Consider the following 72,089-nt stretch of genomic DNA (forward strand, 5'->3'; position numbering starts at 1 on the left):
CACAACCATGAATTGATACAAGAATGGTTATGACCATCATATATGAGTTCCAATGGTTTACACATATTATATTGATCAAGTTTTCTTCAAGAGTTTGAGGGTGATTTGCCTTGGAAACCCTAGTTTGACTGGGTATCTTGAGTAACTTCTCCAACAAGCTATCTCAACAATTGATCAAATTTCTCAAGGGAAACTTCCTAATTCATCATCTTATGCATATATGATCTACCATGAGCCTAGAAAGTCAAGAGAATTGGAAGTTAGCAAGTTGGTTGATGGTGGTTGACTAGATGAATTCATCTGATAAAAATTGGGTCTCCCTAGACCCTATATCCTACGATTTTCACCATATGAAACTGATTCCAAGAGGAAACTTACTAAAAATTACATCCCAAACAACTTTCATGTTGATACCTAGAGCTAGTTTTGCTTGAAAAATCATTTTCTATGTTGAAACATTATAGGTCATTTTGTCTAAACCCTAATTTGAAAGTCAACTTCCCAAGGCCATAACTTGCTCAATTTTTATGAGATGAAATATTTCCAAGTTTCACAATCAAATACAAGATGTCTACTTCAACTTTTAAGTTTGGAGTGAGAGCTAATTCAACTTTTATGAGCATGTGATATGAGGCTACATTATAGGTCACTTTTGACCTATACCATTGATCAAGTGATTTTTTCAAAATTCAAAAATGTATAACTCTATCATTTCAAATCCAAATTACATGAAACTTGTGACCATTTTGAAGGTATTTAAGAGAGCTATAAATTTTATGAAGACACTTTTCTCATTTGAAGCTCACATAAAGAGTTAAGCAAGGTGGAATATTGAGACATCTGGCTTGACACTTAGAAAAAATTTCAATATGTTAAAATTTCCAAACTTCCACCTCAAAAGTCTTCAAGTACCAAGCTTCAAATGGAAAGTGTTGAACATGAAAGTTGATCCTCTTGATCTAACCTTTCCAAAAATCCAAAATTCATCCATTTTGGACAAGAAATGAATAGGCTGCACATGACTTGAACATGGTATCATCATTTGGCAAGATTGAACTTCAAACATCCATGCACAATTGCCTAGCATTCCAACAGGACTCCAGCCTTGCTTACACTTAATTATGGATCAGATGGAGTGATTTCATGGGCCTGTACACGCCCATGCACTCATGCATCACACATTGCTAATTTTGGAAGTTCACTTCAAGTGTCCAAATATCGATTGAATTGGCTATAAATAGAGCTCCATATGCTCAGAATTTCACACACATTCGCGCCAGCTTTGATCCCAGACCTCTAACCCTCTCATTCCAAAGGATAATCCTGGGAATTTCACTTGGAAATTGAGTTTGAATTCTCACTGTTTTGAGATTCAAAACTCCAGGGATCCAAGACCTTTTGAGCATTCATTTCTTCTTCTGCAAGCATTTGGGGTGAGATCAAGCACGAGCCAAGGCAAGAAAAGCTGAATCCAAACCTACATTGAAGGTATTTTCCAGAAATTTTAATCTCTTCTATTCTCCCTAAATATTGCTCAATTCTCTTGTTTCCTTGGTTGTCTGAAGTCCTACCAATATAGGCAAGAAGATTGAGTTGCTTTGAGGCCAGATCGAAGCAAATCAATTCATGTACCTCAAATTTCAACTCCATGTATCTCTCAATATACTTGGAGTTAGGATAAATTGAGGTCAGATTCGTGCTTAGTGCCATTTTTACTTTGAAATCATGTCCTTCTTTTTAATTTTGGTGATGGTTATGACTGAACCAGTCCAGGGAGGCTCGCCTGAGAAGGAGATCGGAGTTGTAGCTCCGGTGGTGAGTTGGCATGTTCAGAATTAAAATTATTTTTTGGATCATTATTAATATTTTTCATGATTTAATTGAAATTTCATTTGTTTTTAATTGTTTAAAAATACTTCTAAATGTCCAAAATTTATGAAATTTGTTCTCCAAGGTACTTTGACCTTGTTTGACCTATGATAAATCTCATGGCCATTTCTTTGGTGTTTTGATGAGGTTTTAGGAATTGGACAAACCATATTTAATTTAAATGCCTTATTTTAGTATTTTTAATTTGATTAAATGCCAAAGAATTTTGTTGACCAATTGTGATGACTTGTTTGTGTTTGACTATTGTTGTTGGGCCTTGGTCAAGGTTGATTTGACTTTGTTGAGTTAGTATCATTGGATTTAGGGGATTGATGGAATGTACGTTCCATCTCCCAAAATGAATGGATGATATTAATTTGGTAAAAGTCCTTCTTTGACCAATTTGTGTTTTGATCCATTCCCCTCCCACTTCATCTTATTCGCCTTCTTCATTCATTCATTCCATTTGACCTATGATATCTCAAATCCTAAGGCTAGTTGATTGAAAAGTTAACATGATTATGGATGAGATTAGGCCACACCTTTTGCATACTCTTTTTGTGTGTGGTATGTTTCATGAGCATAGTTCATAATACTATGTCTCTAACATGCATTAACACCAAAATTCTATTGCTCGGCCTCAAATAGTTGGGACTTCTACATAAGTCCAATTGTGATTGCTTAACATAGCGCTAAACTTGTGACATAAAAGGCATAAGAATTATAGTTAGTGAGATTGTAAGTCTCCCTTCTTTCATTTTATTGTGTGGAAACATGGCCTTTTTTCCTTCCATTGGAAGATGTCTTGGTTCAAGGATCCATGCTTGTGATAAGTGGGTTGAGTATTCTCCAAAGAATGTCTTAAAATGAAAAGCAAAAGCAAAAAAATACTAACTTCTAACCTATTAACTACTAACTTTTAATTTCAAGTCCTTTACTTTAATGTCATTTAATTCTAGCTTTTATACATTTGCCATTGTTCATATCATTCTAATTGTTTATGTTAATGCAATTTTCACTTTATCCATTTAGACCATATTCTGTGATATATTTTGTTTGTGTATGCTTTGCTTGTTTGTGTGGTCTTTGACCATTAATGTACCTAATAATAACAAAAACCCTAAAAACACTTTTGTGTGGACTGTTGGCTTGATCTTGGACAAATGGACTTAGAACTTAGGCAACATTCCTATGCTAAAGGATTTGGCAATGCCAACTTATTGAGAAACCAAGTGCTTGTAATTTGAAACTTCATCTGATACATCATTCAAGATCTCTCTAAGTTCATCTACAACATGATCATTGTGAAGCTGTTATTTTGAACCTGTGACTTGTGAAAATCATCGGTTACATGGGCTACTTTGAGGAAGACCGTGGAATGGATAAGCATTGGATGTGACCATCGTTATTTGATGCCTTGCTCTTCAATATAATATAATTGTGCATTTGTGTGTTGCTTGATTCTAAAAAGTCCAAGGAAATTATGGGTTTCTATTGACATTTTTGTCTATTGGATAGTCTCTTTTCAACTCTAAACTTTTAATTTTGTACATAGGATAGTCTCTTCATCTTCTTCTCATTTCTTTAATTTCAAAAATCTCTCCCTCCTTTTTCAAAACCTTCTTTGATTGAACTTATTTTGTTCTAAACTTTGACCACTTTTGCAAAAATATAGAAACTTCGGCCTTATGCCATTGCATTTTCAAACTTATTTTCTTAAATCAAACTTGTAAATAGACTTAACTATACTAGACTTAAACTTTCAAAAAGCCAAAAAGAACTAACTCATGCAAACCATTTTTAGGCCTTTGTGCCTTTCAAACTTAATTTTTGTTAAAAGCAATGCATCCACTTTGAAATTTGTATCACGAACTACGAGGTTTTGATCCCTCATTTTTATACTGGTACGTAGGCACAAGATCGAAGGTCTTATCAAACACAAGAATATAATTAATGAATTCTTTTCTCATCCCCCCCATTCTATTTGTTTGTAAACATCACTTTATACCAAGTACATATGCACACAAAAAGGGCTCCCTAGGAGTACCTATGACACTTTGGGTGCTATCTATGACTTTTTATTAGTTTTTATTTGAAAACTTCTTACTTTTTGGGTTTTGTTCGTAGTTTTTCCCTTTTCCCTTGGAAACAATAAAAGTGTGGTGGCGACTCTTGTTATTTGATCTTTAGCTTATCCATAGCTTGATGATCATGAATTTACCGCTACAGGGTGTAAGTTGAAAAACCATTTGGATGTGTTTCCACTTCCACTTTTCATACACGATTGTATGGATTTGTAACATGGTTTCAGCATGATTCACATTTAATTACGGACCTAATTGCATCACTTGATGGGCCTATCACACCCCCATGAAAGCATGCAAAGAGAATTTCTCAAAATTGTCAAATTTGGAAGTGTGTGGAAATCAATCTCATGGCCTATAAATAAGACCCTCATTGCTCATAATTAAGGACCTCATGCCCAAGCTTTGAACCTGCAACCCCAAACCCTCATCGTTGAAGGATAAGCTTGAAGATTTTCTTAGAAAATCGAGTTTCAATTCTCCATCTGTTTTGAGATTAAAACTCCAAGAGTCCATATTTTTCATTGATCCTAATCACTTCCAACAAACATCTGAAGCAAGGTCAATCATAATTAAAAGCAAGCCAATCTGAAGCTCTATTGAAGGTGAATTTTCAGAATTTTCATCTCTTTGATTCTCCCTCAATTCTTCACCATTCTTGTTGATTTTTGGTTGTCTGAAGTCCTATCAATGTAGGCAAGAAGATTGATTTGCTTTAAGGTCAAATCGAAGCAACTCAGTTCATGATCCTCACCATTCAAATCCCTGTATCTTTTTATATACTTATAATTGGAGAAAATTGAGGCCAAATTCGTGATCCTGAGCATTTTTCCTTCAAATTAGTGTATCCACTTTTAATTTTACATTGAGTTGAGCCTGAACCAAACCGGTGGCTCTCACCGAAGAAGATGACCGGAGCTAGGGCTCTAGTGATGCGCTGGATCAATCCAGGCCATCTGATTTGGTTCTCATGTTCTAATCTCACGTGTCCATTGTGATTACTCAACGTGTGGCACATTTGACTCAGGCGTTTGTGGAATGCACCCTCCTGGCCATCTGTTCTGCCACCTCGAATAATGAGGGAGATCAGATGGCCCTTGTTTTTTTATTTTCTGATTTTTCCATTTAATCCATTTATTTTGATTAATTCTATTAATTTCATTTTCAATCCAAAAAATATGGGACTTTCAGCAAAAAAAATCAAATATTTTCCTCTTTCATTTTATGAATTAAAATTATTTTTTGGATTAATTTTGATATTTTCATGATTTAATTATTTTTGTGCATATTATTAATTATTTAAAAATACTTTTGACTTTTCAAAAATAATGAATTTTTTTTGCCTAAGGTCCTTTGACCATGTTTGACCTAGGATAAATCTCTTGGCCATTTATTTGGTGTTTTGAAGAGGTTTTAGGTTTTTGATCAAACATAATTTATTTTAAATTCATTTTAATTTTATTTTTAATTGATTAATTGTGTATAAATTATGTTGAGTCATTTTTATTGACTTGTGAAGTTTGACTATGTGTTTGGGCCTTGGTCAAGGTTGATTTTGACTTTTGTTGGATTAAAATCATTGGATTTAGGGGATTGATGAAATGTACATTTCTTCTCCCAAAATGAATGAATGATTTTAATTTGAAATGTACGAAAGTTTAAATGAAAATGCACAAAGAGCCAAAAATTTGAATGGGGTTGTTAGTTCTTTTTGTCTTTTGGAATTTAAGTCAATATGGTTAAGTTTATTTAAAAATTTGATTTAAGAAAATGTTTGAAAATTCAATGGCATAAAGTCAAAGTTTCTAATCATTAAAACAAAGTCTACGTGTGAAATCACAAGCCAAGAAAGTTTTTGAAAAGGGGGATAGATTTTGAAATTTAAGAAGTGAGAGGAGATGAAGAGGTTATCCTAAGCACAAATTTAATAGTTAAGAGTTGAAAAGATCTGACAAATGGGATGCAATCCAACAGACAAGAATGTCATATAGAAACCCATTTTCCCTTGGACTTTAATCAAGCAATGATCAATAAGCAATGAGCAATATCCAGACATCATGAAGATCAAGGCATCAAATAAATATATCCACATCCAAGCAAGCAATCCCCATAGCTAGCAGTCTTCTTTGTCTTCTCATATATCAAATGAAATATTCCTTGATACACTCAAAGCAAAGCATCATACACAAGATGAAAATAACAATTAAGCACAAAGACAGAGTAGCCGATGAATTCAAACAATATCCAGGGCTTGTATTAGATGAAGGCTTAGTTGAAGATAGCTCAGTCTCAAGATGTTAGCATTGGCCAAGTCCTTATTGCACAGCGAATGTTGCCTAATCCTAAGTCCAAAAAGTTCAAATCAAGATCAACAGTCCACCAGATGTTTTTTAGTGTTTTTGTTTTTATTAAGTATTTTAAGGTTCTAAGGCCACAAACAAAATCAAAACACACAAACTAATATGTATAATCACAAAGTATGGCTCAAGTGAGCAAAGTGAAAATGACATAAACATAAATAAGTTATATGAAATGTAAATGGCAATGAATGATAAATGACTAAAATTTAAATTGCATCAAGTAAATGACTTGAAAGTAAAGCAATGTTAACAAGAGTTAGTCAAATGTTAGTCAAAAGTTAGTCAAGTGTTAGTGGTAATTTTTAATTGATTAAGTCATTCTTTGGAGAACACTCAACCATTCATTCACAAGTATGAATCCTTACACCAAGACATCTTCCATGAAGAGGGCTCCAACTTAGATAATTCAACAAGTATGCCACTAACTCTCGTGAAAGGAAAAAAGGTCAAGTGTCTACACAATACCATGAACAATAGGAGACTTACAATCTCACTTACTAGAATGCTATGCCTTGAGGGTCAAATTTATCTGAGATTGGAAAATATAAATTTAGGTGTTAATCCATGTTAGAGATTTGGTATGATGAACCAAACTCCTAAAACATACCACACACTAAAAGAAAAGATCAAGAGGGATGGACCTATCTCAATCATACTTGTATTGATTCATCTGACACAAGCTCATTGATGAACCAATTAGACTTTAGACATTAGAGATTTCATTGGTCAAATGAGGGAATGGGGAAGAATAGGGATGAAGATGAAGAGGGAGGGGAAGATAGAAACACAAATTGACCAAGGGAGTAATTTCATCAAATCAAAACCATTCATTCATTTTGGGAGATGAAATGTACATTTCATCAATCCCCTAAATCCAATGGTTTTGATCCAACAAAAGTCAAATCAACCTTGACCAAGGCCCAAACAGAAAGTCAAACATCACAAGATCATAAAAATATCTCAACAACATTTTTAAACATTTAATCAATTAAAAATCTATTAAAAGATGAATTAAAATGCATTTTTATTTGGTCAAAACCTAAAATCCCTTCAAAACACCAAATAAATGGCCAAGGGATTTATCCTAGGTTAAACAAGGTCAAAGGACCATAGAAAAAACATTTCATGAGTTTTAAAAAGTCAGAAGAATTTTTAAAAAATTAAAAATATGCACAAAAACATTTAATTTATGAAAAATATCAAAATTAATCCAAAAAATAATTTTAATTCAAAATATGAAAGAAAAAATATTTAACGATTTTTGGTGAAAGTCCCATGTTTTTTGTATTAAAAATAAAATTTCTATGAATTAAACAAAATAAAGGGATTAAATGAAAATTCATAAAATAAAATATAATTCAAAAAAATGAGGGCCATCAGATCTCCCTCATTAATTGAGGTGAAATACCTAATGGCCACACGCATCCTATCTATGGTGGACTTCAGTCAATGCAACACATGTGTGGTATTTAAAAGGAATGGCTCAGATTAAAACAAATTAACATGATCAGATGGTCAAGACGCATGCCAACACATCACCGGAGCTAGGGCTCCGGTCTTCTTCTCCGGTGGACCTCATCTGACTGGTTCACCACCATCTATCACTAAAATGAAAAACAAGGACATGGATCCAAAGGAAAATTGCCCAGGAGCTCGAATATGGCCTCAATTTTCTTCAATTCCAAGTATATTGAAAGATACAGGGATTTGAATTTTGAGGATCATGAATTGAGTTTCTTCGATTTGACCTCAAAGCAATTCAATCTTGTTGCCTACATTGGTAGGAGTTCAGCCAACCAAAAATCAAAGAGAATGGTAAAGAATTGAGAGAATCGAAGACAAAAAGTTTCTGAAAAATCACATTTGATGAGCTTGAATCTTGCTTGATATTTCTTCCAATTGGCCTTGGCTTGACTTCAGAAGCTTGCTGGAAGCGAATTGGATCAAAGAATGGCTTGGATTCTTGGAGTTTCAACTTCAAAACAGAAGTGAAGTTGAAACTCGATTTTCAATTGAAAACTTTCAAGTTTATCCTCTAATTGTGAAGGGCGGGGTTGCAGAATCAAAGTTTGGGCACGTTGTCCCTAATTATAAGCAGAAGGGGTTGTATTTATAGGATATGCAATTGATTTCCACACACTTCCATTCAAATGCCAAAAATAGTAATTCTCACTTGCATGGATGCATGGGTGGGTGATAGGCCCATGAAATGATGTCAAAAGTTCCAAAGTTGATCATGAGTGATGATGAAGGTGTGTCATGAAGCCATGCAATTGGAATTGAGAAATGGCAATGAGATTCATCTAAATGGGACCTTAAAGAAAAGCCATGCGCAAGTCATTCAATCCTTGGCCAAATGAAGTGATTTTGGACTTTTTAGAAAGGTATGATCAAGGGGAACAACTTTAATGTTTAAAACGTTTCCATTTGAAGCTTCGATCGTGATGAATTTTGAGGTAGAAGTTTGGAAAATCAAACATAATTGAACTTTTTCTAAGTACCAAGTCAAATGTTCACTTCTTCCACCTTAAATAATGTTTGCTATGGGCTTCAAATGTAAAACGTTCCTTCACTAAAGTTGTAGTTCAAAACTATTAAATTTGGTCACAAATGTGACCTGATTTGGATTTGTCATGAAGGAGTTATGCATTTTAGAAGTTGAAGAAAATTGCTTGTTCAATGGTAATGGCCCAAAATGACCTATAATGTTTCCTATTGGCACATTCCCTTTCAAGTTGAATTCTAAGTTTCTCAAAGAATAAAAGTTTTATAGGACATCTTGAAATTGATCATGAAAATTAGATAGCCTTCATCTTATAAAAATGAGCAACTTATGTCCTTTGGAAGTTGACCTCCTAACCAGGGGACAAACAAAATGACATTACAAGAAAAACTATCTCTTGACCTAAACATGAAAGTTGTTTAGAATGTCATAAGGAGTAAATTTTTTCTTGGAAGCATTTTCATATGACAAAAATTGTAGGAGATAGGGTCTAGTGAACCCCAATTTTGACCAGTTGACTTTTTTTTGTCAACCACCATGAACCAACTTACAAACTTAAAGATATATTGATCTTTTGGACTCATGGAGGATCATATATGTTTAATATGACGTAATGTGAAGTATACCTTTAAATATTTGATCCAATGTTGAAGAAACTTGTTAAGGAAGTCATACAAGATACCCAGATGAACTAGGGCTTCCAAGGCAAGCAGGCTTCGAACTCTTGATTAATTCTTGATCAAAATGATAAATGAAGATCATGGGATCCATATATGATGTATAGAATCAATTTTAACCAATCCTTGATTAATCTCCTTGCATTGAGGGTTGCAAAACCTATATGTGAGCTTAATGAGGCATTGGTGGATGTACACACTACCTACAAAAGAAACAAAGTTATACATAGACATACTTTGGGCATTTTGGTTAGTAAACAAAAGAAAATAAAGTATGATACAATAAAATGTGCTTGGTGATCTCTCCCAATGTAAACCCAATGAAAGAGGGGTAAGCAGGATGCCAAGGTGTGATCCTAAAGCCAATGCAAATGATGAGATAGCATGAGGGATCTTAAGGTCAAAATTGGAGTCTTACAAAATCGAGCCTGCTAGATTTCCCTACGGTCGTAAACATGACCCCCATGCCACGTGTGGATACCATGTTGGATACGTAGGGAACTCTATAGAAACTTGTCATGTTCTCAAGGCTAGAGTTCAAGAACTCATCGATCAGAAGTTGTTGAGTTTTACACATGTGATTGCTGATGTTCCTGTTGAGAAGACGTTTGAATACGAGGGTCCTCCGATTCATGTGCAAGTTGATTCACCTGTGATCCATCCTACTATGCAGTATCTGAATACCATATTGTTGGCCTATCCTGGGGAATCATATCTTGTTGTTGCTACGCCTCATTAAGCCTACACTGGGGCACCCTACACACCACTTGGAGTTCATTATGGTCAGACATATCATCAGATAGTCAACCCTGACTTGGTGCACTCTGCTCAAATGTTCCAACCAATGGTTATTCCTCAAATCCATTCTCAGTCACAGATACCTTTAGTGCCTAGGCCATGCTACTCATACCCACATGTTGTTACGTCCCAGTATCAGCAACCTCCATGGACTCAATTTCTCAAAAATCAAGAAACTGTTCCATGTAACCATCAAAGGCGGAGATAGACCAGACGGTTTGATAGAAAGCGTCCTCAACGTGACCATATCCCTATGACATATGCTCAGCTGCTACCTTACCTTTTCCAACAAGGACTCATTGAGACAAAGGAAATCCCACCTGCCACTTTTCCATATCATGCCAGGCACAATCCTGATGCCTCATGTGCTTATGATACAGGGCATAAGGGGCATCCCATTGAGGATTGATGGGTTTTCTAATCAAGGGTACAAGAACTTATAGATCAGAAGCTTCTAACTTTCACCAAATAAGGGCCTAATGCCAAGACCGAAACTGGTGAGTGCAGTCATTGATGAAAGATGATCAAGAACTGAGGTGACATCTACAGAAGAATAATCATGTTGTTTTTCAATCTTTTCATTTGTAATATTTTCTTGTATGTCAATGTATCGTTCAATTGTGAACCTGGTTGTTTTGAATAATGATCATAATGAAATAAATGTGCATGTTTTGATTAAATCCATTCGTGTTCACTCATACTTTGTTTATCAGTATCAAACTGTTTGTCAAATAAAATCAAAAGAGAACGATGCAATCAAAATACGCAAGATCATTATCTGTATGCTTTCGAATAAGATTGTGTTGGTGATGTAAGGCATTCTTCAAATCCCTAAACATCGGAGATATAAGGAAGTTAATCCCTAGTCAACCCCTTTGGGCCTTGAGGTAGTGTAAGACCCCAATTTTTACCCTAAGATCCCTCATGTTATCTCATCATATGCATTAGCATTGGGATGACACCTTGGCATCCTCCTTACCCCTCTTCCATTGGGTTTGTATTGGGAGAGATCACCAAGCACATTTTGATTTCATCATACTTTGTTTTTCTTTATCCACTAACCAAAATTCCAAAAATATTTTGATGTATAGTCTGTTGCTTTTTTACTTAATGTACATGCTCATATATGCTCTATCAAGCTCATATCTAGGGTTTGAGACCCTCAATGAAAGGAGCACAATCAAAAAATGGTTCACATTGGCTCTAACCATCATATATGGATACCCATTTTCTTCACATGTTATTTTTATCAAGAAATCATCAAGACTTTGGAGTTTGTTTGCCTTGGAAACCCTAATTCATCTGGGTATTTTGTGTGACTTCTTCAACAAGTTTCTTCAACAATTGATCAAATTTTTCAAGGGATACTTCATATTACATCATGTTAGGCCTATATGATCCTCCATGAGTCCAAAAAGTCAAGAGAATGTCAAGCTAGCAAGATGGTTCATAGTGGTTGACCAGAGAAAGTCAATTAGTCAAAATCAGGGTTCCCTAGACCCTATCTCCTACAATTGTTGTCATATGAAAATTATTCTTAGATCAAATTTACTCAAAATGGAATTCCAAAAAAAATTCATGTTGAAGTCAAGAGCTAATTTTGCTTGGAAAGTCATTTTTTATGGTGAAAGATTATAGGTCATTTTCTCGAACCCTAGTTTGGAGGTCAACTTCCCAAGACCATAACTTGATAACTTTTTATGATATGAAATCCATTCAAATTCCATGATCAAATTCCATATGTCTACTTAAACGTTTATGTTTGGAGGAAGTTGAAATTCAATTTGCAAATACATGTTCGAAGAGAAAACATTATAGGTCATTTTGGGCCAATACCATTGAACAAGTGATTTTCCTCAACTTATAAAATGCATAACTCATTCATGTCAAATCCAAATGAGGTCCAATTTTTGACCAAATTGAAGAGATTTTAAATAGCTAGTACTTTTATGAGGGAACATTTCTCATTTGAAGTCCATAGGAAAAGTTATTCAAGGGGGAAGAAGTGAACATTTGACTTGGGACTTAGAAAATTTGCAAATATGTTTGATTTCCCAAACTTCCACCTCAAAATTAATCATCATCCAAGATTAAAATTGTAACATCCTAATTTTCCATACCTTAAATAATATATATGATTATAATTGAGATTTTAACATCGCTAATTATTACAAACTAAACATTGAAACTAACAGCTATAATAATTTATTTATCAACTAATTACTCTTTATTTTATTATTAATATTATTATTCAATTTGAATATCATCGTTTTATTTTACAAACTAAACTTTGAAATTAGTCATTTAAATACTTAATTTTAAGTTAATTAATTATCCATATTATTTTTATTATTATTACTTTTATTGTTTTGTTATTATATTATTTGATGTTATTTGATTTGAATATCACTATTTTACTCTACAAACTAATCTTCAAAAAAAAAATAGTAAATAAAATAACCTTAAGTTAATAAATGTATTAAATAATTATCCTTGTTATTATTATTATTATTATTATACTTATCATTTCATTTTATAAAAGAAATATATTTTATTTTTCTATTAATATTCTACATGATCATATGTCATGAAATAGTAGAAATTCAAACTTTCATACATTTCTCACCAATTATTTTCACAAAGTCATATTAGAACATCTATAAAACTATTCATGCAAGACTTGGAAATATTTGATAAAGACATATTTACTAGCGAGAGTTGAAAAGTTAGAAAGCATTGGCAAAAGGAGATAAATTTACATATCAAAGGCCTACACCATATCATAACCAGGATTCTAAGAGGTTAATGCTCAAGTGTTACAGTTGTGGAGGGGCACATCTTAAGAAAGATTGTCCAAATAGAAATATTGGAGCTTGTTTTCGTTGTGGTCAGAAGGGCCATTTTCTCAAAGATTGTCCCCAAGGACAAAATCAACCAACAAGCTAGAAGATCGTCCTAATAAACAATAACAATGTAGGGAGAGCAAGGAACGGAGGCCTAAATGTTGGTCAAGGACCTCAGAATCAGAACAAGCCAACCACAGGAAGAGTATTTGCAATTAGAGGAGCTGAGATCTCAAAGTCAGAAGGGTTAATCCAAGGTATATGTCTAATTGGAGATAAGTTAGTATTAGTATTATACAATTTAGGAGCTACACATTCATTTATATCTACATCTTGTGCGGAAATTTTGGGATTTGAAATTGTTGATCTCAACTATAAGTTGACCATTACAACTTCCTCGGGAAAAAGAATGGTAACTTGTTCAGTCTGTGCAGATTGCCCTGTAATTTTAGAAAATAGAAGATTCTTAGTAGATCTTGTAGTACTCCCACTAAAAGACCTAGATGTCATCTTAGGAATGGATTGGTTATCTGCCAACGATGTAAACTTGGGGTGCAAGAAGAAAATTTTAACGTTTAGAGAAGATAGTGGAGAAGTCATAAAGGTGGAAACTCTCACCCAAAAATTTATGATGTTATTCTCTATGTCATAAGGAGAAACCCCTAGTGTTGAAAATCTTCCAGTGGTCTGTGAATTCCCGGATGTTTTTCCAGAAGAGGTTCCAGGTTTACCACCAGTTAGGGAAGTGGAGTTTTCTATAGACTTGGTTCCAGGCACTAGACCAATTTCTATATCTCCTTATCGAATGTCACCCTCAGAGATGGCTGAGTTAAAGAAACAGTTAAACGAGATGTTAGAGAAGGAATTTATTAGACCGAGTGTATCGCCATGGGGAGCTCCAATCTTGTTTGTTAAGAAGAAGGATGGTTCTTCTAGACTTTGTGTAGACTACAAACAACTTAGATGAATTTGTTGTAGTTTTCATCAATGACATTTTGATTTATTCCAAGAATGAGGTAGAGCATGAAGAACATTTGAGAATTGTGCTACATATATTAAAGGACCGCCAATTGTACGCGAAATTCTAGAAATGTGAAATTTGGTTGAAGGAGGTACAATTTCTTGGTCATGTTATCAGTAAAGAAGGTATTGCAGTAGACCCGAGTAGAGTCGAAGCAGTAACAAAGTGGGAAAGTCCAAAGAATGTTAGTGAGATTCGAAGTTTTCTTGGACTAGCTGGATATTATCGGAGGTTCATCGAAGGATTCTCAAAGATCGCTTTGCCTATGACTCAGTTAACGAGGAAGGGTAAGAACTTTGAAGGGACAAAAGAGTGTGAAGAAAGTTTTCAGAAGTTGAAGGAAAGATTGACTTCATCACCAATACTCATCTTACCAGACCCGTTAGGACGGTTCGATGTGTATTGTGATGCGTCATACCAAGGTCTTGGTTGTGTGTTAATGCAAGAAAGGAAAGTGATAGCTTATGCATCAAGACAGTTGAAGGTGCACGAGAGAAACTACCCAACTCACGACTTAGAGTTAGCAGCAATTGTGTTTGCCTTAAAAATTTGGAGGCATTATCTTTATGGATCAAAGTTCACTGTGTTAAGTGATCACAAAAGCCTGAAGTATTTATTTGATCAGAAAGATCTAAACATGAGACAAAGGCGCTGGATGGATTTTTTAAAGGACTATGATTTTGAGTTACAATATCATCCAGGAAAGGCCAATGTTGTAGCAGACGCCTTGAGTCGAAAGACACTTCATGCATCTGCAATGATGTTGAAGGAAGTAGAGTTGATTAACCAATTCGTGGATTTAAACTTAGGAGTACATCATAGTGAAGGAAGTATGTTCTTAGGCATTATTGTCGTGTCTAATGAATATCTAAAATGGATCAAAGATGAACAACAACTTGATGACCAATTAATGAATATAAAGGAAACTATCAAAGATGGTCAAAATGGGGATTTTAACATAAGGAGTGATGGAATCCTAAGGTTTGGAGAAAGGTTGTGTATACCTCAAAACCAGGATATTCGAAAGTTGATCTTGGAAGAAGGCCACAAAAGTAAGATAAGTTTTCATCCAGGAGCCACAAAGATGTATCAAGATTTGAAGAAAATGTTTTGGTAGTTTGGAATGAAGAAGGATATAGCAGCGTATGTTCAAAGTTGTTTGATATGTCAGAAGGCAAAGATTGAACATCAAAGGCCACCTGGACTGTTACAACCTTTAGACATTCCGGAGTGGAAATGGGATGGAATATCTATGGATTTTGTATTTGCTTTGCCTAAAACTCAGAAGAAGCATGATGCAATTTGGGTAATCATTGATAGGTTGATAAAGAGTGCACATTTCATTCCCATCAATCAAACGTTTAGCTTAGAGAGACTAGCTCAGATATATGTAAAGGAAATTGTTAGATTACATGGGATACCTACAAGAATAGTCAGTGATAGAGATCCCAGATTCACATCAAAGTTTTGGCGTCAGTTGCATTTAGAGCTAGGAACCAATCTAAGGTTAAGTTCATCTTATCATCCCCAAATAGATGGCCAATCAGAAAGGACAATTCAGTCGTTAGAAGATCTGCTAAGAGCTTGTACTCTTGAACACAAAGGAAGTTGGGATGAGTTCTTACCATCGATTGAGTTTACTTACAACAATAGCTTTCACTCAAGTATTGGCATGGCTCCATATGAAGCATTGTATGGATGAAGGGGTCGAACGCCTTTTTGTTGGTATGAAGTTGGAGAAAATAAAATATTGGGTTCCGAATTTGTGCAACAAACAACAGACCAGGTTAAGCTTATTAGAGAAAAGATAAAAGTTGCACAGGATCGTCAAAAGAGTTATAGTGATAAAAGGAGAAGACCTTTGGAATTTGAGGCAGGAGATCACGTGTTCATTAGGGTAACTCCTAGAGCGAGAATTGCACGAGCAATCAAAACTAGGAAGTTAACACCAAGGTTTATCGGGCCTTTTCAAATTCTACGACGGATTGGACCTGTAGCATACCACATTGCTTTGCCGCCAAACCTGTCTAATATTCATGACGTATTCCATGTATCACAACTAAGGAAGTATTATCCTGACCCTTCACATGTCATTGAGCCTGAAAGTGTGGAACTTAGAGATAACCTAAAATATGAGGTTTTACCTGTCAAAATTTTAGATCATCGAATTAAGGAACTTCGTGGAAAGCAAATACCATTGGTTAGAGTTGTGTGGGATGATGTAACTAGTGATTCTACCTAGGAAAGAGAAGAGGACATGCGTCAAAAGTATCCACATATGTTTTAGGTACGTTAAATTTCCAGGACGAAATTTCTTTTAAGGGGGGTGGTAATGTAACATCCTAATTTTCCATACCTTAAATAATATATATGATTATAATGAGATTTTAACATCCCTAATTATTACAAACTAAACATTAAAACTAGCAGCTATAATAATTTATTTATCAACTAATTACTCTTTATTTTATTATTAATATTATTATTCAATTTGAATATCATCGTTTTATTTTACAAACTAAACTTTGAAATTAGTCATTTAAATACTTAATTTTAAGTTAATTAATTATCCATATTATTTTTATTATTATTACTTTTATTGTTTTGTTATTATATTATTTGATGTTATTTGATTTGAATATCACTATTTTACTCTACAAACTAATCTTAAAAAAAATAGTAAATAAAATAACCTTAAGTTAATAAATGTATTAAATAATTATCCTTGTTATTATTATTATTATACTTATCCTTTCATTTTATAAAAGGAATATATTTTATTTTTCTATTAATATTCTACATGATCATATGTCATGAAATAGTAGAAAATCAAACTTCCATATATTTCTCACCAACTATTTTCACAAAAACATATTAGAACATCTATAAAACTATTCATGCAAGACTTGTAAATATTTGATAAAGACATATTTACTAGCAAGAGTTGAAAAGTTAGAAAGCATTGGCAAAAGGAGATAAATTTACATTATTTTAATATTTTACAACTAGTATAAATAGGGGTCTTTCTCACCCCATTTTCATTCATTCACAAATCATCTTTCTTACCTCTTTATTTCCTTCTTTCTCTAGTTTCTTCATATAAAAGTATTAGTTTTAGTTGTCGAAGTTTTCACGGTGTCGATTTGTAGTTTTTAGAGTTACTTTGGGGTCAAAGTTCTTCTAAAGTTTTAAAGGAGTTTGATACGTCAAAGTTCTGCTCAAATCATTTTCATAAGTAACCAGTAAGCCGTTATAATTTAATTATTTTATTTATGTTATTTATATAAAGGTTATTTAATGATTTTGATTTAAATTTTCGTTCAGACGTCGAGATATTGAACTTATAAAGTCCAAGATAAATTTTACCATAAGTTGTTATAATGCCCAAGTATTATTATAAAATTAAAATGTTATTAGGAATACACTCTTGATAATTTTCTAAAACAAACAAATCCAAACGGGAGTATAGTCTAATTTATACTTGAATTTAATAACGATTTAAATATAGTGGAGGTTATTACTAAATATTTTAAATAAATAAATATTTTAATTTGTAACGGGATTATGTTTATTTAACCGTAAATTATATTCTAATTATTTTATAAATTTCGTACAATTCAACGGTTATCGTAAATTAGGTTTTGGGCAAACATCAGAGAAAACGCTCGTGGACTATCAACTACGATCAACAACAAAAAGTGGGGGCAATGTCTTGTATACGTTGGGACGGTTAGCGTAAAATAGTTTAATATATATATATATATATATATATATATATATATATATATATATATATATATATATATATATATATATATATATATATATATATATATATATATATATATATATATATATATATATATATATATATATATATATATATATATATATATATATATATATATATATATGTGTGTGTGTGTGTAGTGGTGACCCAAGCCCTACCAGCGCTAAATAAGTAAGGAGAGCCTATTCTCGAATAATGATTTTCCCAGATCACTAAGCGAGGTTATGCCGACCTTAATTATTTATCATAAGAATGATCTATTTGTGCTTACATTGTTTGATTAATTTTCTAATTGTTTATTTTATTTATACTTGAATGATTGTGATTGATAGACTAAGAAAATGATCTATTAAGGAGAGAAACAACAATATTGATTAGATATTAAGTGTTAGATCCCCAATGAAATAAGGGAAGTTGGATACATTGAGTAGTTGTATTCGGTTGGGTTCTAGCTAAGGAAAAGACTTGGTCGACCATTTCCTTTACGGTCCACCTCTCTTACCTGGGAAGTCAACCATACATTATTCACTGTATAAACTGAACTAGTTATATAGAGATAAGGAACACGCCAAGGAGAAATAGACAAGACATTTAATGGATTTGGCACTCAACCGAAGTAATTAGGTAATAACTATGACCTGAAAGGTTGATATGATATTTCCCAAATATTAACTAAATACTTATGGTTGAGAGTTGCTATAAGATGGTTGAGTGATCATATAGACCTGCATTGGGGAATGTGTAAGTCCATTGCCATGCGGTATGGGACGTACGAGGTTGATTAGTCGCTACAATCCCGGCGGGGATTATTATTTATGCATGATAGGCAAGATGAGGGTCTTGGCCTGAATCCTCAGGGACGATCGACTTGTAACACCTGGACTCCATGTGAAGTTAGGTGGCGTAGCTCTTGGTAATTGGGAGTATGTTGGTGGCATGTGGTCTTGTGATATCTAATCTTGGTAAATGGGAAAGGTATCCTTGACAGTGTTTAGTGGCCTGAGTCAGCATATAGTTCAGGGATGCATTAGAATAAACACTTATAGAGTATAGGTAAATATGGGATAAAGATACGCTTGTTCGAATAATTGTGGTTGTCATATATATATATATATATATATATATATATATATATATATATATATATATATATATTCCTATTTTACATCCTATTCCCACTTTTAAACTTGTACGTAAATCTTAGCCCTGTATTCTTTTTGTCTTGCATCTTCGGATTGATCTATGACGATCAGGCGATGAACTAGACCATTTAGGAAGGAAGGCTATGGAGTGACAGATTACGATAATGTCAAGGCTGAAGGTTGATAGCGTTTTGTCAAACGCTTATCACATCGTTAGTACTACGTAATATTATATACAGTCAGTATAAGTGTCAGTCCTGTTGAACTTAGGAGGTCCTTCTGTTAAGCTTTCTTTTGATTTTCTTCATGTACTTTTATTTTAAGTTTTATCTATGTGGCAAGGCCACTAGTCTTAACGGTGTCAAATAATGAAATTTCTTCCCCTCGATCTCACCTTTCGAAAAAGTCTAAGATCATCTCATTTGGCCAAATAATGAAGGACTTGCGCATGGGTGTGTAAGACCCCAATTTTGACCCTAAGATCCCTCATGCAAATTCATCATAAGCATTAGCATTGGGATCATACCTTGGCATCCTCCTTACCCCTCTTTCATTGGGTTTGTTTTGGGAGAGATCACCAAGTACTTTATGATTGTATCATACTTGTATATTATCATTTTACTAACCAAAACACCAAAAATATGTCTTTGCATTTGCCTAACTCTTTTGTAGGTAGGGCATGATCTCCATTGATCTGTCAAGTTCATATCTAGGGTTTGAGACCCTCATGACAAAGAGCACAACCATGAAGTGATACAATAATGGTTATCAACATCATATATGACTTCCAATGGTTTACACATATTATATTGATCAAGTTTTCTTCAAGAGTTTGAGGGTGATTCGCCATGGAAACCCTAGTTTGACTGGGTATCTTGAGTAACTTCTCCAACAAGCTATCTCAAAAATTGAGCAAATTTATCAAGGGAAACTTCCAAATTCATCATCTTATGCATATATGATCTACCATGAGCCTAGAAAGTCAAGAGAATTGGAAGTTAGCAAGTTGGTTGATGGTGGTTGACCAGATGAATTCATCTGATAAAAACTGGGTCTCCCTAGACCCTATCTCCTACGATTTTCACCATATGAAACTGATTCCAAGAGGAAACTTACTAAAAATGACATCCCAAACAACTTTCATGTTGAGACCTAGAGCTAGTTTTGCTTGGAAAATCATTTTCTATGTTGAAACATTATAGGTCACTTTGTCTAAACCCTAATTTGAAAGTCAACTTCCCAAGGCCATAACTTGCTCAATTTTTATGAGATGAAATATTTCCAAGTTTCACAATCAAATTCAAGATGTCTACTTCAACTTTTATGTTTGGAGTGAGAGCTAATTCAACTTTTATGAGCATGTGATATGAGGCTACAATATAGGTCACTTTTGACTTATACCATTGATCAAGTGAAATTTTCAAAATTCAAAAATGTATAACTCTATCATTTCAAATCCAAATTACATGAAACTTATGAGAATTTTGAAGGTCTTTAAGAGAGCTACAACTTTTCTGAAGACACTTTTCTCATTTGAAGCTCACATAAAAAGTTAAGCAAGGTGGAATATTGAGACATATTGCTTGACACTTAGAAAAAATTTCAATATGTTAAAATATCCAAACTTCCACCTCAAAATTCTTCAAGTACCAAGCTTCAAATGGAAAAGTGTTGAACATGAAAGTTGATCCTCTTGATCTAACCTTTTCAAAAAGCCAAAATTCATCCATTTTGGACAATAAATGAATAGGTTGCGCATGACGTGAACATGGTATCATCATTTGGCAAGATTGAACTTCAAACATCCATGCACAATTGCCTAGCATTCCAACAGAACTCCAGCCTTGCTTACACTTAATTATGGATTAGATAGAGTGATTTCATGGGCCTGTACACACCCATGCACTCATGCATCACACATTGCTAATTTTGGAAGTTCACTTCAAGTGTGCAAATATCAATTGAATTGGCTATAAATAGAGCTTCATATGCTCAGAATTTCACACACATTCGCGCCAGCTTTGATCCCAGACCTCTAACCCTCTCATTCCAAAGGATAATCCTGAGAATTTCACTTAAAAATTGAGTTTGAATTCTCACTATTTTGAGATTCAAAACTCCAGGGATCCAAGACCTTTTGAGCATTCATTTCTTCTTCTGCAAGCATTTGGAGTGAGATCAAGCACGAGCCAAGGCAAGAACAGCTGAATCCAGACCTACATTGAATGTATTTTCCAGAAATTTTAATCTCTTCTATTCTCCCTAAATATTGCTCAATTCTCTTATTTCCTTGGTTGTCTAAAGTCGTACCAATGTAGGCAAGAAAATTGAGTTGCTTTGAGGCCAAATCGAAGCAAATCAATTCATGTACCTCAAATTTCAACTCCATGTATCTCTCAATATACTTGGAGTTAGGATAAATTGAGGTCAGATTCATGCTCAGTTCCATTTTTACTTTGAAATCATGTCCTTCTTTTTAATTTTGGTGATGGTTATGACTGAACCAGTCCGGCGAGGCTAGCCTGAGAAGGAGACGGGAGTTGTAGCTCTGGTGGTGAGTTGGCATGTTCAGAGCCGCATGATCCTTTTGAAATGAAATAATCTCGTGCGTTGGTTTGAATTACCTTTTCTGTGGCGCGCTGACTCAGGCGTATCGTGGATTGCGCGCTTGTGACCACTTGATCAGCCACCTCAATTAATGAGGGAGATCAAGTGGTCCACGTTTTTTCTAATTATTTAATTTTCATTTTAATTCTTTTATTTTCATTAATTCATATTAATTTTAATATTGATCCAAAAAATATGAGAGTTTCACCAAAAAATTTCAAACATTTTCCTCTTTCATATTCTGAATTAAAATTATTTTTTGGATAATTATTAATATTTTTCATGATTTAATTGATTTTTCATTTGTTTTTAATTGTTTAAAAATACTTTTAAATGTCCAAAATTTATGAAATTTTTTCTCCAAGGTACTTTGACCTTGTTTGACCTATGATGAATCTCATGGCCATTTCTTTTGTGTTTTGATGGGGTTTTAGGAATTGGACAAACCATATTTAATTTAAATGCCTTATTTTAGTATTTTTAATTTGATTAAATGCCAAATAATTTTGTTGACCAATTGTGATGACTTGTTTGTGTTTGACTATTGTTGTTGGGCCTTGGTCAAGGTTGATTTAACTTTGTTAAGTTAGTATCATTGGATTTAGGGGATTGATGGAATGTACATTCCATCTCCCAAAATGAATGGATGATATTAATTTGGTAAAAGACCTCTTTTGACCAATTTGTGTTTTGATCCATTCCCCTCCCACTTCATCTTATTCCCCTTCTTCATTCATTCATTCCATTTGTCCTATGATATCTCAAATCCTAAGGCTAGTTGATTGAAAAGTTAACATGATTATGGATGAGATTAGGCCACACCTTTTGCATACTCTTTTTGTGTGTGGTATGTTTCATGAGCATAGTTCATAATACTATGTCTCTAACATGCATTAACACCAAAATTCTATTGCTCGGCCTCAAATAGTTGTGACTTCTACATAAGTCCAATTGCGATTGCTTAACATAGCGCTAAATTTGTGACATAAAAGGCATAAGAATTATAGTTAGTGAGATTGTAAGTCTCCCCTCTTTCATTGTATTGTGTGGAAACATGGCCTTTTTTCCTTCCATTGGAAGATGTCTTGGTTCAAGGATCCATGCTTGTGATAAGTGGGTTGAGTGTTCTCCAAAGAATGTCTTAAAATGAAAAGCAAAAGCAAAACAATACTAACTTCTAACCTATTAACTACTAACTTTTAATTTCAAGTCCTTTACTTTAATGCCATTTAATTCTAGCTTTTATACATTTGCCATTGTTCATATCATTCTAATTGTTTATGTTAATGCAATTTTCACTTTGTCCATTTAGACCATATTCTGTGATATATTTTGTTTGTGTATGCTTTGCTTGTTTGTGTGGTCTTTGACCGTTAATGTACCTAATAATAACAAAAACCCTAAAAACACTTTTGTGTGGACTGTTGGCTTGATCTTGGACAAATGCACTTAGAACTTAGGCAACATTCCTATGCTAAAGGATTTGGCCAATGCCAACTTATTGAGAAACCAAGTGCTTCCAATTTGAAACTTCATCTGATACATCATTCAAGATCTCTCTAAGTTCATCTGCAACATGATCATTGTGAAGCTGTTATTTTGAACCTGTGACTTGTGAAAATCATCGGTTACATGGGCTACTTTGAGGAAGATCGTGGAATGGATAAGCATTGGATGTGACCATCTTTATTTGATGCCTTGCTCTTCAATATAATATAATTGTGCATTTGTGTGTTGCTTGATTCTAAAAAGTCCAAGGAAATTATGGGTTTCTATTGACATTTTTGTCTATTGGATAGTCTCTTTTCAACTCTAAACTTTTAATTTTGTACATAGGATAGTCTTTTCATCTTCTCCTCATTTCTTTAATTTCAAAAATCTCTCCCTCCTTTTTCAAAACCTTCTTTGATTGAACTTATTTTGTTCTAAACTTTGACCACTTTTGCAAAAAAAAATATGGGACTTTCACCAAAAAAATTCAAATATTTTCCTCTTTCATTTTATGAATTAAGATTATTTTTTGGATTAATTTTGATATTTTCATGATTTAATTTTTTTTGTGAATACTTTTAATTGTTTAAAAATACTTTTGACTTTTCAAAGTAATGATTTTTTTTCGCCTAAGGTCCTTTGACCTTGTTTGACCTAGGATAAATCTCTTGGCCATTTATTTGGTGTTTTGAAGAGGTTTTAGGTTTTTGATCAAACATAATTTATTTTAAATTCATTTTAATTTGATTTTTAACTGATTAATTATGTATAAATTATGTTGAGCCATTTTTATTGACTTGTGAAGTTTGCCTATGTCTTTGGGCCTTGGTCAAGGTTGATTTGACTTTTGTTGGATTAAAATCATTGGATTTAGGGGATTGATGAAATGTACATTTCGTCTCCCAAAATGAATGAATGATTTTAATTTGATAAAATTCCTCCCATGACCAATTTGTGTTTGTCTCATCTTCCCTCCCTCTTCATCTTCAATCCCATTATTTCCCATCCTCTCCATTGACCAATGAAGTCTCAATATCCTAAGACTAATTGGTTCATTAATGACTTTATGTTAGATTGAACCAATACAAGTTGTAAGACCCCAATTTTGGCCCTAATATCCCCCATGTCATCTCATCATATGCATTAGCATTGGGATGATACCTTGGCATCCTCCTTAGCCCTCTTTCATTGGGTTTATTTTGGGAGAGATCACCAAGCACCATGTGGTTGTATCATACTTTGTATTTTGTCCTTTCCTAACCAAAATACCAAAAATATGTCTTTGTATTTGTCTAACTCTTTTGTAGGTAGGGCATGATCACCATTGATCTATCAAGTTCACATCTAGGGTTTAAGACCTTCATTGCTAAAAGCTCAACCAATAAATGATCCACAATGGTTATAGGCATAATATATGAGTCCCAATGATCTCTACATGTTATTTTGATTAAGAACTCTTCAAGAGTTTGGAGTTGGTTTGCCTTGGAAACCCTAGTTCATCTGGGTATCTTGAGTAACTTCTTCAACAAGCTTCTTCACCCATTGATTAAATACTTCATGGGACACTTCAAATTTCATTATAGTATGCATATATTATCTCCCATGATCCTAAAAAGTCAATATATGTGCAAGTTAGCAAGGTGGTTGATGGTGGTTGACCAGATGAATTCATCTGATCAAAACTGGGTCCCCTTAGACCCTATCTCCTACAATTTTCATCATATGAAAATGATTCTAAGATAAACGTTACTCTAAATGACATTACAAACAACTTTAATGTTTAGGTAAAAAGCTATTTTTTCTTAGAAAGTCATTTTTTATGTTAAAAGATTATAGGTCATTATGTCTAAACCCTAATTTGAAAGTCAACATTCCAAGGCCATAACTTGATCATGCTTAATGAGATGAAAGATTTCCAAGCTTCCCAATCAAATTCAAGGTGTATAATTCAACTTTGATGTTTGGAGGGATATCTAAGTTAAATTTTATGAGCATGTGATATGAGGATACATTATAGGTCATTTTGGACCAATACCATTGAACAAGTGATTTTCCTCAACTTCAAAAATGCATAACTCATTCATCCCAAACCCAAATGATGTCAAATTGGTGACCATTTTGACGGTTTTTAAAAGAGCTACAACTTTGTTGAAGACACTTTTCTCACTTGTAGCTCACATAAAAAGTTAGCCAAGGTGGAATGATTGAACATATGGCTTGACACTTAGAAAATATTTTGGCATGTTGAAATTTCCAAACTTCCACCTCAAAATTCACCATGATACAAGATTCAAATGGAAAAGTGTTCAACATAAGAGTTGTTCCTCTTGATCTAACCTTTCCAAAAAGTTCAAATTTTTTCATTTTCGACAAGGTTTGAGGGGTCTGCGCATGGCTTGATTAGGGTTGTATCAGTTGGCAAGAATCATGCTTCAAACATCAAAACATTCTTGCCTTGCAATCCAATTCTCATTCAGACTTCATTTCACTTACATTTGGACATAATTGAGGTGCTTCATGGGCCTGTACATGTCCATGCAAGCGTGCACTTCACATTTCCAATTTTGGAAGCATTTTCAAGTGCGCAAATATCACTTACATTTTGTTATAAATAGAGGTCCATTGCATTAGTTTGAAGGACCTTGCGCGCCAGCTTTGCCTCCAACCATTGAAACCCTCACAATTCAAAGGAAAACCTGATAAATTTCACTTGAAATTTGGGTTTGAATCTCACTGTTTGGAGATTCAAGAATTCCAGGATCCAAAGCCTTGTACCATTCATAATTTACTTCTGTAAGCATCATAAGCAAGATCAAGCACGAATTGAAGCAAAAGAGAACCAGTTCTGCACAACACTGAAGGTATTTTTCCAGATTTTTCTTTTCTTCGGTCCTCCCTCAATTCTCATCAATTCTCTTGGATCCTTGGTTGTCTGAAGTCCTATTAATGTAGGCAAGAAGATTGAGTTGCTTTGAGGTCAACTCGAAGCAACTCAGTTGACACACCTCAAAATTCAACTTCATGTAACTCTTAATATACTTTGAATTAGGTTAAATTGAGGTGATATTTGTGATCTACGCCATTTTTTCTTTAAGATCATGTCCTCCTTTTTCATTTATGTGATGGTAGTGAGAGAACCAGTCCGACCAGGGTCATCGAAGAAGATGACTGACACTTTGCTCTGGCGATGTGTTGGATGGGTTCTGAGCCATTGGATCAATTCAAATCGTTTTACTCTTGAACGTTGCTTTTGAAGACCAGGCATGTGGCATGATGACTCAAGCGTGTCATGGAACGCGCGTTCTCCACCACCTGATCTGCCACCTCAATTAATGAGGGAGATCAAGTGTCTGTTTTTTTGATTTAATTGATTTTCATTTTATTCCTTTTATTTTCATTAATTCATATTAAATTTAATATTGATCTAAAAAATATGAGAGTTTCACCAAAAAAAATTTAATAAAATCCTCTTTCATTTTTTGAATTAAAATTATTTTTTGGATCATTATTAATATTTTTCATGATTTAATTGATTTTGTGAATACTTTTAATTGTTTAAAAATGCTTTTAAGTTTCCAAAAATTATGGAAAATTTTCTCCAAGGTCCTTTGACCTTGTTTGACCTATAATAAATCTTATGGCCATTTCTTTGGTGTTTTGATACAGTTTTAGGAATTTGACAAACCATATTTAATTTAATACATTATTTTTATTATTTTTAATTTATTAATGCCAAATAAATTGTATAGAGCCATTTTAATTGACTTTGAGAGTTTGACTTGTGTTGTTGGGCCTTGGTCAAGGTTGATTTGACTTTGTTAAGTTAAGATCATTGGATTTAGGGGATTGATGGAATGTACATTCCATCTCCCAAAATGAATGAATGATCTTAACTTGGTAAAGGTCCTCCTTTGTCCAATTTGTGTTTGATCCATTCCCTTTCCCTCTTCATCTCAATCCATTTCTTTATGCATTCATGTCATGGACCTATGATATCTCAATATCCTAAGGCTAGTTGGTTGCAAAATCAACATAAGTATGGATGAGATTAGGTCCCCCACTTTGCATATTCTTTTTGTGTGTGGTATGTTTCATGAGCATAGTTCATCACACTATGTCTCTAACACACATTAACACCAACATTATATTGCCTGGCCTCAAATAGTTGTGACTTCTATATAAGTCCAATTATGATTGCTTAACATAGAGCTAAATTTGTGACATAAAAGGCTTCGCATTCTAGTTAGTGAGATTGTAAGTCTCCCCTCTTTCATGGTATTGTGTGGAAACTTGGCCTTTTTTCCTTCCTTTGGAAGATGTCTTGGTTCAATGATCCATGCTTGTGATAAGTGGGTTGAGTGTTCTCCAAAGAATGACTTAAACAAAAGCAAAACAAAAACAATACTAACTTCTAACTCATTAACAACTAACATTTAATTTCAAGCCATTTACTTTTAATGCACTTTAATTTTTAAGCTTCTATTCATTTGCCATTATTCATACCATTCAAGTTGTTTATGTTAATGTCATTTTCACTTTATCCACTTGGACCATATTTTGTGATATTGTGATTATATATATCGTGATTTGTTTGTGTGGTCTTTTGACCTTAATGTACATAATAAGAACAAAAACCCTAAAAAACATGTTGTGTGGACTGTGGGTGTGATCTGAGACTATTGGACTTAGAATTTAGGCAACAATCCCTATCCAAAGGACTTGGCCAATGCCAACTTTCATGAGACCAAATGCTTGTGAATTGAAACTGCATCTGATACATCATTGAAGATCCATTTGAGTTGATTTGCAACATGATCATTGTGAAGCTGTTATTTTGAACCTACGACTTATGCCATCTTGGAAGTCATCTAATACATGGGAAATCTTGAAGAAGATCATGGAGTTCCTAATCTTGGATGTGGCTATCTTTATTTGATGCCTTACTCTTCAACTTGCTATTTGTGTATTGATTGTTGTGTGATTCTAAAGTCCAAGGGAAATTTGGGTTTCTATTTGACATTGTTGTTTATTGGATTACAGCCCATTGGTCAGATCTTTTCAACTCTCAACTTTTAAATTTATGCTTAGGATTAGTCACTTCATCTCCTCCACATTTCTTTAATTTCCAAATTTCTCCCTCCTTTTAAAATCTTCTTTGCTTGTGTTTGTTTTCTAAACTTTGACCTTATTGCAAACTAGAAACTTTGGCCTTATGCCATTGCATTTTTAAAAATCTTTTCTTAATCAAACTTGTAAATAAATTTAATTATACTTGACTTAAAATTTCAAAAACCAAAAAGAACTAACACTCATTCAAACCATTTTAGACCCCTGTGCCTTTCAAACTTAAATTCTTGTTAAAAGAAATGCATCCACTTTGAAATTGATACCACGAACTACGAGGTTTTGATCCCTCATTTTTATGTTGGTACGTAGGCACAAGTCTGAAGGTCTTATCAAACACAAAAATATAATTAATGAATTCTTTTCTCATCCCCCCATTCTATTTATTGCAAACATCATTTTGTACAAAAACACATGCATACAATAAAGGGCTCCCTAGGAGTAACTAGGAGACTTTGGGTGCTAACACCTTCCGTCTGTGTAACGAACCCCCTTACCTGTAATCTCTGGCATTTTATTAGTTTTGATTTGAAATCTTCTTAATTTTTTGGGTTTTTTTCGTACTTTTCCCTTTTCCCTTGGAAACAACAAAAGGGCGGTGGCGACTCTGGTTTTATTGACGTCTAGCTTATCCATAGCTTGATGGTCATGAATTTACCGCTACACAAGTATGGGTGAGATAGGTCCATCCCTTGATCTTTTTTTTCTTTTGTGTGTGGTATGTTTTAGTAGTATGGTTCATTATAGCATATCTCTAACATGCATTAACGCCAAAAATTTCTATTGCCTGACCTAAGATAGTTGTGACTTCTACATAAGTCCAATTACGATTTGAAATTCTGGCGTAGTCAGAATTCAGATGTTCTATTCCAAGTCATGACATCTGATCCAACATTGTAACTAATACAGCAAGACAGTTATACAAATTAAAACCCTGTACTCAAGCACGCTTTCACAGTTGTCACGACATCTGCTACTGAATTACCTTAGTGTAGCACCTCAAATTTGCACCTACCATTTTGTATATACATTTTCATGTTTAGGTCATTAACATTGCATTGTCCATTGCATAGTCCATCAGTCATCAGTCAAGACTGGTCAGGAGATTCTGTTGTGCAAGCAAGCAAGTGCATTTTCCATGGAATCAAAACCCTAGGGTTGGTACAATGATTTCATGTGACCCAAGGATCATTTTGAAGTGGTTTGGCCAAGCATTGGAGGCTCAAAGCTCATCAGTCAATGATCAGTTCATCTGAAACCCTAGAAAGTCAACAGAAGTTAACTGTCAATTCAACCATGGATTTGGAGGTGGGAGATGGTTAGAGATGCCTCATTCATGTCCAAACAAGTCTCATTTGACATTTCAAACATCAACAATGAAGAATTTGAGGTCAGATCAAAACTTTCCAAATATAGTAAGTGACCTGTAATTTGAATTTGCCAAAACTGGAAAGGTTTTCAACTCAAGATTACATCATCAAGAAAGCTTCAAATGAAATTTTGTCCAACATGAAAGTTGAATATCTTTCTCTTCCATTTCCAAAACGTCCAAGATCATGAATTTCTCATGTATGGTTGAAGAGATATGGATCAATCTTGGCCAAGTGTGACTTGAACTTCAAATGTGCATAACTTTCAATCCAAATGTCCAAATTAAGTGGTTCTTTTTGCAGTGTTCATATTTTGACCTCTACTTTCCAAAACATAAATCACATGCCATGAATTCTCATCACATAATCATTTGCATTTTCACTTGATTTTGGAGGGAAAAATTATAGTTTGAATTTGGTGCATGGCTTGATCATTCTAACACTTCCATTGGCTCTGAAATGAAATTTTGAGTGAAATTCACATGCATTTCGTGTACTGTTCATTATAATTTCCATGCATAAGGTGAATTATCAAATTTGGCATGTGCACCTCATTTCCCTAATTACACTTAACCAATGGCTTAAACATGATTAGCAACATGATTAGGAGGGAGTATAAAGGACTAAACCTAACCGTTTTTGCAAAAACAGATTCACTTTTTCAGATTTAGATCAAAACCTAACAAATTTTCTCTCAAAAATTTCTCTCAATTTCTTCACATAGCATCCATTTCCATTGCTTGATCTTTGTTTATAGTGTTCGTGAGTGAATTGGCACGTGGATTTGAATGAAACGGTGCAGTTTTGCTCATGCTTGAAGCTTTGAAGCTACAATGGTGGATTCATATTTGGATGAGATCAAGCACGATTAAGCCTCATGTCTTCATCCATTCATCCATACAAGTGATCTAGAGGAGCTTTTGAGCATTGCCAAGCCTGGATAACACGATTTGACAAAGCTGCTCTCCAAGAGGTTCCAAATCGAATCTCTCCTTTCTCAAATTGCTTATACTAGTTTTGTTCATCTTTCAATGCTGATTAATCTGAGCTAAATTTCATGAAAATCCATGCCAAATTGAGTTAGTTATGTTGAGTTAAAGGTTCATGCATGAAAATGTATTTGCTCGATTCTTCTTGTACATGTTGATTTAACCTTAGCCATGCATGGATTCATGTTGTGTGTTAAAAGATCTATCCATTGGTGTGCTCATTATTGAAATCTGAGAAAAAAGTTCTTCAGCCATGATGAACACGATGAAGCTGATGAAAATCGTTTCCAGAATCGCGTTTGATCCTCCAAAACCCTTGCCCTGCGTTTTGCATGTGTTTATGAAATGCTCGCTTCTGATTGGCTCGCCTTGCCAGCGCATAAATGAAACGGCTGCGTTTCATGCAGCCTGGCACGCTCCAATTCAAAATTGGCTTGTGTTCGAATCCGGCTTGCCACAAATATTCAAATGCATTTCACTTTATTTTTTTTCCCTCCATCCATGTTCATATGCCTTTGCTTCATGATTTTTTATTTTTTCTTTAACTTCTAAAATTCATAAATAATTAAATGTTGATCCAAAAAATATGAGGATTTTTGCATTAGGTCACATTTTTTATCTAGTATTTTATGGACATTTTTCCCTAAATTGTGCTTGGCTGGAAAATTATTTTGCCTAGGGTTTGTGTACACATGTCCATTTTGAACATTGCCTTGCTTCTTCATTTGTGAAATGCTCAATTTTAATCCAATGCTCATGAAATTTTACATGTTGAAACTAGACTCCTGGCTGGACATTTTGGTGTTGAGTTGGTATTCTTACCATTTGTGGTTTCTGTTTTATGATCATGTGAATGTAGGTGTGACAATTTGTGTCACACCTTGTGATGACCAACTTGATTGATTAATTTGTCATGCCAAATGAATTCCAATTGATGTGATTTCTTGTATGATGCTTGATATGGATGTTGTGATTGAGCATGAATTTTGGTAGAATTTTTGGATTGATTTCTGATTTAATTGAGATTTTTCATTCTGGATGGTCATTTGTGAGCTTTTGGATTGTCTTGAACTTCATTTGTTTGTGAAATGCTTGTTATTTATCCTATGGATGTGAAACTTTGCACACTATTTCTAGACATGTTGAGTGTTGTTTTGGCTTTGGTTTGAGGTTTTTACCAATTACCATTTCTGTTTTAGGCCTACGCTAAGTTGTTGTGCCATTTGGTGTCACACTTGTGCTTGTTGTGTTTGCTTTGATTTATGCAATTTGATTACCATGCCAAATGTTGTCCAATGCCTCTAATTTTTTGTGTGATAATCATGTTGTATGTCCTGTTTACTCATGAATTTTGCCAAGATTATTTGAATCATTTTTTATTTAAGGTGCATTTGTTCATTCTGATGTCACAATGTGGTTACCCCTTGCATACCTTGCCATATTTGGTTCATGAAATGATATTGGTGCATGATATGGACATGGGACTTTTTGGAGTGTGTTCTTAATTGATTGAGGTTGATTCATGTTAAATTCCACGTTCTGTTTTGGATTTTTTCTCCCTCTTTGACCCTAGGCCTTGACCTAGTGGTTGGTGACTCACAGTTGAGCTATGATTTCAGGTTAAGAAGCACATTGCCATAAGTGAAGTGGTTCACTCATTTGGATGGATTAATTGGTTGATGTTGACTAACCTTGATTTGTTTTGTAGGTTGATGCCAAGTCATTTGAGTTTGAGCTTGTGCCTTGCACATTGTTGCATTGCTTGTTTGACTGTGTCTGTTGACTGTTGACTATTGGTTGTCTGTTTGACTTTTTGAATTGTAGACTGATTGGTTTAGATTTTTTCAGGTACCTAAGTTGCTTAGAATTCTTTTGAACTTGCTTTGCTAGCTTGTGGGTTGCTTAACCTAGGTATAATTCTCTGACTTCATGTAGTTTGGAAGACCTGTCCTGTTATATGGGCAGGCACCTGTCTGAAGTCCTCCTTAAGAGGCAATGTTTGTGTTTGTTTATCTTTGTCCCTGTACATATCAAAGACCTCCTAAGTGAAGAGGCATTGTCAGATACAAGGGATGTGCAATCCATCCCCCGCTATTCAGTGTGTCATTCACCTTGCTCACACCATTGTGTTGATGCATTGTGGATAGTAACCCAATATCCAGTTGTGTCAGTCATGTGGAGTAGAGTCCCACATTCTGGACTCCCACACTTTCATTTGTCTGAAGCTCTCCCAGGCCAGGGATAAGAGATGTGAGGTCTTACCCTCACATCCCATTTCATCTACTTCACCCTAACTCTCAATGTTAGGGTTAAGAGCTAACATCACCCTGATACAGTGGCTTGTTTGTCGAGGTTGATATGACCCCTTGACTAAAGCTTATCCTTGTTTGAGCCCATCTGTTTGTATATAGTGGGTGTGCTTGCTTTTGTGCTTTTGACTGTTTGTGCTGTTAGGATGGCTTGCTCCCTGTGCAAGTTAGATAGCAACCTTAACTTAGGGATCGTATGCATGACAACTTCTAGGCTCGAGTCGTAGTCTCCCTAGTAGTTTGTGTCTCCCTTTGTATCTGGTTAGGCTAGTCCTTTTTCCCTGCGTAGGGGAACTACGTCGCCCTGATCCTCATACCAGATGAGGTACGTAGGCAGGAGATGAGCTGATCTCTCCGGGCGCCCTTTTTATTTTTGTGTGTGTTGGGAGTTCGACGTAAGTCCAGCGATTGGCAGTTGGTTTCCTTTGTTGTGTGTTTGTTGGTTCGGAGTCTGATGTAAGTCCAGCGATTGGCAGTTGGTTTCCTTTGTTGTGTGTTTCTTGGTTCGGAGTCTGATGTAAGTTCAGCGATTGGCATTCGGTTTCCATGTTTGCCTGTTTGTGTGGAGTCTGACGTAAGTCTAGCGATTGGCAGTCGGTTTCCAATGTGGTTTTGTTTGGCGTGCGTTAGCCGAGCTACGAGTGCTCTGATTCTTCTTTAGTCCGAGAAGATACGTATGCATAGGATGCGACATCCTAGCGAGCACGTTTCCCCTGTCCCGAACTACGTCGACTCTGATGTCTGTGCCTGACAGACTACGTAGGCCCAGGATGCGATATCCTGCCGAGTTAGTTTCTTTTGTCGTTTCTGTGTCTCTTTCCAGCCTGTGTGTGCAGTTTGTCATCAGTGTTTTAGCAACCTTTATCCTTCCTTTTATGCGTGGATCCCGTCGAGTACGACGGATGCGTAGGGGTGCTAATACCTTCCCTTCGCATAACCGTCTCCCGATCCCATCTCTTTGGTCGCGAGACCATGTCTTTTCCAGGTTTACTTCGAGCGTTTCCTTTCCCTCTTTTGGGATAAATAACGCACGGTGGCGGCTCTGTTGTTTTATTTTCCCGCCGGTTTTTCGCGTAATGCGACACTTAGAATGGAAGAACACCTAGTTGTGTCCTTCTTGTACAAAGACACAGCAGAGATCAAACACTACACTTACTTCTGTTGTGTTTGCACAGTTATCAGCATGATATATCAATATTGATTTTAACATCACCTGTTACTGTTTAACCTAATTTCCACACATTAGGGAGCTGACAAATAGGCTATTTGTTAGGTTCACTAATTGTAGGTTAGTTGTTATTTTCCTAGATTTTAGCTCAGCTGTTGGATTCCTAAAATTAGCCTGAGAGAAATGCTGAAACAGAAAAACTAATTATCCTACAATTTAGCACACACAGTCAGGTGTGAATGTCACAACATTCAGTTTGACATCCAGAACATATACCTCATGCTGATTCTGTTATGTTCCTGAAAACAGACTGTGCTAACTTTGTTATACTGTGAAAGACTAACCAGTCTCTACTTCAGTATCAGCCTAGACGAACAATTGTCAAGACATCCAGTTTGACTGTTTCACTATGATCCTTTGGCCAGGTCTGTTATCCTCTTGAAGACCAGACTTAACTAAATATTGAACTGAGATCAACATGCCTATTATTCAGTATATGTTGTTAATGATGAATGTCAAAACATTCTGATTGACATTTAAACAGAAGGCTGTGTATCAGGTATGTTATTAACTTGATAAACAGACTGAAATACAACCTGAGTTATGGCAGACAGGATTATAACATGCAGAAGGTAAACAAACACAGGAAATTGTTAACCCAGTTCAGTGCAACATCACCTACTCTGGGGGCATACCAAGCCAGGAAGAAGATCCACTATCAGCAGTATTAATTCAGAGCTAAACTCCCCCGTTTATAACTCTTCACTTAATCCCTACCCAATGCAATCTATACCTAGGAACTTCTAGATAGAAACCTCCAGTTTCCATTCCTATCACTACAAATACAATGTAATGTTAAACAACTTGAACTTGCTTCACAACTTCACTCAAGAACAAACAACTCTTACCTACAGGCTTTGAGTTACAAATACTCTCAGCTTTGAACACTGAGAAACACATGGTAACCTTCCCATAGGTTGGGAGGTTTACCTCACACACACCCCTAATTTTGCATTCTAAGAGGCTTACAAAAACTAGGTTACATTGTGCTATTTATAACCTAATCACCCAACTGGATTTGGGCCTTTAGAAATCGCAGCAAACTTCTTCTTTGCTGTTACAAATACAGCAGAAAATTTCTGCTACAAATAAGGTCTTCAATCCTAAAATCTCTCCATATATATCTCCATATTTGGAGCCTATATATATTCTGATTGAGTCTTTAAGACCTCCACATGGGAGTTAGGATATTCACCAAATATCCTCACTAATCCCAGAATATATACTGAATTAATTAATTCAGTTTTCTACACATGTACGATGTCACAGGCATGATGTTGTGACATCGTACATGACATGTTGGTCCAGATGTTGAACTTCTTCAACCCAACATATTAAAACAACAGAGATGATTACATTATTTGTTTTACAAAATTAATGCCAATCCTAAGGTATTAACAATCTCCCCCATTGGCAAATTTTAGCTAAAACAAATAAGCCTCTGTCATTATCTCCACCACCACAAACACCAAAGTTGGTGTACATGAGGAAGTAGAGGTACAGGAATCAGTTGCATCAGAACCCTTCCCCTCAACGGTAGAGCTTCCAGAAGAATATGTAATGCTGAGTGCATAGATAATGTAACTCAGATCACAAGACACAACTGTCCTCTTAACTCAGATCACAAGACACAAGTGATATGCCCAGTTAGTGACTTCTGTGCCTGAAGCCAACTTCTGCTTGCTACCACATTTTACTTGCTTCTGGTACATTCTCAGGACTATATTTCTCTCCCCCTTTTTAGCTAAACATTTGTAAATGAACCCCCTCACAAAACCAGATCCAGGCGCAGTTTGCCCAAACCTTAACATACCCCATGGTTTAGAGGGAATGGAGTGTTTCTCTTGTGAGAAGAAGAGGGCTATTACATCCTTTAAATAGTCCAGCCCGTGCTTAGGAATTAACGGTAGGAATAAATGCTTGGTCAAGATTCATTAATATTTGCTGAGAAACAGTCAGAGAATCACCAACAAAATCTCAGACTATCTTTGAATGCCTTTTATAGCTCTTGACTGTTTCTTTTCCAAAACAGCAGTTCGAGTGCATGGAGACTATTCCCTATATGAAGTCAGACACGTTGCACGCGATGTCTTAACATTCAACGTGGCTTTTCCCTGCATTCTTCAAGTATTCTTCCTATCAACATTTCCTAAGACCACTTTCGTACCTCCAGTAGAAACTTGACATCTGGCACCACTAAAGCCAAAATCACAAACACCAATAGATGGTTACTCCCCCTGTACCACACAACTGTAACAATCAGACTTATTCTAATTTATCATAATTAGACACACCACATCCATATTTCCTCATGACTTTAAGGTTCAGAAGGAAACAACAATATTATCCAAGGCAATGTCATGACATCCGGTCAGACATTCTTCTGCTCCCTCAGCCTTGACACACATCACATCAACCCAATAACTAACAAGGTGCCATACCTTGTCATTTGAGAACACATAGACCACAAGCTTGATGATTACTTGCAGCACAAAGACAGAACTCCCCCTGTCATGAACAACCAACTCTCGTCTTGAAACTTGGAGATCACACATGAACATATCCAACACCCCAAGGTTGGACCTTCACATATTTCCTGATTCAAAGAGAACCCAGACCACTTGATGAATGGAAAACATAAGACGCATCTTCATGTCTTCAAGAGCACACCCTCTGTTCAACCCTCTTGGCTGAACACATCCACACTCTATGTCAATCTCTCTTCTAACCAGAACAGAAAACCACTTCACAAAATGTTCTAACATTAGTTAGGACATCCTTACAACATAACAAAGAACACCATCTGATAATATTCAGATATCACTGAGTCACCAGCTTGATCCCAAAGAAACCAGACACAAATTGGGACATATACATTCTCATCCCATTACAAGAGATAATCTTCCATAGATAGCTTAGAACTCCTACCACAAGCTCCAAGGGATGAATAGAAAACACCTCCTTTTGTCTTCAACTTACTACTTTTCTGCTCAAAAGTAATTTGTCTCAGACTTTCCTCAAGAATAATCAGCTGCCATATGTTGATTATCTTGATTCTTCGAACTCACTTCTGAGATAGACCAAATACCACTGGTTGATTACCTCCTTCATGAATCCTCATATGAAAAAGTCAAATGCCACTTTTTGACCTCTCCAAGTTTATCAGACTTCTCCCAAAGATATTCTGACCTTCCAAGTGAGACTTGAACTTCAAGCTACATGTTAAACAGAACTTAGATTCTCTAAGACATAAACATGTAACATCTTCTCCATCCAGCAACTCCAAAGAACTGCAATGAGAACGATCTTTATGAAGCACCCAATCAACAACTCTGTAGACCCTTCTATCTTAAGTTGATGTGCCACTTCACCAACTAAGATTCTGATGTTGAACCAAATGTCACAACATTGTGTTTTAACATCTAGTTGTTGAATTCAGCTCCTTCTTCTGCCACTTGAAAGAACTTCCTCCCTACACAGAACAAGAGTTCAACGCTCTCATAGACTTGATTGTTAACCAAGTTTGAGTAAACAACCTCCATCCTGCAGGTTTGCAGTTAAGTTATCCAAGCTTACACCTTGATGAATCCCTGCTTCTTCTCCAAAGACATCAGACACTCTGATGCATGAGTCTTCAGAAGGACCAGTTAGAGACTAACCCTTCAGCTATACCAAGGATTCCACTTCCTAAAGCAAGGCTGTTTCCATGGTGTCAAGAATGCTGCCACTTGTTCTTAACTCCATAGTGTGCATTAGCCAATGCACTTCCTTACCTAGATCAGAAATAAATTGATCCAAGTAACCACCATCAGGACTATGATGTCTTCTTCTTCTTGTACACACCAAGGCTGAACATGTTTCTTGCCAGGAAACCTTTTCAGAGATCATATGCTTTTGCTGCCACCAAGGAGATAGATCATAAACCAATGTACTATCCTTCCTGTGATTCTGCACAGGGTCTTGAAGAAGAGATGTTCCAACATCTTTAAGAACATCAGTTATCTGGAGCTCCAAGGATAATCAATTAAATACTTGTACTTGGCACAAGTAGACATTGATCTTAAATCCTTTCCCAATTAACATTTCAGATACTTCCACCATAAGAATACTTTGAAAATACTCTTCTTGTGTCAATATCTTTTGCTTGCAAGCACCTCAATAGTTTTGAGAATCTTTCCAGATTATATCTGTAGCACCTCAAATTTGCACCTATCATTATGCATACATTTTCATATTAGGTCATAGCATGTCATGGCCCATTGCATAGCATTGCATTGTTCCCAGTTGCCTCAAGTGCAAGCAATCAAGAATTAGGTCAGACTAATCTCCTGATCAGTCAATCAAGCAAGCAAAGGAATTTCTCATTGAACCAAGGCCTTGGGGATTGTCCAACAAGTTCTCATGGTTTGGAGGTCTATTTGAAGTATTTTTGGTCAAGGGTTGAGGGCTCAGAGGTCAGCAGTTCATACACAGACAGTCAAAAGCCCTAGAAAGTCAACTGTCAGTCAAAGTAGTGGATGATGGTCATTCTTGTGGAATTTGGGCACCATGACCAATAATCAAGAGTTCATACAACTTGGGACATCATTTGAAGTCAAATTCTCAAGGAATTAGGGTTTGGAATTCATCAGTCAATGCATAATCAGTCAGAAACCCTAAAAGTCAACTGTTGGTTGGAATTGGTTTGTGGGAGTTCATTCATGTCCAAATAGTCATCATATATCATGCCAAACACAATCATGGAAGAATTTGAAGCCAGATCAAAAATTTCCCAAAACGGAAACTGGGCCTGTAACTGAAACCTGCCATAAATGGAAAGTCTTGATCCTCAAACCTACATTTTGATACAAGCCTCAAATGAATTTTTGCCCAACATGAAAGTTGAAGATCTTGTTCTCCCATTTCCAAAAAGTCCTAGAACTCTCAATTCCCATGTGTGGTTGGCAAGTTATGATCGAATCGATTTCAGAAAATCTTGAACTTCAAAGGGCCATATCTCCCAAACCGTTTGGCCAATTTTGGTGGGGTTTTTTCCTACAAGTCACATTTGATCCCCTCTTTCCAAAAATATAAATTTCATGAGCCAAAACTTCACCAATCAAAATGGCATATTTTGACCTTTTTCATTTAAATATAAGTTTGACCAAGAGTTGACTTTTTGACTCAAACATTTTTTCAACATTTGGCCAATTGGAACAGCTCATAAATGTCATTTAGAATGTGTTTGTAAAGTCAAAATATGCAGCACATGTGAATCATACTTGGTTGCTTGAATTATAAGAAAGGTACAAATGCATCATGCTTGTCCATACTTGTCCATGCCTTGCCTTGTACCTCAAAAGGACAGCAATTATGCAGCATTTCTTCTGTCATTAAAGCCTCATTATGCAGCCAAACAATCAATTGTACATATGGCCATGTCCTAATTGCTTAAAATTTGGAAAGTGAAGGTACTTGGCAACCATTCCACACCATACTTCCACAACCATGCTTTTACCACATCACAAAGCAGATTTTGTGGATCACATTTTCCTGTCATTCTGAGGACTACTGGCTGCACAATGCCACAGCTCCATACCATGCCTTGCCACCAAAAACAACAGTTAATAGCAGGTTTTAAAAACAGGTTTTTCTGTCATTAGAAAACATAGCAGCAGCAGCAGCAGTTTATACATGGGGGACACTACATTCATCATAACCCTGCAATTTCTGCATACTATCCTGTATATCCTTCACAGCAACAGCCCCATCATCAGGTTTACTATGTTCCTGCAAGACAGCCACAAGCTTACAATCTTCCTGTGCAGCAGGCTAATATAGGGGATTCTGCCACGACCATGTCTTCGAGTAGACCCCAAAATCCTCCAAACCCTATTACACTGGTTCAACCAAATGCAGCTTACAACCCCATTAGAAATGCCCCTACCAAAAACAGAAATGACAGCAGCTGCTTACAGAGCTGCAACTTCAGGCAACCCTCAATTTGTACAAGTTCCTACAGCCCAGCATTAGCAGCATACCACAACACCTTCACTTATTTTTCCAACCAAAACTCTTGATCACTTGCATTTGATTCATCTGTCTAAACTCCCAGCAGACCAACCTTGCCTTGCTAGCATGGCATAAAACCTGCAACCAACAAACCAACATTGGCTCTCTCACACTCTATCCAAACTCAAAAAAAAACCTCTCACTTTGTTTGTGCATTTTTCTGTCCAAACCTTGTCCACAATAGACCAACTTTACTTTGCTTAATAACAGGACTGCCTCACCAAAAAAACCTGTCCAATTCCAACATTGCCTTGCCAACTTCTAAACCTAGCAACTTTGCTTTGGCCCCTGTGGAAATTTTCCTGTCAAACCCTGCTACTATCATCCAACACAACAAAACCTTGTACTCTAAAAATCCATCTTTGCATTTTTCAACTGGCTGTCAAAAACAAAACCTGTCAAGTCCTAAATCAACAAACTAAGCCTGGCTTGAACACCTTGGCATCACTATTTTTCTGCCAACACAACCAACTGCTAGCAGCCACACAAACCACTTGGCCTGAACAAAACCTCACTCTCTCTCAAATCCATTTTTTGGCCATTTTCCAAAGTTCTTCCCAAACTCCATAGAACATGACCTGCCTTTGTTTGCAATACCATATACCATCATTATAGAGTTCACTGCAAGCTTGTTTTGACCACTGTGAAGCTTTTCGAATTTGTCTTCATCAAAACTCATACATGACAATTCATGATTAGAAGAAGTTGGAATACCATTGAGCCATCTTCTTTCATCCACTCTTCAACTGGAGCTCTTTGGAACTGCTGTTTATGCTTTTCATAGCTAAAAAACCATCGTCCCAGTTCTGCCATGGATTGAAGGTTAGAAACTTATTTTCAAAATTCATGAAATGATGTTTTGTTTTATGTATATCTCACTGCCATGAACACTCTGGACCTTTTGTTTTCGATTTTTATTAAGATTTGGTTGAGTTAGCTTTGATTTATGTTTGTGACATCAAGTTTGTTTGCTTCGATTCATGCTGACCATGGCGCTTTGTTGCAATTGATTCTTGAGTCCATAAAGTATGAAGTAGGAACTAGGGTTTGGTGTGTTTGTTTCTGATTTTCACGAATGTTGTTCATGACCTGAGATTCATCGTGTTTGAGTTTGAGCTGCCCAGAATTTCCTTTTCCCTGCGTGTTACTGTAGCTTATTTAGGGTTTAGTTAATGAATGAAGGCCATTTACTGTGCATTCCCGTAACAGCCAATGAAAATATTTGGATGCCGTGCCTTATGCTGTGTCGTTTTGATAAGTGAAGGCAATATTTACATTTGTGCCATCGGTCAACTTATGTTGACTTGCCATGCCCTGTTATTTGTTCATGTTGTATCCAATTAATCACTCATCTTCAACAATTAATTTCTCTCTCCATTTTCACCCAAAAATCATGAGATTTTTTCCATCATCTTCACAAGAGTGTCCTCTATTTTATTGTGATTTTTAATTAAATTTTAACTGGCTGGATTTTAAATAATAATTGGTTTCCTAACATGTATGCCAAATTGATACATTGTGCCATTTCAATTGTGAGATACTCATGTTGCATCCTTTGACTTTGAAACTTTTTGTGGTGAAACTAGACTCATTGACCTTCATTTCCATATAAGGTTTGTGCATTTATCATTTGTGGATTGAGAGTTATGATTTTCTGAAGTTATGTGTTACATTTGGTTCTATGCCATGATCATGCATTTTCCCAATTTTTGTTCACATGCTTCCTCTTCTCCAAATCACTTGAAATTTTGCATGGATGTTCTTTCACATGTCTAGTTTGTGTATGAATTTTCTTGGAATTAATCTTCCTGTTTTCCATTTGATTGAGAATTTTCTTCCATATTTGGTCATTTGTTGACTTTTTGTGCTATGCCTTGCCAAATCTTTTGTGAAATTCTCAAATCTTATTGTATGATCATGAAATTTCATATGTGATAACTAGACATCTCAAGCTTTGCATTGGTGTTAATCTCATTCATTTCTCTTCTGTTTTCAAATTGATATGATTTTTTGAAGTTGACCCATGCTTGTTGACTTTCACCATGCTTACTTGAATGTACTTTGACTTTCTGATTTTCATTGACTGCCTTCCACTTGTCCAAATGGGGTGAAATTTGACATGCTTACCATGCTATGTGTTAGGTTTGATCATGATTTATTTGGTGATTTTTGGAAAAGGTTTAGATTGCTTTTGATGCAAGTCTTGCTGTTGACTTCTATGAACTTCTGTTTGCCATGTTTTGACCTAAATGGTTCATGAAATGATGATGATGATTAATATGAATGTGAACCCAATTGGTTTTGTTTCCTAATTGTTTGAACATGATTTTGGATACTTACCCCTTGCTGTTTGGACTTTCTCATTCACTTTTGACCCTAGGTTAGCCCTAGTGGTCCTGTTACTCACCTTTGAGTTTGTGATTTCAGGTTGACCATCAAATGGCCATTGAGACCAATTCTTTTGACTGAGCTTGCTTGAATATTGTGTCTAACCTCTTTGTTTTGTAGGTGGCTTGGCTCACATGCCTTAAGCCTTGTGCCTTGCACATCCATGTGCCTCTAATGGACTGTTGGTGTCTGTTTCTGTCTGTCTTGTTTGAAGTTGCATACTAACATCTGCTTGACTGTTTCAGGTGCTTTAGTTGCTTAGTTCCTTGTGAACTTTTTGCTTTGCTTTGCTTGTATAAGCAATTTGCATTGAGGTATGTCTCTTTTACTTCATGTAGTCTGGAAGACCTGGCCTGTTACTTGGCCAGGCACCTGTCTGAAGTCCTCCTTAAGAGGCAATGTTTGTGGATGTTTACTTTTGTCCCTGCATAGAGTCAAAGTCCTCCTAAGAGAAGAGGCAATTGGTGGAAGGTAGGGATATGCAATCTATCCCCCACTATTCAGTGTGTCATCCGCTTTGCTCACACCACTGTGTTGATGCATTGCAGATACAAACCCAAGATCTTGTACAATTGTACAGTTGAGTCAGTTAATGTGTAGAAGGGTTCCCACTTTCTGAACCCACACATTCTTGTCTTGAGCTCTCCCAGGCCAGGGATAAGAGCTGTGAGGTCTCATCCTCACTTCATCCTTTCATCTGCTTCACCTTAGTCTCTCAATGGCAAGGTTAAGAGCACATTCACCCCATTCCAGAGGTTTGTTTGTTGAGGTTGATATGACCCCTTGACTAAAACCTAACCCTTGTTTGAGCCACTTGTTTGTGTATAGCGTGTGCTATCTGTGCTTGTAGGATTGTTTGACTTGCTTCCTGTGCAAGTTAGGATAGTTTGACTTGCTTCCTGTGCAAGTTAGGATTAGTTTAGACTTGCTTCCTGTGCAAGTTAAGTGTGTGTGGCTTGCTCCCTGTGTGAGCCATACTTAGGATAGGTTGGCCCTTGTGCCAGTTAGCTAGAAACCTTAACTTAGGGATGATTTGCATGATAACATCTAGGCTCGAGTCGTAGTCTCCCTAGTTGTGTCTCCCTCTGTTATCTGGTTAGGCTAGTCCTTTATCCCTGCGTAGGGGAACTACATCGCCCTGATCTTCACACCAGATGAAGTATGTAGGCAGGAGATTGAGCTGATCTCTCCGGGCGCCCTTTTTCTTTTTGTGTGTGTTGTCTGACAGTTGCTAGGCTCGAGTGCCTGACTCCTTAGCAATCTGTTGTCTGTTTGTTTGAGTGTGTGCTTGACAGTTATAGGCTGAGTCCCCGACTCCCTATTAACTTATTATGTTGTCGTGTGCTTGGAAGCCGATGTAAGTCCATCGAGTGGCATTTGGGTTCCAGTGTGTGTGTGTTTTGGTTCGGATGCTGATGTAAGTCCAGCAATTGGCATTCAGGCTCCACGTTTGCCTTTTTGTGTGTTTTGGTTCGGATGCTGACATAAGTCCAGTGATTGGCAGTCGGGCTCCACGTTTGCCTGTGTTTTGTTTGTTCGTGTGCGTGTTAGCCGAGCTACGAATGCTCTGATTCTTCTCTCGTCCGAGAAGATACGTATGCATAGGATGCGATATCCTAGCGAGCATGTGTTGTTTCCCCAGTCCGAACTACTTGGACTCTGATGTCTATACCTGATAGACTAAGTAGGCCCAGGATGCGACATCCTGCCGAGTCCAGTTTCAGTCAGTCTCTTTCGTTTCTTTCAGCCAGTGTGTGTGAATATTTGAGCAGTGTTTAGCAACCAATTTCCTTTCTAGCGTGCGTGGATCCCGTAGAGTACTATGGATGCGTAGGGGTGCTAATACCTTCCCTTCGCATAACCGACTCCCGAACCCATTCTCTTTGGTCGCGAGACCATGTCTTTTCCCAGGTTTACTCTGAGCGTTTCCTTTCCCTCTTTTGGGATAAATAACGCACGGTGGCGGCTCTGTTGTTCTTTCTTTTCCCGCCGGTTTTTCGCGCGATGCGACAGCTGGCGACTCTGCTGGGGACATAGAGAAGTTGACCTATGCTGGTCCATCTTCCCTGAGCGAGTCTCTCCTAGCGCTCTCTAGGTTAGGGTTTGGTTGCTTTGTGCTGTGTTTATTTATTGCATTCATTATTTACTGTTTGCATTCATTATCTATTGTTTGCATTTATGTTTGCATTAATGTTTGCATTTATTCATCTGTTCACCTGGCTGGTTGTTTGTTTCTCTCTGTGTGGGGGGAAGAGTCAGTTGAGGTAAAAGGTCCAATACCCAGACCATGAGTGCAATCTAGGATACCTAGGAATAGAGTGATTCATGGGAAGCGGGTGGTATGGCGCCACTTAGCGGAACATTGATATCACGAGCAGTTCAGACCCTGGTAGGGTACTGTCGTTACATACTTCCGGTGTGTATATGACAGTATTCTGCGAAAGGTTATTTATGCTGCGTTTCTCTCAAGCTTTACCCTGGCCTAGACTACACCCGTGAGTGGGGAAGGGTTATTTTATTACAGGTACCGTTGGTGACTCGGTTATGTTGGTGACTTGGTTCTGATGGTGACTTTGTGTTCAGACAGTGTTCGGTTGACCTTAAGTGGGATTTATGTTCTGATTTTGACTAAAGCTTCGGCCTAGTATCAGAGTTTGCACAACCAGCCAGTCGTGTCTGCATCATTTGCATCATAGCATATTTATTTTTCAAAAGAAACGCATTGAAAAAAAAAAGAGAAAATGAAAAAAAAAAAAAAAAATCAAAAGAAAAAAAAAGAAGAAAAAAATTAATCTCTGCATGCATATCATTTCTCAGGTACATTCCCGAGCTTGTCTACTGATAGAGATGGCAACAGTCCCAGAGCCGAAGCGGAAGACCTGTTCCTACAGCTTTCATCGTGAGCCGTTGACTTCACTGATTGAGTTGGGTAGCTTTGTGACAGATGATCGTCTGAAGAGTTTCGTTGGACAGTATGGAGATATCCTGACAGTGTTGAAGACAGTAGTAGATCCGGTGCCTCTGCAGACGCTTCTTCAGTTCTACGATCCAGAGCTCAGATGCTTCACTTTCCAAGATTACCAGTTAGCACCTACTCTCGAGGAGTATTCTATACTGTTGAGCATCCCGATTCAGCATCAGGTTCCTTTTTTGGATGTGCCCAAGGAGGTTGATTTCAGAGTTGTTGCCAGAGCTCTCCATTTAGGTATCAAGGAAGTCAGTGATAGTTGGAAGTCTAGTGGGGATGTTGTAGGATTGCCTTTGAAGTTTTTGTTGAGGGTAGCTAGAGAAGAAGCGGAGAAGGGAAGTTGGGAAGCCTTTCATGCTCAGTTGGCCGTCATGATCTATGGGATCGTCTTGTTTCCGAGTATGCCGAATTTTGTTGACTATGCTGCAGTCAGTATTTTCATTGGAGGAAATCCAGTCCCTACTCTATTGGCTGACACTTACTATGCTATTCACAGTAGGCATGGTAAGGGTGGGGCTATCAGGTGTTGTCTCCCACTTTTGCTCAGATGGTTCTTGTCTCTTCTGCCAGTCAGTGGACCTTTTGTGGATGCTCAGAGCACGCATAAATGGACTCAGAGGGTTATGTCTCTTACCTCCTATGATATCAGGTGGCAATCTTACCGGATGGATGTGCGTAACGTCATTGTGAGCTGTGGAGGATTCCGTAATGTGCCACTCATAGGGACTAGGGGTTGCATCAATTACAACCCGGTTCTTTCTCTTCGCCAGTTGGGGTTTGTGATGAAAGGAAGACCACTTGAGGCTGAAGTAGCTGAGAGTGTGTATTTTGAGAAGAAGAGTGACCCTGTTAGATTGGAGCGGATAGGGAGAGCTTGGAAGTCTATTGGTGTGAAGGATGGATCTGTCTTAGGGAAGAAGTTTGCCGTTGCTATGCCTGATTACACTGATTGGGTGAAGAAGAGAGTGGAAACTTTGTTGCTACCCTATGATAGGATGGAGCCGTTGCAAGAGCAACCACCTTTGATTCTTGCTGATAGTGTGCCTGCTGAGCACTATAAGCAAGCCCTGATGGAGAGTCGTCGTCTGAGAGAGAAGGAGCAAGACACTCAGATGGAGCTATACAAAGCCAAAGCTGATAAGCTGCACTTGGCCCATCAACTCAGGGAAGTGCAAGGAGAAGATGCTAGCAGACTGAGAAGTAAGAAAAGGTCATATGAGGAGATGGAGAGTATGTTAGATGCAGAACACCGGGAGCGCTTGAGACTGCAGAAAGCAGAAGCCAGTTATCAGAAGAAGATCAGAGACTTGGGGAAGCAACTCAAAGATAAAGACAGTCAGTTGAAGAAAGAGATGGAGTTGAGACAGAAATCAGAGGACCACCTTGGAGGAGAAGTCTTGGAGCTCAGAAGACAGCTGAAGGAGAAGATCACCCCTCTACCAGATTGTTCAGAATGCTCACTGTTGATCGACCAGTGCCATTACCTGAAGACCCTCATTCCTGAAGACCGTCTGTCTTAGTTTGTATCTCTGATTGTATTCTGTTGAGAATCACCTCCAGGCTTGTTGGATGGGATTCATTTGCGTGTAAGCCATCTCTTGGATCTTTTGTTAAGAATCACCTCCAGGTCTGTTGGATGGGATTCTTTTTCTTTGTACGTTGTTTTTTCAGATATTCTGTTGACATTGGTTGTATGCCTTTTCACCCTTATGTATGTATAAGGATGTCAGCATTTCCTTGTATCTGTTTTGTTCTCTTGTTGCTGCGGGTTGCCATCTTTTCAGGATGGGTCAGGCTCTTTGAATGCCTGAGAAATGAGCATATCATGTGCATCATACGCATCATTAGCATCATACTCATATCATTTTGCATAACAGGTGTTCTTGATCGTGACTTCTCACTCTTGGTTCCTGTTCAGGCAGGATAGCTGATCAACGTCCGCACCGCTACTCAACAAGACTGAATCAACAGAGAAGTATGGATCAATTTCAAGCTGAGTTGGCTGAGATGAAGGCTAGCATGGCCCAGTTTATGAATATGATGCAAGGGGTTGCGCAAGGTCAAGAAGAACTCCGAGCTATGGTTCAGAGACAAGAGGCTGCAAATCCACCGATCAACCATGCTCCGCCAGAGGGAGGCCCAGTCGATGATAACAATATTGCTGCTGCTGTACCCGTCAACAACTATGCTGTAGGTGATGAGTTAGGGGGTATTCGAATCAACGGTCAACCTATTGTTCCAGATGCCGCTAATGCCAGAGTAGTCCGTGCTCCGACCCGTAATCCTGTTCCAATTGTTGACAGACAAGAGGATATGTTCTCTCTGCTCAGTGAAGACGAAGACGTTCTGGGAAGGGTTAATGAAAGAGATCGTAAAGTTGAGGCGCTTGCTGAGAAGATCCGTGCTATGGAAAGTCAGAATTCTCTTGGTTTTGATGTTACCAATATGGGATTGGTTGAAGGTCTGAGAATCCCTCACAAGTTCAAAGCACCATCCTTCGACAAATACAACGGTACTTCTTGCCCTCGCACCCATGTGCAGGCTTATTATCGAAAGATCTCTGCGTATACCGATGATGAAAAGATGTGGATGTATTTCTTCCAAGATAGTCTATCTGGGGCTTCTCTGGACTGGTACATGGAATTAAAGAGAGATTCTATCCGCTGTTGGAGGGATCTGGGTGAGGCCTTCTTGAGGCAATACAAACACAACATGGACATGGCGCCTAGCCGGACTCAGCTGCAGAGTCTATGTCAGAAATCCAATGAAAGTTTCAAGGAGTATGCCCAGAGGTGGCGTGAATTGGCTGCTAGAGTTCAACCCCCTATGCTGGAGAGGGAATTGACAGATATGTTTATTGGTACTCTTCAAGGTGTGTTTATGGACCGGATGGGGAGTTGCCCGTTCGGTAGTTTTTCTGATGTTGTCATTTGTGGAGAGAGGACTGAGAGTCTAATCAAAGCTGGTAGGATCCATGATGCTGGTTCCTCGTCTTCATTAAAGAAACCCTTCTCTGGGGCACCTCGCCGTAGAGAAGGAGAGACCAGTGCTGTACAGCACAGAGGGGGTGTGTACAGAACAGATACTAACAGAGATCAATATCGTCCAGTGGCTGCAGTGACTATTCCGGCACCTCAACCTCGTCAACAACAACAAAGAGTTCAACAACCGCAACAGCAACAACAACAACAGCAACGTCCTTATCAGCCAAGACAGAAATTACAGGCTGATAGAAGATTTGATCCTCTGCCCATGTCTTACACAGAGTTATTACCCGAACTACTCAAGTTGGGGATGATTGAGTTGCGTACAATGGCTCCGCCTACGGTGCTGCCGCCCGGCTATGATGCTAATGTTAGATGTGACTTTCACTCTGGGGCACCGGGCCACCATACTGAGAAGTGTCGAGCTCTCCAGCACAAGGTTCAAGATTTGATCGATGCCAAGGCAATCAACTTCGCTCCGGTGCCTAATGTCGTAAACAACCCTATGCCTCAGCATGGTGGGCATAGAGTGAACAATATTGAAGGGAAAGAAGCTGAAGATCTGGTTGTTAATGTTGATGATGTTCAGACTTCTCTGCTAGTTGTGAAGGATCGTCTGCTGAAGGGGGGTGTCTACCCGGGCTGTGATGAAGATTGTTTGGGCTGTGCAGAATCTGAGAATGGCTGCGACCAGTTGAGGACCGGTATCCAGGGTATGATGGATGAGGGTTGTTTGCAATTCAGTAGGGCTGTAAAAGATCGTGGAACAGCGTCAACTATCACCATTTACTTTAAACCGTCTGAAGAACGTGGACAAAGGGTCGTTAGCGCACCTGCAGCAAATGGTACCCCAGTTACCATTCCAGTGCCTGTAACCATCAGTGTTCCAACTACTATCGTCGCGTCTGGAAGAAGGGCTGTTGAGAATAGTAGAGCTGTGCCGTGGAAGTATGATAATGCTCACCGCAGTTACAGAAGGGCTGAAAGTCAGACAAGACCAGCGAATCAAACTCCAGTGACAATTGGTGTACCGAATAGAGTTCCTACAAGTGTTGGTCCGGCTGTGGATAATGTAGGGGGTCCAGGAGGTTTTACCAGAAGCGGTCGTCTGTTCGCACCGCAGCCTTTGAGGGACAATAATGCCGAAGCTCTCGCCAAAGCAAAGGGTAAGCAAGCTGTGGTTGAGGAAGAGCCTGTTCAGAAAGAAGCGCCTGAGGGATCATTTGAGAAAGATGTGGAGGAGTTTATGAAGATAATCAAGAAGAGTGACTACAAGATTGTAGACCAGTTGAATCAAACTCCGTCCAAGATTTCTATACTTTCACTGTTGATGTGCTCTGAGGCACACCGTAATGCCTTGCTGAAGATGTTGAATCTGGCTTACGTGCCTCAAGAGATTTCTGTCAATCAACTGGAGGGTGTGATGGCCAATGTGAGCACCAGACATGGTGTAGGTTTCACCAACCTGGACTTACCACCTGAAGGGCGAAACCATAACAAAGCCTTGCACATCACCATGGAGTGCAAGGGGGCAGTGTTATCTCACGTATTGGTAGACACCGGGTCGTCGTTGAATGTGTTGCCTAAGCAGATTCTGAGGAAGATTGATGCGGAAGGGTTTGTGCTTAATCCCAGTGACCTGATCGTTCGTGCTTTCGACGGATCCAAACGTTCTGTGTGTGGGGAAGTTACCTTGCCTGTGAAGATAGGTCCGGAGGTATTCGATATCATCTTCTATGTTATGGACATCCAGCCCGCCTATAGTTGTTTGTTGGGGCGTCCATGGATTCATGCAGCAGGGGCAGTCTCGTCGACTCTCCATCAGAAGCTCAAGTATGTCTGGAACGGTCAGATTGTGACTGTGTGCGGTGAAGAAGAGATTCTGGTGAGTCATCTATCCTCGTTCAAATATGTTGAGGTGGATGGCGAGATCCACGAAACCTTATGCCAAGCGTTTGAGACTGTGGCTCTTGAGAAAGTGGCGTACGCTGAGCAGAGAAAGCCGGGTGTTTCAATCACTTCTTACAAGCAGGCTAAGGAGGTTGTTGATTCTGGCAAAACTGAAGGCTGGGGCAAGATGGTGGATTTGCCGGTTAAAGAAGACAAATTTGGTGTTGGTTATGAGCCTCTCCGAGTAGAGCAGAATGGTCAAGCGGGTCCGAGTACTTTTACCAGCGCTGGGCTGATGAATCATGGCGACGTTTCTGCAACCGGTAGTGAAGACTGTGACAGTGACTGTAATCTGGACAACTGGGTTCGCCCGTGTGCACCAGGGGGGTCTATCAACAACTGGACGGCTGAAGAAGTGGTTCAAGTTACTCTTCTGACAGAGTAATTTTCTGTTGTTTTGTCATTTTGCATGAAAATCCTACGTTCTGCCCAAGGCGTAGTGATTCATTTTTGTAGGGCCTCATCATGTTTTAATGATTATCATTAATGAAGGACATTTTTTTGAACAAATTTTGTGATCCCTGTCTTTCTGTTTTCTGTTTTCACTTTTTTTCAAAACAATAAAAATGGCAATGTTTTTTGTTTTTGTGACTTTATTGAACTCTTTTTCTAAAACAAAGCATCAAACATGCAGAAGCGACCTTATGGCATTCACTATGAACAGTTCTGTTATGGCTCAGTATGATTTCGATAATCCCATCTACCAAGCTGAAGAGGAGAGTGAGGAAGGCTGTGAACTCCCTGCAGAATTGGCCAGACTACTGAAGCAAGAGGAAAGGGTCATCCAACCTCATCAGGAGGAGTTGGAAACTATTAATTTGGGTACCGAGGACGACAAAAGAGAAATCAAGATTGGGGCTGTTTTAGAGGACTCTGTCAAGAGGAGGCTGATTGAGATGCTGAGAGAATATGTGGAAGTGTTCGCCTGGTCGTATCAAGATATGCCTGGGTTAGATACAGATATTGTGATGCACCGATTACCTCTTAGGGAAGGATGTCCTTCGGTCAAGCAGAAGCTTCGTAGAACGAGTCCTGACATGGCAACTAAGATCAAGGAAGAGGTTCAGAAGCAGTGGGATGCAGGTTTTCTGGCTGTTACCAATTATCCACCGTGGGTGGCCAACATCGTTCCTGTGCCGAAGAAGGATGGTAAAGTCAGAATGTGTGTTGATTACCGGGATTTGAATAGAGCGAGTCCGAAAGATGATTTCCCATTACCTCACATTGATGTATTGGTTGATAATACGGCTCAATCCTCGGTATTCTCTTTCATGGATGGTTTCTCTGGATATAATCAGATCAAGATGGCGCCAGAAGACATGGAAAAGACAACATTCATTACACCTTGGGGCACGTTCTGCTATAAAGTGATGCCGTTTGGGCTAAAGAATGCTGGTGCTACCTATCAGAGGGCAATGACGACTCTTTTTCATGACATGATGCACAAAGAAATTGAAGTGTACGTAGATGATATGATTGCGAAGTCGCAGACAGAAGAGGAGCACCTGGTTAATTTGCAGAAGCTGTTTGACCGGTTGAGAAAGTTCAAGCTGAGGTTGAATCCGAACAAGTGTACGTTTGGGGTGAGATCAGGGAAGCTTTTAGGTTTCATTGTCAGTGAGAAAGGGATTGAGGTTGATCCAGCTAAAGTCAAAGCTATTCAGGAGATGCCTGAACCGAAAACGGAGAAGCAAGTCCGTGGGTTTTTAGGGAGGTTGAACTACATTGCAAGGTTCATATCTCATCTAACTGCTACATGTGAACCAATTTTCAAACTGCTTAGAAAGAATCAAGCGATCAAGTGGAATGATGATTGTCAGAAAGCTTTTAACAAGATTAAGGAGTATTTACAGAAACCTCCAATCCTTATACCTCCAGTTCCAGGGAGACCTCTGATAATGTACCTGTCGGTGACTGAGAACTCAATGGGGTGTGTATTGGGACAGCATGACGAGTCTGGTCGAAAAGAGCATGCCATATACTACCTTAGCAAAAAGTTTACCGACTGTGAAACAAGATATTCACTGCTCGAGAAAACTTGCTGTGCTTTGGCCTGGGCTGCTCGCCGACTAAGACAGTATATGTTGAACCATACTACCTTGTTGATTTCTAAGATGGATCCAGTGAAGTACATCTTTGAGAAACCAGCTCTCACCGGACGCGTTGCCCGTTGGCAGATGATCTTAACAGAATATGACATTCAGTACACGTCACAGAAGGCCATCAAAGGTAGTATTCTGTCAGACTACCTCGCCGAACAACCGATTGAAGATTACCAGCCTATGATGTTTGAATTCCCAGATGAGGACATCATGTATCTCAAGATGAAAGACGGCGAAGAACCTCTTGTCGAGGAAGGACCGGATCCTGATGACAAGTGGACACTGATGTTTGATGGGGCTGTGAATATGAACGGTAACGGTGTTGGGGCAGTGTTGATCAATCCTAAAGGTGCTCATATACCTTTTTCTGCCAGATTGACGTTTGACGTCACCAACAACGAAGCTGAGTATGAGGCTTGTATCATGGGGATAGAAGAAGCCATTGATCTGAGGATCAAAACTCTTGATATATTTGGAGATTCCGCTCTAGTGGTCAATCAAGTCAATGGAGATTGGAATACGAACCAGCCGCATTTGATTCCGTATAGAGATTACACCAGAAGAATACTGACATTCTTCAAGAAGGTGAAGTTGTATCATGTCCCCCGGGATGAGAATCAAATGGCGGATGCTTTAGCAACTTTGTCGTCCATGATCAAAGTTCATTGGTGGAATCATGTGCCACATGTTGCGGTGAATCGACTTGAGAGGCCTGCGTATGTGTTTGCAGCCGAGTCTGTCATGATTGATGAGAAGCCGTGGTATTATGACATCAAGAATTTCCTCAAGACTCAGGAGTATCCTGAAGGTGCGTCTAAGAATGACAAGAAAACCCTGAGGAGGCTAGCTGGAAGCTTCTATTTGAATCAGGATGATGTGCTGTATAAGAGAAACTTTGACATGGTCTTGCTCAGATGCGTGGACGGACCCGAGGCAGACATGTTAATGCAGGAAGTTCATGAAGGTTCCTTCGGTACTCATGCCGGTGGTCATGCAATGTCGAAGAAATTGCTGAGAGCTGGTTATTACTGGATGACTATGGAATCCGACTGTTTCAAGTATGCTCGGAAGTGCCATAAGTGTCAAATCTATGCTGATAAGGTGCACGTACCACCAAGCCCTCTGAACATCATGAATTCGCCTTGGCCGTTTGCCATGTGGGGCATTGATATGATTGGGAAGATTGAGCCTACTGCTTCGAATGGACATCGCTTCATCTTGGTTGCGATTGACTATTTCACCAAGTGGGTGGAAGCAGCTTCCTATGCTAACGTTACCAAACAAGTGGTTACCCGGTTCATCAAGAAAGAAATCATCTGTCGTTATGGAGTTCCTGAGAGAATCATTACTGACAATGGTTCGAATCTCAATAACAAGATGATGAAAGAGCTTTGTAAAGATTTCAAGATTGAACATCACAATTCTTCTCCTTACAGACCGAAGATGAATGGTGCTGTAGAAGCGGCAAACAAGAATATCAAGAAGATTGTGCAGAAGATGGTCGTTACGTACAAGGATTGGCATGAGATGCTGCCTTTCGCTTTGCATGGGTACCGTACCTCAGTACGTACGTCGACCGGGGCAACCCCTTACTCCCTTGTGTATGGTATGGAAGCTGTCCTACCTGTTGAAGTGGAGATTCCTTCTCTGAGAGTTTTATTGGATGTCAAGCTGGACGAAGCCGAGTGGATTCGAACAAGGTTTAACGAATTGAGCCTTATCGAGGAGAGACGGTTAGCAGCTGTATGCCATGGACAGTTGTATCAGAGAAGGATGAAGCGAGCCTTTGATCAGAAAGTGCGTCCTCGAAGCTATCAGATTGGTGATCTAGTTTTGAAGAGGATCCTCCCTCCCGGTACAGATAACAGGGGCAAGTGGACTCCTAACTATGAAGGTCCGTATGTTGTGAAGAAGGTCTTTTCCGGTGGAGCCTTGATGCTTACAACTATGGATGGTGAAGATTTTCCGTCTCCTGTCAACTCAGATGTAGTCAAAAAATACTTCGCATAAACTGACCCGCTGGACGAAAAGAATAAAAGAGTCCAGGCAAAAAATGGGCATCCCGGCGAACCAAAAAAAAAAACAAAAAGAAAAGGTTCGGGCAAAAATTAGGGATAAAATGAAAAATTTGTACACCCGGTAAGTCGAAAACCCGCGAGGGCGGCTTAGGCAAAAATGGGTATCCCGTTGGATTGAAAACCCGAAAGGGCGATCCAGGCAAAAGTTAGGGATTAAAGCGAAGACTACAGTCTGAGTTGTCTGTACTTCATCAAGCTTTATCGTCTGCCATCTCGAAAGATGTGATCCGTCCAGTCATTCTTCTCAGAAAGCAAGGAATTGGGAGGAAAACTGATGATCTGTGAGTTATAACAGAATTGGGGAAATAGTGGATGCCGTGTTCACATTGCCATTAGGATAGATTTTTCCTTTTGTACGCAATTAACTCTTTCTAGGAATTGCTTCTTAATGTATTTGCCTTTTCAGGCACATTTTCAATCAATAAAAAGTTGTTATTCAGATAAATAGCTCTTGTTTTTATTTTTACTGTTTTGTTTGCAAAATGTCCGAATTTTTGATAAGCATTGCATATAAAGAACATGAAGGCTACACAACAATGTGCAGAATGATAAAACATTTGAAAATCATTTTGAATGTTGAGGACACTTGAGCGTATCTTGTCCATGTATCCCCTGGGGGCATTTTATTGTGCTGTTTTTCAGGTTGGCATCTATGAGGACGTTTCCTCAATAGATATTCTCCCCAAGCAAGTTTGGAAGCTATCAGAGCTATTTTTCCCCTGCGAAGACGTCTGTGGATAGTGCCTTCTATTCCCCAACAGATCTAAGGATTGCCTATCCCCAGCAGGCCTGTACTTGCCGATTTCCTCCCCGAGTGAGGCAGTTCACTGAAATTTATCTCCAGCATTTATCCTATCTGTGGACTGAAAGGGTATCCCCAACGGAGTTTACTTTTTCCCAGCAGCAGTGTTATTCTTCAACATGAGTATGAAGTCGCTTTGCCATTCCCCAAGCAAAATTCCCCGCAGAGTATTTCCTCAGTCAGAGCTTCCCCACAGAGTCAGAGTATCTGATCATTTCGGCTCCCTAACCAGGGTTCATTTGCATTTTGCATGTAGTAATCATTGCATCCTCAAAAATTGCGTAGCATTCCCATTCAATATGGAGCATTACGCCATAGAAAAATTCAAAAATATGCATTCATATGTTAACTTCACCAGACCGTATCCCCGGCAGAGGCGGATCATTTCATTCGACATCAGCACAGCAAGACTGCTACAGTTGCTCTTGACAGCATTCAGAATTGTTTATTCCCCCACAGAGGTTTATTTCCTCACCCGATGGCCACAGAGGTTTATTTCCTCACCCGATGGTGATAGAGGTTTATTTCCTCACCCGATGGTGACAGAAAGTTGTTTCTCCCCAGTGAGACCCTCCAGCAAGTGATCAGCCTTGCATCAGCATATCCCAGATATTGTACTTTGTGATACCAGTAAGTGTCATGTCAGTACCCACGTGTGTTTCTTTTGGTGTCGGTAAACGCCATTGTTTCGGTGTCGGTAAACATCGAGTTTCACCCAGTCATCGGTAAATGTCTGGTCATTTTTTTGGTGTCGGTAAACGCCATTGCTTCGGTGTCGGTAAACATCGAGTCTCATCCAGTCATCGGTAAATGTCTGGTCATTTTTTGGTGTCGGTAAACGCCATTGTTTCGGTGTCGGTAAACATCGAGTCTCACCCAGTCATCAGTAAATGTCTGGTCATCATTTTCGGTGTCGGTAAACATCGAGTCTTTTCCTCAGTCATCGGTAAATGTCTGATAATTCCCCAGCTAGAAATCCCCAGTAGAGTCATCTGTAAATGTCCTATCTGGTTTCCAGTTGCAAATATTTGTATCTCCCCAATAAATTTCTCATTCCCAGTCATCAGTAAATGTCTGGTCATTTCTTTGGATGTCGGTAAACATCATCTTTCGATGTCGGTAAACATCGAGTCTCATCCCAGTCATCGGTAAAGGTCTGGTCATTCTTTTGATGTCGGTAAACATCAGTTTTCGGCGAACAAGAAACGTCGGTAAACGTCTTATCTGGTATCACCACAAGGATTTTATTCCTCCCCAAGTGGAGATGCCATCGGTAAATGGCCCCGTTTTTCTTCGATATCGGTAAATATCGAATTCCCAGTTGCATCAGCCATCGGTAAATGGTCTTGCCAAGTTGACATCGGTAAATGTCAAGATTCTTTGAAGCCACCATCGGTAAATGGTCTTGCTTCCTTTCTGCATCAAATTTCGTTTCCCAGCAGTCATCGGTAAATGGCCTGGCTGAAGTTGATATCGGTAAATATCAAGGTCCCAGTTTTAACCATCGGTAAATGGTTTTGCTTTTCAGAAGTTTGTTTTCCCCAGCCGCCATCGGTAAATGGTCGTGCTGACGTTGATATCGGTAAATATCAAATTTCCAGTTTCTAACCATCGGTAAATGGTTTTGCTTTTTCTGAAGCTGTCATGCAGTTTGTCATCGGTAAGTGACGTGGTTCTTTGGTATCATATCCAGTCTGTGCAAATTCTACGGTTCTTTGGTATTCAATCCCTGTTTACCCTGAAAGTCTGACAGCCGTTGCTATCATCCGTTCGGGTTCCCAGCTGATTGAATAGGGGCAGCTGTAGCACCTCAAATTTGCACCTATCATTATGCATACATTTTCATATTAGGTCATAGCATGTCATGGCCCATTGCATAGCATTGCATTGTTCCCAGTTGCCTCAAGTGCAAGCAATCAAGAATTAGGTCAGACTAATCTCCTGATCAGTCAATCAAGCAAGCAAAGGAATTTCTCATTGAACCAAGGCCTTGGGGATTGTCCAACAAGTTCTCATGGTTTGGAGGTCTATTTGAAGTATTTTTGGTCAAGGGTTGAGGGCTCAGAGGTCAGCAGTTCATACACAGACAGTCAAAAGCCCTAGAAAGTCAACTGTCAGTCAAAGCAGTGGATGATGGTCATTCTTGTGGAATTTGGGCACCATGACCAATAATCAAGAGTTCATACAACTTGGGACATCATTTGAAGTCAAATTCTCAAGGAATTAGGGTTTGGAATTCATCAGTCAATGCATAATCAGTCAGAAACCCTAAAAGTCAACTGTTGGTTGGAATTGGTTTGTGGGAGTTCATTCATGTCCAAATAGTCATCATATATCATGCCAAACACAATCATGGAAGAATTTGAAGCCAGATCAAAAATTTCCCAAAACGGAAACTGGGCCTGTAACTGAAACCTGCCATAAATGGAAAGTCTTGATCCTCAAACCTACATTTTGATACAAGCCTCAAATGAATTTTTGCCCAACATGAAAGTTGAAGATCTTGTTCTCCCATTTCCAAAAAGTCCTAGAACTCTCAATTCCCATGTGTGGTTGGCAAGTTATGATCGAATCGATTTCAGAAAATCTTGAACTTCAAAGGGCCATATCTCCCAAACCGTTTGGCCAATTTTGGTGGGGTTTTTTCCTACAAGTCACATTTGATCCCCTCTTTCCAAAAATATAAATTTCATGAGCCAAAACTTCACCAATCAAAATGGCATATTTTGACCTTTTTCATTTAAATATAAGTTTGACCAAGAGTTGACTTTTTGACTCAAACATTTTTTCAACATTTGGCCAATTGGAACAGCTCATAAATGTCATTTAGAATGTGTTTGTAAAGTCAAAATATGCAGCACATGTGAATCATACTTGGTTGCTTGAATTATAAGAAAGGTACAAATGCATCATGCTTGTCCATACTTGTCCATGCCTTGCCTTGTACCTCAAAAGGACAGCAATTATGCAGCATTTCTTCTGTCATTAAAGCCTCATTATGCAGCCAAACAATCAATTGTACATATGGCCATGTCCTAATTGCTTAAAATTTGGAAAGTGAAGGTACTTGGCAACCATTCCACACCATACTTCCACAACCATGCTTTTACCACATCACAAAGCAGATTTTGTGGATCACATTTTCCTGTCATTCTGAGGACTACTGGCTGCACAATGCCACAGCTCCATACCATGCCTTGCCACCAAAAACAACAGTTAATAGCAGGTTTTAAAAACAGGTTTTTCTGTCATTAGAAAACATAGCAGCAGCAGCAGCAGTTTATACATGGGGGACACTACATTCATCATAACCCTGCAATTTCTGCATACTATCCTGTATATCCTTCACAGCAACAGCCCCATCATCAGGTTTACTATGTTCCTGCAAGACAGCCACAAGCTTACAATCTTCCTGTGCAGCAGGCTAATATAGGGGATTCTGCCACGACCATGTCTTCGAGTAGACCCCAAAATCCTCCAAACCCTATTACACTGGTTCAACCAAATGCAGCTTACAACCCCATTAGAAATGCCCCTACCAAAAACAGAAATGACAGCAGCTGCTTACAGAGCTGCAACTTCAGGCAACCCTCAATTTGTACAAGTTCCTACAGCCCAGCATTAGCAGCATACCACAACACCTTCACTTATTTTTCCAACCAAAACTCTTGATCACTTGCATTTGATTCATCTGTCTAAACTCCCAGCAGACCAACCTTGCCTTGCTAGCATGGCATAAAACCTGCAACCAACAAACCAACATTGGCTCTCTCACACTCTATCCAAACTCAAAAAAAAACCTCTCACTTTGTTTGTGCATTTTTCTGTCCAAACCTTGTCCACAATAGACCAACTTTACTTTGCTTAATAACAGGACTGCCTCACCAAAAAAACCTGTCCAATTCCAACATTGCCTTGCCAACTTCTAAACCTAGCAACTTTGCTTTGGCCCCTGTGGAAATTTTCCTGTCAAACCCTGCTACTATCATCCAACACAACAAAACCTTGTACTCTAAAAATCCATCTTTGCATTTTTCAACTGGCTGTCAAAAACAAAACCTGTCAAGTCCTAAATCAACAAACTAAGGCTGGCTTGAACACCTTGGCATCACTATTTTTCTGCCAACACAACCAACTGCTAGCAGCCACACAAACCACTTGGCCTGAACAAAACCTCACTCTCTCTCAAATCCATTTTTTGGCCATTTTCCAAAGTTCTTCCCAAACTCCATAGAACATGACCTGCCTTTGTTTGCAATACCATATACCATCATTATAGAGTTCACTGCAAGCTTGTTTTGACCACTGTGAAGCTTTTCGAATTTGTCTTCATCAAAACTCATACATGACAATTCATGATTAGAAGAAGTTGGAATACCATTGAGCCATCTTCTTTCATCCACTCTTCAACTGGAGCTCTTTGGAACTGCTGTTTATGCTTTTCATAGCTAAAAAACCATCGTCCCAGTTCTGCCATGGATTGAAGGTTAGAAACTTATTTTCAAAATTCATGAAATGATGTTTTGTTTTATGTATATCTCACTGCCATGAACACTCTGGACCTTTTGTTTTCGATTTTTATTAAGATTTGGTTGAGTTAGCTTTGATTTATGTTTGTGACATCAAGTTTGTTTGCTTCGATTCATGCTGACCATGGCGCTTTGTTGCAATTGATTCTTGAGTCCATAAAGTATGAAGTAGGAACTAGGGTTTGGTGTGTTTGTTTCTGATTTTCACGAATGTTGTTCATGACCTGAGATTCATCGTGTTTGAGTTTGAGCTGCCCAGAATTTCCTTTTCCCTGCGTGTTACTGTAGCTTATTTAGGGTTTAGTTAATGAATGAAGGCCATTTACTGTGCATTCCCGTAACAGCCAATGAAAATATTTGGATGCCGTGCCTTATGCTGTGTCGTTTTGATAAGTGAAGGCAATATTTACATTTGTGCCATCGGTCAACTTATGTTGACTTGCCATGCCCTGTTATTTGTTCATGTTGTATCCAATTAATCACTCATCTTCAACAATTAATTTCTCTCTCCATTTTCACCCAAAATCATGAGATTTTTTCCATCATCTTCACAAGAGTGTCCTCTATTTTATTGTGATTTTTAATTAAATTTTAACTGGCTGGATTTTAAATAATAATTGGTTTCCTAACATGTATGCCAAATTGATACATTGTGCCATTTCAATTGTGAGATACTCATGTTGCATCCTTTGACTTTGAAACTTTTTGTGGTGAAACTAGACTCATTGACCTTCATTTCCATATAAGGTTTGTGCATTTATCATTTGTGGATTGAGAGTTATGATTTTCTGAAGTTATGTGTTACATTTGGTTCTATGCCATGATCATGCATTTTCCCAATTTTTGTTCACATGCTTCCTCTTCTCCAAATCACTTGAAATTTTGCATGGATGTTCTTTCACATGTCTAGTTTGTGTATGAATTTTCTTGGAATTAATCTTGCTGTTTTCCATTTGATTGAGAATTTTCTTCCATATTTGGTCATTTGTTGACTTTTTGTGCTATGCCTTGCCAAATCTTTTGTGAAATTCTCAAATCTTATTGTATGATCATGAAATTTCATATGTGATAACTAGACATCTCAAGCTTTGCATTGGTGTTAATCTCATTCATTTCTCTTCTGTTTTCAAATTGATATGATTTTTTGAAGTTGACCCATGCTTGTTGACTTTCACCATGCTTACTTGAATGTACTTTGACTTTCTGATTTTCATTGACTGCCTTCCACTTGTCCAAATGGGGTGAAATTTGACATGCTTACCATGCTATGTGTTAGGTTTGATCATGATTTATTTGGTGATTTTTGGAAAAGGTTTAGATTGCTTTTGATGCAAGTCTTGCTGTTGACTTCTATGAGCTTCTGTTTGCCATGTTTTGACCTAAATGGTTCATGAAATGATGATGATGATTAATATGAATGTGAACCCAATTGGTTTTGTTTCCTAATTGTTTGAACATGATTTTGGATACTTACCCCTTGCTGTTTGGACTTTCTCATTCACTTTTGACCCTAGGTTAGCCCTAGTGGTCCTGTTACTCACCTTTGAGTTTGTGATTTCAGGTTGACCATCAAATGGCCATTGAGACCAATTCTTTTGACTGAGCTTGCTTGAATATTGTGTCTAACCTCTTTGTTTTGTAGGTGGCTTGGCTCACATGCCTTAAGCCTTGTGCCTTGCACATCCATGTGCCTCTAATGGACTGTTGGTGTCTGTTTCTGTCTGTCTTGTTTGAAGTTGCATACTAACATCTGCTTGACTGTTTCAGGTGCTTTAGTTGCTTAGTTCCTTGTGAACTTTTTGCTTTGCTTTGCTTGTATAAGCAATTTGCATTGAGGTATGTCTCTTTTACTTCATGTAGTCTGGAAGACCTGGCCTGTTACTTGGCCAGGCACCTGTCTGAAGTCCTCCTTAAGAGGCAATGTTTGTGGATGTTTACTTTTGTCCCTGCATAGAGTCAAAGTCCTCCTAAGAGAAGAGGCAATTGGTGGAAGGTAGGGATATGCAATCTATCCCCCACTATTCAGTGTGTCATCCGCTTTGCTCACACCACTGTGTTGATGCATTGCAGATACAAACCCAAGATCTTGTACAATTGTACAGTTGAGTCAGTTAATGTGTAGAAGGGTTCCCACTTTCTGAACCCACACATTCTTGTCTTGAGCTCTCCCAGGCCAGGGATAAGAGCTGTGAGGTCTCATCCTCACTTCATCCTTTCATCTGCTTCACCTTAGTCTCTCAATGGCAAGGTTAAGAGCACATTCACCCCATTCCAGAGGTTTGTTTGTTGAGGTTGATATGACCCCTTGACTAAAACCTAACCCTTGTTTGAGCCACTTGTTTGTGTATAGCGTGTGCTATCTGTGCTTGTAGGATTGTTTGACTTGCTTCCTGTGCAAGTTAGGATAGTTTGACTTGCTTCCTGTGCAAGTTAGGATTAGTTTAGACTTGCTTCCTGTGCAAGTTAAGTGTGTGTGGCTTGCTCCCTGTGTGAGCCATACTTAGGATAGGTTGGCCCTTGTGCCAGTTAGCTAGAAACCTTAACTTAGGGATGATTTGCATGATAACATCTAGGCTCGAGTCGTAGTCTCCCTAGTTGTGTCTCCCTCTGTTATCTGGTTAGGCTAGTCCTTTATCCCTGCGTAGGGGAACTACATCGCCCTGATCTTCACACCAGATGAAGTATGTAGGCAGGAGATTGAGCTGATCTCTCCGGGCGCCCTTTTTCTTTTTGTGTGTGTTGTCTGACAGTTGCTAGGCTCGAGTGCCTGACTCCTTAGCAATCTGTTGTCTGTTTGTTTGAGTGTGTGCTTGACAGTTATAGGCTGAGTCCCCGACTCCCTATTAACTTATTATGTTGTCGTGTGCTTGGAAGCCGATGTAAGTCCATCGAGTGGCATTTGGGTTCCAGTGTGTGTGTGTTTTGGTTCGGATGCTGATGTAAGTCCAGCAATTGGCATTCAGGCTCCACGTTTGCCTTTTTGTGTGTTTTGGTTCGGATGCTGACATAAGTCCAGTGATTGGCAGTCGGGCTCCACGTTTGCCTGTGTTTTGTTTGTTCGTGTGCGTGTTAGCCGAGCTACGAATGCTCTGATTCTTCTCTCGTCCGAGAAGATACGTATGCATAGGATGCGATATCCTAGCGAGCATGTGTTGTTTCCCCAGTCCGAACTACTTGGACTCTGATGTCTATACCTGATAGACTAAGTAGGCCCAGGATGCGACATCCTGCCGAGTCCAGTTTCAGTCAGTCTCTTTCGTTTCTTTCAGCCAGTGTGTGTGAATATTTGAGCAGTGTTTAGCAACCAATTTCCTTTCTAGCGTGCGTGGATCCCGTAGAGTACTATGGATGCGTAGGGGTGCTAATACCTTCCCTTCGCATAACCGACTCCCGAACCCATTCTCTTTGGTCGCGAGACCATGTCTTTTCCCAGGTTTACTCTGAGCGTTTCCTTTCCCTCTTTTGGGATAAATAACGCACGGTGGCGGCTCTGTTGTTCTTTCTTTTCCCGCCGGTTTTTCGCGCGATGCGACAATATCCACCCTTAGGAATGAGTGAGATGAATCCTTCCTTGCAAATGTGACACACAACAACCAGAACCCATGTGACACCGGTCAACAGCCAACCAGACCCTAGGCTGACCAAACGTGTGGAGGTTAATCAAATCTCCCCCTCAAATTAACAATCATGGAAACTCCACACCAATATCCATGCATTGTACCCAAATGTCTCAACATGACATACACCATCCCTACCAGTGGCAACTAACTCTATGAGTTATGCCTATACATACTTCAATCACACCAATCAGACTCCAGCTGACCATAAGTACTAGTGACACCAAAGCAACACCTGTTGATAGTAGATATGCATTTCCAGAGCATACTACCTCAACCAACCTCTGAATCTTCATATTCTCACTCCTTGAAAGAACTGCCACTTCTGAGCGTGGTGTTTGAATAACAAGATTCATGGTCCCAATCCTCTTAAATGAAATAGCAATCAGGTTACTGATGCGTGTTTTTCGCAAGTGTACGAATCACGTCAAAGTAATATAAAAGATTATCGAATCCACAGAGACCAAGTGTCAATCTATCAAACCTGTTGTTATGGTGTGTATCTAAGGCAACTATTTTTAAGGGTTTTAATAAGGGTGCAATGGTAAATAAAATTATAATTTTAAATAATAAATAAAGACAGGCTCGAATGTAATTCACGCAATCAATGATAATCCAGTACTTGTTAGTGGAACTACTTATGGGCAATGTTTTCTCCTTTGAAAAGAACTAATTTAACAGGAACTGTCGCTTTCGCGTATTCAGAACCGAGTTGTACTCTCTAATCAACCCCTCCTATTGTCACGGATAAAAAGGTGCGTACTGCGTTAGAGTAGTAAACCTATTTTTAAGAAATATAGTATCTTAACTAAGTTGAAAAGTATTTTAACCTGGACTTCTTAGCAAAAAGAGGTTCTTACGAACCAGAGTTTAAACTTCCTAACGCGTCCGAAAATCGTTTTAAAATCTCTTTTCTTTTTAATCTAAAATCTCCTAATAAACTAGACAAAGCGCTTTTGGCTGTTTTTGAAATAGTTAAAAACAATTACTTGAATTGAAAGATAAAATAGCCCTTAGGTGTTTCCACGAACAATTATACTGATTACTGGTTTAATTACGATCCTTACATTCTAACCTTTATAGAATTAGTTAGACATGATAAAGTAAATATTCTTTTTATAGTTTTTCATAAAAGTTTAAAGCGAGTGCGGATAATAAACAAAGTAAAGTGCGAGTGCAGGAAATAAACAACGTAAATGTGCGAGTGCAGGAAATAAACAACGTAAATGTGCGAGTGCAGGAAATAAACAACGTAAATGTGCGAGTGCAGGAAATAAACAACGTAAATGTGCGAGTGCAGGAAATAAATAAAAGTAAAATACGAACTTGAATTAAAATGGCGGCAGGATTAACTTCCTCCAGAGTGCTCCAAAACTCGAACCACAGACAGATTACAGACTCGATCACTCGATTGCAGAGGCACCCCGATGTGGAATGGCAACTGCTTTATAACTGATATATGCCTAGAGAATTCTAATTCTGGATGAAGAAAAACGAAAATCTAAGGTCCTATTTATAGTAAAAACTGAAAGCATGAAATGACAGGGACGCCCCTCCACTAAAAAGTGGAGGTTACTGATTTTGGCCTTGTGGCGCCCGCCACAGGCCTATGGCGCCCGCCATGGTCCCTACAGGGGATGATGGAGTGGGGATCGTGGGTCTTGGCGGTTGAGGAGTGGTCTTGAGACGTGGCCACGTCATGGCTAACCCCATGGCGCCCGCCACGGTGGGTGCCGTAAGTGCAAAACGCTGAATTTCTAGGTTTTCGCCCGTTTTCACTCCTTTTTCGCTCCTTTTCCCGATTCAAGCTCCGATTATTATAAAACCTGAAAACATAAGAAAACAAAGAAATAACAAAGCAAAACAACAATAAAAGCTAAGAATGCATGCGAAATCGGAGTCAAAAATACGGTGAATTTTAGTGTGATCAAATTCTCCCACACTTAAACCTTTGCTTGTCCTCAAGCAAACATTAAAGCTTAAGAAAATATGGTGTCAACACTTGTCTTTGGGCTAAAGGGATTCTAAGTTCAAGTCAGGATGCAGTGACAGATACTAACTAAGTGAACCAAGGGTACCATAGTAACACAAACACAAACTTCAATCCTATATTAACCACTCCATATCATCCCACAATACCTAGGCCTATCTTCTCATCTTTTTTGTGTCCTTTTCATTCAGGCGCAATCACATTAAGCCCGTTATCTGTACATGCTTCATAGTAGAGTGACCGGTTAGTGATTCTGATCCATAACATAAGGTTTCTGGCACATAAGCATGTGTAAACCTGTTTTATTTCGCCTAAATGTAGCTGCGGGGGGATCGGATCATAATCCGCCCTACCAAGTTCAGTGCCAGATACCTCTGAACCAACTAACAATAGGTGACTTGCAAAAAATTTTTTTTTTTTTTTTTTTTTTTTTTTTTTTTTTATAGCACTGGATCATTCACTTATGTTCATCGGCCCCCTACGTAGAGCATGCTTAAGCCGGAGCTGACTGCTAAGATAAACTACTTAGGACAATTTTTAAAATGATAGTAAAGGCCAAGGTGGTGAGGTTTAGGAGTGATTCCTATATTCAAGAGGTCTATGGTGCTAAAATGGTTCTGATGTTTCAAAAAGTTGACCTAGGTCACTACATCCTAATCTAAACCTGTCCCAAAGCCCAAAAAACATGTGAAACAACATCATTTTCTTTTTTTAAAAATTTTCTGGTAAGGCTAAGGAAATGGGAAAAAATGAAGATGAACTAAAAAGACACTATACTGGTGACTCGTCAGACTCATGCATTATCTAAGAAAATTAAATTACTGAAAGGAAATAACTGAAAGGAAATAATTAACTAAAAAGGGAAATGACAGAAAGCAATAAAATCCCCTCCCACACTTAGATCGAACATTGTCCCCAATGTTTCGAAATAAGATAAGGGGGGTAACCTGAAAAAGACTACTGAGGAGGGGCACTGGTGCCTTCGCCGTCCTGATGTGATGGTCTGGAACGACGGGATCTACTACGATGCTGGTCCCTCCGGTCGAGTCGTGCTGATAAAGCAGCCTGAGCACTCCGAACCTCTCGAAGGTTACCTAAGATGGAACCCTGAGTGGCCTCGACAAGCTGGTAGTGTTGGCTGTTGAACTCTCTCTGACGGTTCTGCTCTAATGAGATATCGTTCAAGGTACGGCAAACGTTGCTATAGGCACTATCCGAAACCAATCGCGATTGTTGCATGAAGCTCATATTGTCCGTCAGCTGCTGTGAAATAGTAGAGAGAAGGCCATCACGCCTTTCTTCTCTAGCTGTCATATCACGCCACATCTCCTCGGTGACATGGAATCCAGGAGCAGTACCTGCAACAGGGTTAGAGGAAGATGGTGCGGTGTGTGACTGTGAAGGACGATGGGGGGACATGTGAGGGATGGGAGACTGCTCTCTCCGATCATACTCATCATCAGTGTCATGTGCCTCCCCATCGGGAATATTAGGAGGAAGTGGACCCAAAACACGTGGAGCATTAAGATCATAGGTCCAGTTCCTTTCATCACGTACATCAGTACGTCTACTGCATGGTAAAGCAACAGATGGGATAGCTACCCCATGAACCATCAACTCATAACCACCTTCTCTCCTTGCTCGGCACAATTTCATGTCTTTCAGAAATTTTAAATTAATTGTGCGAGGAGGTAGTGGTTCAAGTGTAGCTATCTCATCGTTCAGGCCAAGAGCCCGAGCAATATACGTAACAAGCCCTCCAAAAACAATCGGTCCTGTTTTGTTAGTAAATAAAGTCATATGAGCAAGCATAAACGGGACCGGATTGATGTGGGTTCTAGTGAGGCATCCTTGCAAAAATAGGAGTTCACGAGCATTTACCTTGTTTGGACTTTCCCGGCCAAAAATAGTACATGCCAAAAGAAGTCTAAAAACTCTTACGGCCGGGTTGTGAATGGTCGACGCAAGTATCCCTTCGAAAGAATTAATTGAAGAACTTGAAAGCCTTTGCCAGAAGGTAAATACCTCGGCCGACCACTCCGCATCCAAAGGTGCCTCACAAATTGCACCTTCCCTATGAGGGATTCCTAACAAACCTGCTAGATTGTCGGTACTGAATTCATACTCAATTCCGAACAGTCTAAAAATAACAGTACCAACAGTGCTAGCAGTGTTAGGACTGACAGTGTATATTAAAGAACTCAAAAACTCGGTTGTCAGTCGCTCATAGGTAGGTTCCTGATTAATGAAAATATTATGCAAGCCTAGAAATTCTAATAAATTAAAAACACTATGATAAATACCCAAAGCATACAGACAGTTATCGTCGACGTACCTAGTCGAGAGAATTTCTCGACTTTGAAGCCTCTGAATAATTTTCCGTTGCCTTTCGCCCGGTCTTCCATCACGAAGAAGAAATCCGTTGAACTCCATTGTTGAATGCTCCTTAGGTAGTGAAAATGGTAGAAAAAGTGGTTTATGAGGGAATGATAAAGTTTTGATTTTTTTGGTTTTTTTGATGGATGAAAATGGAAATGGATGTTGGATATGTTTTATGGATGGTGGGTATTTTGGAAATGAGGGAGCTTTAATGGGGTTCAAGGAGGATTTGGAAGGTTGGAAAAATGGGTTTTTGGTGAAGAAAGGGATGAAAATGGTGGAAATGGGGATTCAGCCCCGTACTTGTTGTTGGTACGGTGTGGCGCCCGCCACAGGGCCTATGGCGCCCGCCACAAGGCCAATTCCTGGGCCTTGTGGTTTGGATCCTCCTTTTGGGCCTTCTTGCACCTTTGTCTTCCGGGGGGTCTGAATAGCGTTTTTCTTCTTCTTTTCAAGGCTTGAGGCTTGCATATTTTTTTGTAAAGACAAAAATGAAAATATTTTTGTCTTATGTTTTTTTTTCTTTGCACGACAAAAAAAATAATAAAATAATTAAAGAAACAAAAGAAAAAGAAAAAGTTAACATTAGTGCATAATATGTATATATATAAGAAATTCAGAGTGCATGAAAATATAAAAGCTGCAGTAAAGTAAAATATGTCTGGAAATGCGATAAATAAAATACTAGGGTAATGCTGTCAGGGTAGAATGAGTCATGTGGTAGGCGTCTTTTCCTGGCTTGATCCACGAAACTCAGCTATCTCCCTCCGAAGCTCTTCAATCGCCTGATGTAGAGCATCGGTCTCTGAGGCATGAGTGAGATCAGAAACCTGCATCTGTAACTCTAAGTCTGCCACTTCCTGCTTGAGCAGGGCAGTCTCCTTACGGAGCTCATAAATCTGTGTTTGTAGGTCAGGTGGCTGCAGAGACAAATTGTTAGACATAACAGTGATCTGGGGAGTAAGAGGTGTAGGAGTGTACTCAGCGGCGGGAGGCGATTTCGGCTCTTCGACAGTCTCTCCATAACCCTCTAGAGCATAACTCCAATTTTCAGGATCATGGACACTGGTCATCAGCTGATCTGGTAATGTGAAATAGTGTATCGCTTCGCCGTCGATCAGCAGTCTAAACATGTTGGGCTCAAAAAAAACCCTCCTCATCAGTCCTCTATCAAGACAAAAATCAATATCCAGGGTGGTGTAGAAGCAGAAGGTCCTGAGGTGCAATAACTTGCGAGACAGACCCAATGCAGTAGCAATCTGTGTAACAATCCCACCGACATGGATGATGCCTACGGATGATCTGGCAACACTAGCCAAGCCCTTTAACAGAAAGTTGCCACAAGCAACAGGGCGAGACTGAGTCGCACAAAACAGTAGGAAAATCTCCTCTTCACTTAGCAGTGTCTCTGTATCTGGAAAACCTAGGAAAGAATGTGCTAGAATCATCTGGAAGTACCTCAATGCAGGGTTGTGGATTACCTGAGAAAACTGGGTAGAAGGATCTTGGCTCCCTCCGCCGGATATTTTAGTCCAAAACTTTTCCACTTCTCTGCTCATAAAATACCCCATCGGTGTATCTGGAATAGCATCAGGAGTAGTCTGGAAACCTAGCAAATCACCAAACTCCTTGTGAGAGAATGAGTAGTCAATCCCGAACAACCTGAAAACAGCGAGTCCATCGGGTCCAGCCCAGGGGTCATAATGAAACGAGCTGAGGAACTCAAGAGTCAAGTTCCTATAAGTGTTGTTCCTGTAGTCAAACTGTTCCCACTGGAGTTGATGGCATAAAAATCTGACGCTTGGCTCTATCCCCAAGGCATCCATGCAGTCATGGTCAGGGTACCTGGTAGGAGCCATAGGGCGTCTCATGTGAACATAGTAACGCTCTCTCTGTGCATCATCTCTAAAGGCCACGTGCATGTCATCAGGGTTCTGCATTCTGTACAAGGTTAGCAAACAAGTCCTGTAAGCACATAAAACATTCAATCGTTAGTCCTGACATAATAATAATAATATAAACAAAATAAAGTAAAAGTAAAAAATAAAAAGTACAAAAATAAGAAAAACCATGGGTTGCCTCCCATGCAGCGCTTGTTTAACGTCATTAGCTCGACGACCGATATTTAAACATCATTGGAAGGATATGGTGGATCACTCAGAGTATGGCAGGTGTATGTTGTCGGGATGTCACCTCCTTCGTAGGGCTTCAACCTCTGTCCATTGACGATGAACGGTTTACATGTCTGGTTCTTGATTTCAATAGCACCGGATCTCAGGATCTTAGATACTTCGAAAGGGCCAGTCCATCTCGAACGGAGTTTACCTGGAAAAAGTCGTAACCTAGAATCGAACAGGAGAACAGGATCGCCTATTTTGAAGTCTCTTCTTATGATTCTTTTGTCATGCCAAGCTTTTGTTCTTTCTTTGTATATGATGGCATTTTCGTAGGCAGATTGTCTGAGCTCTTCTAATTTGTGGATGTCAAGGATACGTTTCTCACCAGCTGTCAAGTAATCCAAATTCAAAGTTTTGATGGCCCAATAGGCCTTATGTTCCAATTCAAAAGGTAAGTGACATGATTTTCCATAGACCAGTTGATAAGGGGTTGTTCCTATAGGAGTTTTGAAAGCGGTTCTATAGGCCCATAATGCTTCTTGAAGTTTCTGTGACCAATCCTTTCTAGATATAGAGACAGTCTTCTCGAGGATTTGTTTTATCTCCCTATTAGATACTTCCACTTGTCCATTGGTCTGTGGGTGGTATGGTGTTGCTACTCTATGCTTAACTCCATACTTGCTTAAAAGTTTATCAAATATTCTCGATATGAAGTGCGATCCTCCATCGCTTATGACTAAACGGGGTGTTCCAAACCTGGGAAATATATAATTTTTGAATAATTTGATGACTACTCTGGTGTCGTTTGTGGGTGCGGCGATAGCTTCAATCCATTTAGACACGTAGTCAACAGCTACTAAGATGTACTGATTTCCAAAAGATGGTGGGAACGGTCCCATAAAGTCTATACCCCATACGTCGAAGAGTTCTACTTCTTGGATATTTCTTAACGGCATTTCATTACGTCTTGAAATATTTCCTGTGCGTTGGCATCTATCACACTTGACAATGAAAGCATGGACATCACGCCACATAGTAGGCCAGAATAGGCCAGCTTGAAGAATCTTGGCGTAGGTCTTAGATGTGCTTGCATGTCCACCATAGGGTGCAGAGTGACAATGCTCAATTATATTATTTACCTCTTCTTCTGGAACACAACGGCGGAAAATGCCATCTTTACCTCTCTTGAAAAGAAATGGTTCGTCCCAATAGAAGTTTCTCACATCACTATAGAACTTCTTCTTCCGGTGGTAGTTTAGATCAGGGGGTATGATGTCAGCGGCTAGATAATTAACAAAGTCTGCATACCAAGGTACATCACTTATGGCTAAGGATTTTTGAAAATGCTCATGAGGGTCTGGGTTATCTTCTTCAATGGTTTCTAGTTGGGCTATCAGTCTATCATAGGCAAAATCGTCATTTATGGGAACTGGATCAGGTTTCAGGTATTCTAGCCTAGATAGGTGATCAGCTACCACATTATCAGTGCCTTTCTTATCACGGATATCCAAATCAAACTCTTGCAGTAATAGAATCCATCGAAGTAACCTAGGCTTGGCATCCTTTTTGCTTAGTAAGTAACGAATGGCAGCATGGTCGGTATAAACTATAATCTTGGCTCCTACTAGATAAGATCTAAATTTGTCTATTGCAAAAACTACAGCTAGGAGCTCTTTTTCGGTTGTTGCGTAATTGAGCTGTGCAGCGTCTAGGGTTCTACTGGCATAATAAATCACATGTAACTTCTTATCTTTTCTCTGACCTAGAACGGCTCCAACAGCGTAATCACTGGCGTCACACATTATCTCAAACGGTTCTGACCAATCAGGGGGTTTCATTATAGGTGCTGAAGTCAGAGCTTCCTTCAGAAGATTAAATGCTTCAGTACATTTTTCATCGAAGATAAATTCAGCATCTTTCATTAAAAGA

The sequence above is a fragment of the Lathyrus oleraceus genome, chromosome 3 (assembly GCF_024323335.1).
Source record: "Lathyrus oleraceus cultivar Zhongwan6 chromosome 3, CAAS_Psat_ZW6_1.0, whole genome shotgun sequence".
Lineage (NCBI taxonomy): Eukaryota > Viridiplantae > Streptophyta > Magnoliopsida > Fabales > Fabaceae > Lathyrus > Lathyrus oleraceus.